We start from the raw sequence: 72,089 nt of genomic DNA, 5'->3' as shown, positions 1-72,089 counted from the left end.
ATTAAAAATCTTCCAACAAACAAAAGCCCAGGACCAGATGGCTGCACAGGCGAATTCTATCAAACATTTAGAGAAGAGCTAACACCTATCCTTCTCAAACTCATCCAAAATATAGCAGAGGGAGGAACACACCCAAGCTCATTCTACAAGGTCACCATCACCCTGATACCAAAACCAGACAAAGATGCCACTAAAAAAGAAAACTACAGGCCAATATCTCTGATGAACATAGATGCAAAAATCCTCAACAAAATACTAGCAAACAGAATCCAACAGCACACTAAAAGGATCATACACCATGATCAAGTGGGGTTTATCCCAGGAATGCAAGGATTCTTCAACATACACAAATCAATCAATGTGATACACCATAATAACAAATTGAAGGAGAAAAACTATATGATCATCTCAATAGATGCATAAAAAGCTTTTGACAAAATTCAACACCCATTTATGATAAAAAACTATCCAGAAAGTAGGCATGGAGAGAACCTACGTCAACATAATAAAGGGGTTAACATAATAATATGACAAACCCATAGCCAACATCGTTCTCAATGGTGAAAAACTGAAACCATTTCCTCTAAGATTAGGAACAAGACAATGTTGCCCACTCTCACCACTATTATTCAATATAGTTTTGGAAGTTTTAGCCACAGCAATCAGAGATGAAAAAGAAATAAAAGGAATCCAAATTGGAAAAGAAGTAAAGCTGTCGTTGTTTGCAAATGACATGATACTATACATAGAGAATCCTAAAGATGCTTCCAGAAAACTACTAGAGCTAATCAATCAATTTGGTCGAGTAGCAGGATACAAAATTAATGCACAGAAATCTCTTGAATTCCTATACACTAATGATGAAAAATCTGGAAGAGAAATTAAGGAAACACTCCCATTTACCACTGCAACAAAAAGAATAAAACACCTAGGAATAAACCTACCTAAGGAGACAAAAGACCTGTATGCAGAAAACTATAAGACACTGAAGAAAGAAATTAAAGATGATACAAACAGATGGAGAGATATAGCATGTTCTTGGATTGGAAGAATCAACATTGTGAAAATGACTGTACTACCCAAAAGCAATCTACAGATTCAATGCAATCACTATCAATCTACCAATGGCATTTTCCACAGAACTAGAACAAAAACTTGCACAACTTGTATGGAAACACAAAAGGCCCTGAATAGCCAAAGCAATCTTGAGAAAGAAAAACGGAGCTGGAGGAATCAGGCTCCCTGACTTCAGACTATACTACAAAGCTACAGAAATCAAGACAGTAAGGTACTGGCACAAAAACAGAAATATAGATCAATGGAACAGCATAGAAAGCCCAGAGATAAACCTACGCATATATGGTCACCTTATCTTTGATAAAGGAGGCAAGAGTATACAATGGAGAAGAGACCTCTTCGATAAGTGGTACTGGGAATACTGGACAGCTACATGGAAAAGAATGGAATTAGAACACTCCCTAACACCATACACAAAAATAAACTCAAAATGGATTAAAGACCTAAATATAAGGCCAGACACTATAAAACTCTTAGAGGAAAACATAGGCAGAACACTCCATGACATAAATCACAGCAAGATCCTTTTTGATCCACTTCCTAGAGGAACGGAAATAAAAATAAACAAATGGGACCTAATGAAACTTGAAAGCTTTTGCACAGCAAAGGAAACCATAAACAAGATGAAAAGACAGCCCTCAGAATGGGTGAAAATATTTGCAAATGAAGCAATGGGCAAAGGATTAATCTCCAAAATATAAAAACAGCTCATGCAGCTCAATATCAAAAAAACAAACAACCCAATCAAAAAATGGGTGGAAGACCTAAATAGACATATCTCCAAAGAAGATACACAGATAGCCAACAAACACATGAAAGGATGCTCAACATCACTAATCATTAGAGAAATGCAAATCAAAAATACAATGAGGTATCACCTCACACCAGTCAGAATGGCATCATCAAAAAATCTACATTGCAGCTCTATTTACAATAGCCTGGAGATGGAAACAACCTAAGTGCCCATCATCGGATGAATGGATAAAGAAGATGTGGCACATATATACAATGGAATATTACTCAGCCATAAAAAGAAACGAAATTGAGCTATTTGTAATGAGGTGGATAGACCTAGAGACTGTCATACAGAGTGAAGTAAGTCAGAAAGAAAAAGACAAATACCATATGCTAACACATATATATGGAATTTAAGAAAAAAAAATGTCATGAAGAACCTAGGGGTAAGGCAGGAATAAAGACGCAGACCGCCTAGAGAACGGACTTGAGGATATGGGGAAGGGGAAGGGTGAGCTGTGACAGGGCGAGAGAGAGGCATGGACATATATACACTAACAAACATAAGGTAGATAGCTAGTGGGAAGCAGCCGCATGGCACAGGGATATTGGCTTGGTGCTTTGTGACAGCCTGGAGGGGTGGGATAGGGAGGGTGGGAGGGAGGGAGACGCAAGAGGGAAGAGATATGGGAACATATGTATATGTATAGCTGATTCACTTTGTTATAAAGCAGAAACTAACACACCATTGTAAAGCAATTATACCCCAATAAAGATGTTAAAAAAAAAAAAATCTACAAACGATAAATGCTGGAGAGGGTGTGGAGAAAAGGGAACCCTCTTGCACTGTTGCTGGGAATGTAAATTGATACAGCCACTGTGGAGGTTCCTTAAAAATCTAAAAATAAAACTACCATATCACCCAGCAATCCCACTACTGGGCATATACCCTGAGAAAAACATAATTCAAAAGGAGTCACGTACCACAATGTTCATAGCAGCTCTATTTACAATAGCCAGGACATGTGTCCATCAACAGATGAATGGATAAAGAAGATGTGGCACATATATACAATGGAATATTACCCAGCCACAAAAAGAAACAAAATTGAGTTATTTATAGTGAGGTGGATGGACCTAGAGACTGTCATGCAGAGTGAAGTAAGTCAGGAAGAGCAAAACAAATACCGTATATTAACACATATATATGGAATCTAAAAAAAAAAAAAAGGCTCTGATGGACCTAGGGGCAGGACAGAAATAAAGACGCAGATGTAGAGAATGGACTTGAGGACACGGGGAGTGGGAAGGGTAAGCTGGGACGAAGTGAGAGAGTGGCATGGACATATATACACTACCGAATGTAAAATAGATAGCTAGTGGGAAGAAGCTGCATATCACAGAGAGATCAGGTCAGTGCTTTGCGACTACCTAGAGGGGTGAGATCAGGGGTGTGGGAGGGAGATGTAAGAAGGAGGGGTTATGGGGATATACGTATGCATATAGCTGATACACTTTGTTATAAGCAGAAACTAACACAACACTGTAAAGCAATTATTCTCCAATAAAGATGTTAAAAAAAAAAAAGCACATCCTGTATAGCTAAATTAAAAAGACTGACAATACCAAATTTGGCAACAATGCAGAGCACGTAGATCACTCATACATAAATGGTGAGAATGCAAAATGGTGTAACCACTTTGGAAAAGTTTAAAGTTAAGTATATACTCACCATGCAGCCATGCAAGCAATCCTAGTCTTAGGTATTTGCCCAAGAGAAATGAAAATATATGTTCACACACAGACTTATACAGTTGACCCCTGAACAACATGGGTTTGAACTGCATGGGTCCACTTGTATACAGCTGTTTTTCAACAAATATGTACTATGGTATGATACAGTCTGCAGTTGGTTTACTCCATGGAGGCAGAACTGTGGATACAGGAGACCAACTATAAAGTTATACACAGATTTTTGACCCCATGGAGGGTCAGTGCCCCTAACTCCCACGTTATTCAAGGTTCAACTGTACATGAAAGTTCATAGCAGTTTTATTTATAACAGCCAAAACCTGGGAGCAAGTCAAATTTTTGTTAATAGATGAACGTGTAAACAAATTGTGGTATATCCATTCAATGGAATGCTCTTTAGCATTAAAAGGGAAGAAACTACTGATACATACTGATGGATGAATTTCAAAACATTATGCTGAATTCAAGAAGCCAGACGCAAAAGACTATGTGATTACATTTAACTTTGGAAAAAACAAATCTAATCTACAGTGACAGAAAGTGGATCAGTGGTTACTTGGGGCTGGAGTGGGTGGAGTGGCAATTGACTGGGAGGGGACATAGAGGAAATTTTGGCAGTGATGGAAACGTCCTCCATCTTGATTATGGTGGTGATTGCATGGGTATATATATTTGAAAACTCATCAAAATATACACTCAGATTAGGTGCAGTTACTGTGTATAAGTTATACCTTAGAAAGGTTTATTATAAAAATAGAATCTATGCCTCACGGTCTTGGGAACTGAATTACAGAATTTCATATGGAAAGAGGGCATTAAACTTCTCTTAGTTTCCACCTCTTGTTTAATAGAGACAGAGGACAAGAGAGGTTGAGATGTGACCATCTACCTTTGGTTTCATGACTCACAGTACAGTGTTCTTTCCAATACATGCTCTAGGTTCTCAGTTAGGAAGTAAAAACAAGATTTCCTAAAATGCCAGTGTGTTCTAGAAGTGGAGGACTTGGCCTCATGAAGCTCGGCATGGAGTCTTGAGTGTGGGCCTTTCCACCTACCTGGAGAAGTTTTATCTTCAAGCCTTCTCTCCCTCTCTTCTCTCCTTCCACTGCCCAAATCTTTCATATCCTCGTAGATAAAGCTTCCTGGGATCACCCCAGTAACTGCTCTCTCTTCTGAAACCCCTCAGCCAGGGCACAAACAACTGCAGCAAAATATCTTGAATTGCTCTTTAATTCTTTCATTATTATTTTAACTTTTATGTTGGCGTATCTTGTTTCCCAACTTTATTGCCAGTTTCTGCTCAGCCAGGACTGTGTATTATGAATGGTTTTATATTCCCCACATCTGGGCACACAGTAGGTCCAATGAATACTTCTTGAATCAATGAAGTGTTTGTTGAGGATAGCATCTACACCCAGTGGTTCTGGATGCTGAGGAAAATACAGGAGTGGAGGGATGTGTAGTCCTCATCTTCAAGGAACTTAGGTACCAAGAGTCTGGAAGCCATGTCTCAAAGCGGGTGGCATCGTTAAAATTACTGGAAGTGGTTCTCAACCTTGGCTGCACGTAGGAATCACCTGGGAAGTCCTAAACAATACAGACACCTGGGTCCCGCTGTCTCTATCCTGATATGATGGTCTGGAGTGGGGGACGGGGTCTAGGCATTCAGAGGTTTTTTTGTTCGTTTGTTTTTGTTTTCTGTTTTTTGTTTTTTGCGGTACGCGGGCCTCTCACTGTTGTGGCCTCTCCCGTTGCGGAGCACAGGCTCCGGACGCGCAGGCTCAGCGGCCATGGCTCACGGGCCCAGCCGCTCCGCGGCATGTGGGATCTTCCCGGACCCAGGCACGAACCCGTGTCCCCTGCATCAGCAGGCGGACTCTCAACCACTGCGCCACCAGGGATGCCCCTTTTTATTTATTTTTATTTTTTGGTTTCCCAGTGCATTTATTTTTTTAATTTCTATTTTATATTGGAGTACGGTTGATTTACAATGTTGTGTTAGTTTCAGGTGTACAGCAAAGTGATTCAGTTATACATATACATGTATCTATTCTTTTTCAGATTCTTTACCCATACAGGTTATTACAGAGTATCAAGTAGAGTTCCCTGTGTTATACAATAGGTCCTTGTTGGTTATCTATTTCAGAGCTTTTTAGATTTCCCCAGATCATTCGAATATGTAGCTAACGGGCAGAACCACTGAGGTAGAAGGTGTAATTGGGCCTTCTAAACCCCTCTCATTAGCAAAAATGAGACTGGGTCCCAGGAGCCTTCTCTGACTGGGACGTGGGGTATTGGAAGGGGAGTCAACTTTGCCTCCCCAAGTCTCAAAAGAAACTTCGTGACATCCTCCCCCAGCACTCGCCCCACCAGATGCTCTATCAGCATTTCCAAGAGAAGACAGAGAACTCCAGAATGTTCATTCGAGGCTTTGGCAGGCATCAGCGGACAAGATTAGAATTAGGCAAGAACTCATCCCTCTGTGTGGCAAAGGAGGAAAGCAGCTGGCATTTACCACCTTGGGAAGCTGCTCCTTTAAGAGATGCCTGGTACTTGGTGCTTGTTTCTGAGTTAAACGTGCCTTTCTGCTCTACATCCTTGAGGAGACTATTCTAGGTGATTCGAATCCTGCCTTTTCTACCTTAGTACAGCCTTAATCATTTAGCCTTTATGGAAGGGCCTAGAAACCCAGCCAAAGTAGGATTCATCACCCCAATACCTACAGGAGGCAAGGATGGGTAGAATCCTCTCTTGGGGCTTCAGAACTCAGCTGTCTTTCTGGGAAGGCCGCATCTCCTATCATCTTTCATTCCATTTGGCTCGACCCTGAAGACTGTGTTCTCTAGATGCAGCCTCTAAGTCACCTGCATTACAGTCACCCGGAAGAGTTATGAAAACACTAATTTTTGAGCCTCACCCCAAATCTTCTGGATAGGAGACACTTTCAGGGGAGTACTGCAATCTGCATTCTAAATAAGCTCCCAAGGTGATTCCTTTGCCTTCTTAGGTGATGACCACTGACGCAATGGAATGAGCACCGTACTTGGAGTCGAAAGCCTGAATGTGAGTTCCCGACTCTGCCACTCACTAGCGGCCTGACATCCAGCCAGTTGTTTTGTCCATCTGAACCTCCATAATAAGGGGCTAACTGTGTTGCGACAGTTAAATAAAATACGTGTAAAACTGCTGCACACAATGGGCCCTGCATACATATAGATGAATCTAAAGATGACCCTCTGCTTGATTTATTTATTCTCAACCTTTTATTATGCAAAGTTTCAAATATATACAAAAGTAGAGAGGATAGCATAAGGAATTCCTATGTCCCCATTACTCAGTTTCAGTAATGATCAACTCTTGGCCATTTTTTTAAAAATTGGAGTATAGTTGCTTTACAATGTTGTGTTAGTCTCTATTGCACAGCAAAGTGAATCAGTTATACGTATGCCTATACCCCCTCCTTTTTGGATTTCCTTCCCATTTAGGTCACCACTGAGCACTGAGTAGAGTTCTTTGTGCTATACAGTAGGTTCTCGTTAGTTATCTATTTTATACATAGTAGTGTATGTATGTCAATCCCAATTTCCCAATACCTCTCACCCCCCCTTCCCCCTTGGTGTCCATATGTTTGTTCTCTACATCTGTGTCTCTATTTGTGCTTTGCAAATAGGTTCATCTGTACCATTTTTCTAGATTCTACATATATGCGTTAATATATGATATTTATTTTTCTCTTTCTGACTTACTTCACTCTATATGATAGTCTCTAGGTCCATCCACATCTCTGCAGGTGGCACAATTTTGTTCCTTCTTATGGCTGAGTAATATTCCATTGTATATATGTGCCACATTTTCTTTATCCATTCCTCTGCTGATGGACATTTAGGCTGCTTCCATTGTCCTGGCTACTGTAAATAGTGCTGCAATGAACATTGGGGTGCATGTATCTTTTGGAATTATGGTTTTCTCCAGGTATATGCTCAGGAGTGGGATTGCTGGGTCTTATGGTAGTTCTATTTTTAGTTTTCTGAGGAACCTCCGTACTGTTCTCCACAGTGGCTGTATCAATTTACATTCCCACCAACAGTGTAAGAGGGTTTCCTTTTCTTCATACCTTTACTGTTTGTAGATTTTTTCCTGATAGTCATTCTGGCCAGTGTGAGGTGATACCTCATTGTAGTTTTGATTTGTATTTCTCTAATAAATACTGAAGTTGAGCGTCTTTTCATGTGCCTCTTGGCCATCTGTATGTCTTTGGAGAAATGTCTGTTTAGGTCTTCCACCCATTTTTTGATTGGGAGGTTTGTTGTGGTTTTTTTTTTTTTTTTGATATTGAGCTGCATGAGCTATTGGTATGTTTTGGAGATTAATCCCTTGTCAGTTGCTTCCTTTGCAAATATTTTCTCCCATTCTGAGGGTTGTCTCTTCATCTTGTTTATGGTATCCTTTGCTGTGCAAAAGCTTTGAAGTTTCATTAGGTCCCATTTGTTTATTTTTGTTTTTATTTTCATTACTCTAGGAGGTGGGTCAAAAAAGATCTTGCTGTGATTTATGTCAAACAGTGTTCTGCCTATATTTTCCTCTCAGAGTTTTATAGTGTGCGGCCTTACATTTAGGTCTTTAATCCATTTTGAGTTTATTTTTGTGTATGGTGTCAGGGAGTGTCCTAATTTCATTCTTTTACATGTAGCTGTCCAGTTTTCCCAGCACCACTTATTGAAGAGACTGTCTTTTCTCCACTGTATATTCTTGCCTCCTTTGTCATAGATTTTGTGTCATTTATACCCTCTGCATACCCCCTCCCTGAGTTGTACTTAAATATATCCCAGACATCCTATTATTTCATCCATAAATATTGCAGTATCTTTAAAAGATAAGAATTCTTTAAAAGAGCGAGAGAGCAGCATCAAACACTATGTGATGTAACTTATATGTGAAATCTAAACAAACCAAAACACCAAACTCATAGATAAGAGAACAGATTGGTGGTTGCCAGAGGCAGGCGGCAGGCGGGGTATGTGTGTGTGTATATGTGTGTGTAATGGGTTAAGGGGGTCAAAGGGTACAAACTTCCAGTTATAAGGTAAATACGCCCTTAGGATTTAATTTACAGCATGGTGACTATAGTTAATAATGCTGTATGGTATACTTGAAGGATGCTAAGAGAGTAAATCTTAAAAGTTCTCAACGAGGAAAAAAATTTGTAACTCTGTGGTGATGGATTTTTTCTAAACTTACTGTGGTGACCAGTTTGCCATATTTATGTATATCATTATGTTGTACACTTAAAACTAATAAACAATGTTATAGGTCAATTATATCTCAAGTAAAAAAGAAAGGAAAGAAAAAAGAAGGAAAAACTACCTTCCATAGCAGTAGTTCTCAAAGTGTGGTCTCAATCAATTACGTGGGAGATTTTAGAAATACAAAATCTCAGGCACCCCCCAAAACCTACTGAATCAGAATTGTCCACCCCACCCCCGAGGCCATCCAGGTGATTTCCATGCAGCTAAAGTTGAAAAAGCATTGCTGATCGCATTCTCAAGGTATCCTTGAATATGGTCCTCTCTTCTCTATAGTTAATGTAATTCATAGTTAGATCTAAAGGTTTGATCGGAGTTAGGGCTGATTTTTGGGGGAAGGGAGGAAGAATAGTTCATAAGTAGAGTTAACTCTCTGCTTTGCATCACATTTGTATTCATAGCTTACTCCTCAATGCTTTGAAAATAGATCAGTCAATATTTGCAGATCACAGAGCGGATTTCTTGCCTAACATAATTCTAACCATTTTTAGTACAATTTCTACGTACTTCCTTAATTGTTCCACTTTGAAATTAAATTTTCATCTGAAGCAAACATGAGTCAATGACTTGGGAAACTAGAATATTATTGTCCATTAACTTTTTACCACCCTTTGAACGGGTTCACATCCACTTGCTCGGGCCATAGAGATGGGAGCATTGGTTACTTTCATGGAGTAATTTATGATGAACTTGGAAAGGACCTCTACCTAAAAGCCCTATGGCCCACCATACTGCTGGACACTACACCAGCTGAGATTCATTCCTCTGTGTTTAAAGTCATCTGCTGTCCAGTTAAATTAGATTTAAAATGTAAATACTCCTGGGGTAATAGATTTACCCGTTTTCAGTCACTAGCATCCCACTGGCTGTATTAGTTTCCTAGGGCAGTCATAAAAAAGTACCACCAACTTCATGGCTTAGAACAACAGGAATTTATTTTCTTTAGTTCTGGAGATTAGAAGTCTGAAATCAAGGTGGCAGCAGGACCGTGCTCCCTCTGAAGGTTCTAGGAAAGAATCCTCCCTTGCCTCTTCTAGCTCTGATAGTCCCAGGCATTCCTTGGCTGTGGGAGCATCACGCCAATCTCTGCCTACCTTCATCTTCACATGGCCTTCTTCTTTGTGTCTGTCTGTGTATCCTCTCCTCTTCTAAAAAGGGTACCAGTCATAGGATTTAGGACCCACCCTAAATTCAGGAAGATTTTATCTTAAGGTCCTTAGCTAATTACATCTATAAAGAACCCATTTCCAAATTAGGTCACATTCTGAGTTTCTGGGTGAGCATGAATTTTGAGGGAAGGGCACGCTTTAACCCACTACACTGGCAATATATCTTTTGGCCAGGTTGCTGAGGAATGGGGCGAGGGAGGTTGAGGGGGAATCTGGGGCACAGTTAACTGTCCAGCTGAAGCCCCACGTAGGAAGCTTGCTTAACACGAGGGCTCCAGTGGACTGGAGGGATGGGGTAACATCAAGCGAGAGGGACCCACAAAGGAAGGGACACCCGCCCCCCCAGAAGACCCTGAGGTGACTCTCACTGACGGCCACCTGCTCTGATGCCCATAACAAGGTATATCTTCTTTCCCACCTCACTAATCCTGAGTCAGGAAACGAGTTTCCACAAACGCCATCTCGCCTGTTACCATGTTCGGATGCTTTCTGTCCAGCTAATACTCGACTCACTGCCCGATGAGTCCTTGAACCTTGTTCTTAATTTAAGAGTAGCCAGTGGTGCCCACTTTTTACCATCTTAAAATCATGTCCACCAAAACGTTCCCCTTTTATTTTCTTTTTTTCTCTACTTCCTTCATAATCAACACTGGGGGGTAATAGCCAAAATGCCTATTGTTTGAGAATGCACAGTTCTTTGTTCTCTTCAGTCTGAGCAGCTGTAGCTTCATAATTACCCAGAAGCTAACTTCCTAGATTGGTCAATAATTTCAAATATTGATGACTTCAGCCTCAGCCTCTATGGCCTTAGTTTTCTTTCTTCTAATACCTTTCTTAACTTATTCCATTTGTCACATAAGTTGAGCACCTATTGTATGCAGGTTGCCATGGAGACACAGAGATGAGCATAGCAAGTTCTGGTCTACAAGGGTCTCACAGCCCAGAGAGTTGAACCAGGGACGTAGTTGTATATCTATAACTCCAGATATGCACGTAAGAGAGGAGGATAATAACTAAGATTTGGAAAGAAACCTTCCCGACCCCCTCTTCCCTGATGTATCTGGACTATAACATCCTTCTCTGATCCCCAGGTCCCTCCACTCTGGAGGCAGAGGTGAAGTAGAGGGGGCCAGGATCCTTTTTCACCTCCTTATCTCCCTGAGAGAAGGATCTGAACATTGATAATAGCTAAAATTTAGTAAATGCTTACTACACACGAGGTTCTGTTCTAAGCATGTTAGAACATGTATGTGCATGACTCATGTAATCCTTATCCCGTCTCCATTTTCCAGGCGACGAAACTGAGGCACCAGAGGTAAGTGACTTGACCAAGTGCCAAGGTCACACAGCTAGAAAGTGAACCCAGACACCATTTCCTTGTGGAAATCAGTGCTCTGGCTGTCTGCTGTTGTGCCAGCTCGTTCTGCTCAGCCCCCTAAAAGCCCTCGAGGGAGAGAGCCAAACTCATTTATGAGAGAGTTCCCATAAATAAAAGCAAGCTCGGCCAAGGTCCAGAGTGAGTCCTCCCAAAACAGAAGAGGGCGCTCTGAAGGCCTCCGCTCAGGCCTCTTAGAGACAGCGCCCAGGAGCTGAGTTTGGGCCACATGTAGACAAGTAGGCGATTCCCATTCCCCCAGCTTAATGACTCTCATTATCACGTACCAATGGGGTGATCGAGGCCGGTTCGATCCCTGTTTGGGGAACTAAGATCCCTCAAGCATTTCAGTGCAGCCAAAAAAAAGAAAAAAGAAAAAGAGAGTGAGAAAAGAGGGTTGAGGACAAGGCCTGGGGTCCATCCGCATTTGGAGGGGGACATGGAGATGGCAGCGCAGGAGAGAAAGAAAGATGGGAGAAAGGCAGTGCCCCATCCTGGAGGCTCAGGGAGGGGAGGGATTCAGGAAGGAGGGTGGGATCAAAGGTCCCAGAGAGGCAAAGAGGGCCAGGAAGACAAGACTGAGAAATGTGCCCCGGTTCTGGGTGTTAGGGCACTTGGAACCTTCCAGAAGGCTGAATGATTAAAGCATCGTGGGTGAGTCTGACCATGGTGGGGGGAGAGTGGCGGGTGGTGAGTGGTGACAGAGGACGTCCTAAGGATTAGCTGCTTCATTTGGAAGACAGAATAAATGAGGAAGGGGGAGAGCTTGGGAGCCTGGTGGAAGGGCTAGTCAACGTCAGGCAGGGTCTGTTTTGTGTGGGCACATCATGGGGCTAAACGGTGGAGCACAGGCCTGGAGGCGACAGGGAACGGGCAATGTCTGGGATACCCAACAACAGGGCCATAGGGCAGGGCACATCCATATGGTGGTACATTTTGCAGCTGTGAAAAATCACATTTTTGAAAGATATTTAACAACATAAAAGCTATTTAACAACATGGAAAATTTCCCCCTAAAATAATAAAGGGAAAGAAGGATCAAAAATGATGTTACACTTGTGAGCATTCTAATATAGAAATATATTCATATTCCAATTTTAAAAAAAACTGTGTTATGATTCCAATTTCCTTGAAAACATGTGCATATTTGCACTGGCAGGAAACACACCAGGATAGATGTGGCTTTTAAAAGTTCTTTTCTGTATGTTCCAAATTTTCTAAAACAAACATGTGTTACTTTTACAATGATTAAAAGGAGTGCAGATGGCTGGTAGCCTTGGCTATATTATTGGTATTATCATGCCTTTTATTCTGTCGTCCTTCTCTCTGGGAGCTGGGAGGAAATTCTTCCCTCCGAGGTGAGGTGCACGAAGCAATGATGTGTTGAGCGCCCAATGCGCTTCCTCCTCTGGGTAAGGTGATGGGTTGGGGGCAGACGGGCAGTGTGCAAAGGGTTTTAGGGTTGGCTGGAGAGAGGGAGAAGCAGCTAAGAAAAAAAACAGAGCCTCAGCCATGAGAAAGAAGGAAATCCTGCCCTTTATGATAACATGGCTGGACCTTGAAAACATTATGCTAAATGAGATAACTCAGAGAGAGAAAGACAAGGGCTGTAGGGTCTCACTTATCTGTGTAATCGAAAAAACTGAACTGGTAAAAACAGAGAGTAGACTGGTGGTTACTAGGGGCTTGAGGGAGGGGGAATAGATGCTGTTTAAGGTACAAACTTGCAACTAATAGACAAGTCCTGGAGATCTCATGCCCAGTCTAGTGACTATAAATACAGTAAATACAAAGTGAATACAATATTGTATTTTAATCATCAAACTTGCTAAGAGACTAGATCTTTATTATTTCCACCAGAACAAAGAAATAATTATGTGAGGTGACAGAGGTGCTATCACTACACTAGCAATCATATTACAATACATAAATGTAGCATATCAACATGTACACTTTAAAGTTACACAATGTTATAGGTCAAATATATTTCAAGGACAAACGAACAAACAAAACCCCCAGAGCTATGGTGGTGTGGCATTCACCCTTTCAGAGAAGGGATCCGTCTGCGGGGGCTGGAGTCAGTGGAGAAGTGGGACTTGATCTAGACCTTGAAGAGTGGAAAGGTTGCCATGAAAAGTCGAGCACTTTGACCTGGAGCCACTGATATGGGCTTGAACAGGGGAGCTGGGGTGTGCTGGACTGGAGAGGGGAAAGAGGACTCCATTCAGCTGGAAGTGGCGGAGCTCCTGGGGTCACTGGTGACTGCTGGAACTGTCACTAGAAAATCTCCGGGCTTGGTGGTTCACAAGGGGCAATGCCCTGCTAGGTATGGGAAGCAAGGGGCTTGGAAGGGTGGGCCACCCCACTGGCTTCGGTCCCTCCCTCCACCCTGCTCTCTACTAACTCTGAAGAAAGGACAGTGCCTGAGAGAGAGAGATGACGAGAGAGATGACATGAGGAGAAAGGGAACAGAGCTCAGATGGCGTTAAAGCTGGGAGAAGGGAAGGGAGGGAAAGGAAGGGGGAAGGGGAGGGAAAGGAGGGAGGGGAGGTGGTGGGTATTTGCCATCAGACATCCTTCAGCTCTATCTGGTGGGAAGGGGGGTAAGGGGCGTCACGAGCCCTTTGTAGGCGTGTGAACTGGGCAGGGGACTTGGGGTCTACAGCCACCTCCTTCGGTCCCTGACTTATGTGTTTCTTGCCACAGAAACTACTTTTCTTCCTTGTCCTTCTCTCCACGCCCTCCTTGTCTCTGCCCAGCATGGAATTGGAGATGTTTTCCCAAATTCCTACCATTCTGCGCTGCTGTGTTTGGGGGGTGCGCTGGAAGAACGGCCGTGCCCTGGACTCTATCAGGATGTCTGCTAAGGGTTAATAGAGGATGCAGGTCTCTGGGTCCTGTCCTTTGGATCAAAGAGGCAATGATGTCGCTCCATCTGGCACCCACTGAGTGCCTGCTCTGAGCTGGGCACTGCTCTTTGCGCTAGAAATAAAGCCGAGAGCACAGGGACAAAACTGCCTGCCTTGGTGGAGCTTATATTTGAGCAGGCAGAGAGATGATAAGCAAATAAATAATCATAACGTGCAATGCGTCAGATATTGCTAAGTGTTTGGGAGAACATTGAAGCACGGAAAGGGGCCAGGGTTTGTGTGGGGGGGACATAGGCTCTTGGACTTTCCTCACTGGCAGCCCCAACGTCTTCAGACAGATGCTTCTAGAATGAAACAGCCAGGTGCCCAGAGACGCCATGATCAGCAGCTGCTTACTTGCCTCAGCCATTTAGAGACTACTCCCAAAATAACCCAGGTCTTGAGCAGTGGAGGGGCGGTGCTCGCGCAATGTGGGGCTGCCCTCTGAGACATGCAGGGCTTTGGTGATGACCCTCTTGATGTGAGAGAAGCAGATGCCAACACTCACGAGTAAGTGGAATCCCTTGGACCAGGGCCATCTCCCCCCCTCTGCCCTCAGGAAGTTGGCGCCATGCTTTTATCCTCTCTCACCATCTGGCATTGCTCTGACTGAGCAGCTGTGAGTGAGGTCATGGGACAAGTTCTTTTGTCTCTGTCTTCTTCACTTCTCTAAATTCATCCCCACAACTCATCTACAGAGTCCTAAGAAACCAGTGCAACTTGAAAGGCTGGGCAAGCATCCCAACTAACAAGAAGGGCCTCTGTTGCGGTCAGGGTCAAGGCAGAAGCCACTCTAGATCCCACACAGGGCATCAGTGACACACGAGAGGCTAAGTAAGCCAAGCAGAGACAAGGAGACAGCCCAGAAGTTGGTAAGAGCAGGAAGCCATTACCACCAAGGGCCACGGAGGCAGACTTGTCACCAGAAGCCAGGCCATCTGGTGGGAGCTAGAACCATTGTCTGGGGCTGCTTAGAGGAACCTGGGTCCAAGATGGAAAGGCTGCCCGCTGAGCCCACCGTCGCTGCTGGAGTTGCTCCTGAGACAGAGCAAGACGGGGAGATGGGGAGGCACGCCCTGGCTTCTCCCCTCCTCTACCTCCCAACACTGGCTGTGCCTCTATGATGGTTAATTTTAGGTCACATTGGCTAGGCTAGAGCAGGGGTCCCCAACCCCCCAGGCCATGGACCGGTACCGGCCTGTGGCCTGTTAGGAACCGGGCCGCACAGCAGGAGGTGGGCGGTGGGCGAGTGTGCGAAGCTTCATCTGTATTTACAGCCACTCCCTGTCACTCACATTACAGCCTGAGCTCCGCTTCCTGTCAGATCAGCGGAGGCATTCGATTCTCATAGGAGTGGGGACACTACTGTGAACTGCGCATGTGAGGGATCTAGGTTGCGCTCTCCTTATGAGAATCTAATGCTGATGATCTGAGGTGGAGCTTCAGGTGTCACTGTCTCCCATCACCCCCAGATGGGACCATCTAGTTGCAGGAAAACAAGCTCAGGGCTCCCACTTATTCTGCATTATGGTGAGTTGTACGATTATTTCATTATGTATCACAATGTGACAATAATAGAAGTAAAGTGCTCAATAAAGGTAATGCACTTGAATCATCTTGGAACCATCCACCCCCTCCCCCCCACTATCCCCGGTCCATGGAAAAATTGTCTTCCATGAAACCGGTCCCTGGTGACAAAAATGTTGGGGACTGCTGGGCTAGAGTACTCAGGTATTTAATCAAACACTAATCTAGGTGTTGCTATGGTAATATTTTGTAGACATGGCTAGCATCTAGTAACGGTGGCTAACAGTCAGTTGACTTTCAGTAAAGGAGATTATCTTTCACAAATTGGGTGGGCCTGATCCAATCAGTTGAAGGCCTTAAAAGCAAAACCTGAGACTTCTAGGAGAAGAAATTCTGCCCTAAGACTGCAGCATCAACTCCAGTCTGAGTTGCCAGCCTTGCCAGCCCGCTTTACAAGTTTTAGACCTTCCAGCCCCGCCCCACAATTGCATGAACTAGTTCCTTGAGATAAATCTATCAATCATCTATCTATCTATCTATCTATCTATCTATCTATCTATCTATCTATCTACTCTATATCTACCTCCTACTGGTTCTGTTTTTCTAGAGATTCTGACTGATAGCATTGGCCCAAACTACACAGAAGCCAGCTGGGTTGAGAAATGTAGCTCCCTGTGATTCCATGCGAAGCAGGGAAATGTGATTAGCACAGTCTCTTGCCTGGAGTGACATTCTGAATTCTTCTGCTTGGTACTTTCCTGGAATGCTCCTTTCTTCTACAGTTCCCAGGTGTTTGCACAGCAACAGTAGCTAGCATTTCCTGAGCGCTTGATAGGCACCAAGCCCTGTGCTAAGTACTTTACATATGTTATATCATCTAATCCCCTTGACTATCCAGTGAGGCAGATGCTATAATTATCTCTATTGTGCAGAAGAAGAAACTAAGCATTTAAGTAACATGCTCAGTGTTACACAGCCAGTTAGTGGTAGAGCTGGGACAGTATCCCAGCCTCCTAGCCCCTCCCTTTCAGACATAGGAGTGTAGTTAAATGATCATCATCAGGGAAGCCCATAGTCCTGGGTTTGAATCCAGGGTCTACTATTTTCTATCTTTGTAATGTTGAGCAAATCTCTGGACCTTGCTCGGATTTCATTTGCTCATCTATAAAATGGGACTATCAGACAGCATTGAAAGGACTGGATGAGCTCATGTCTGTCCAAGTGCTCTGCCCCCAGAGGGTACCACAAACCTAAGCATCGTCGTTCACATTTCCATCCTTTTCTCTCCTACTCAAAGGAGTTACTGTACATCTTTCTCTTTTCACTTTACTACACACTGCTCTGATTTTCATTTTCTTTCACCCAATTATACCAACTGATTTTGCCCAGCTTGACACCCAAAGAAGGTAGTGAGTAGTGTCTTGGACATGTCCCCATCAGCCAGTCTAAGAGTTGGAAGAAAACAATGTATGATTTGCTGTGTTTAGTGCCCCGGAAGTTAAAAAAAAAGGCATGCTGGGAGCTTCCCAAAGCAGAACTATGGCTTTTACCAGAAGCAGTGAATTTACTTCCAGCAGGCTCTCACTGGCTCCGTTCATTGAAAAAAGGATTTGTCTCTACCTCCTCCCAGCCCTGGAAACCTGTGTTCACAGTTAGCTTCTTTTTTGCACGTCGTGCATGGATCGTGCAATAAACCATGGCCTTTTGGTTTCTTTTCTCCAAATATTGATCACTGTTCTGAATTTTCCATTCCAGCTTTGTCCTTCTATGATTTATTTGTGAAACAGGAGGGAGGTCATTCCTTCTCAAGCTTCCCTTCCTTTCTTTTGTTGTTTTTCATTTTTACCTACCTACTAAGAAGAGAAAAATAGTCATCAAATCTTAGAGAAATAATCCAGGCCCGTATTTCTCAAACTGGGTGATGTGTAACTCTGGGGGATATGTGGCCATGTATCAGGGAGTAGTTCTTAAAATACAAATTAAACATGGAATAGCTTTCTGGAGCGTTATTTCACCCAAAGATTCAGCAGAGAATATTTTTATATTAAAACAAATATTATTATTTTTTACTAAAACAAACTAAGATTTATTATGGAGTAGATTCATCCACATGAATTTTTAGGTTAAAAACTGAAACTCTGAACTCAGGGACTTCAGGTAGAGGGAGAACAGGGTGAGGCACGCCAAGCATTGACCCCTCCAGCCCCCAGGATGCTGAGAACTGGCTTATCCTTCCAGGATGGAGATTGAGGGCTGCTTCTATGGAGAAACTGAAAGGCCCAGAGAAAAGACCATCTTTAATAACATTTGGAGCTGCCCCCAAATAAAAAGGCAAGGTTCCCACATAATCTTTTATTCCTGCCACACTTTCAAAGATCGCCAGAGTGTTGGAGGTGATGGGTCAGCACTCAGCTCCATCTCTGCCTCGTGTTGTCTGGAACCCAGCAAGTCAAAACCTGTATTTCCCAGACTCCCTTGTAGCTAGGGTATGAGAAGAGATTTGGTCCCACCAATAAGAAGCACTTGGACAATTTGGGAAGATGGAAGGTGGGTAGAGGTCATCTTCCTGATACTTTGGGATGTTTTCCTGCTGGCGAGCAGGTTATGGAAGTTTCTAATAGCAGCCCTCTCCCAGGGCATGTCTCCAGCTTTGTGGGAAGTGAGTGAGTGTCAGAATGGCTATCATCAAAAACGCAAGAGATAGCAAGAGTTGGTGAGAATGCAGAGAAAAGGGAACCCTCATACGCTATTGGTGGGAATGTCAATTTGTGCAGCCACTGTGGAAAACGGTATGGAGTTTTCTCAAAACACTAAAAATAGAGTTAACATTTAAAAATAAGACATGCATACACTTTAAAGAGTGCTAAAAAACTTGTATCAAAAAACAGCAGGCCCCTGACCCTGATCCTTCTTATCCTCAAGTCCTGCTCCCCGGGCAGCCATTTTTAAAAAGTCTTTTAGCTGTTTTCAGTTATTTACCTTCAAATGAAATGCTTATACTACACTTCTTGATTTGACTGATTTTTATATTGTCTGTTGATTTTTATTTTGGGATAAGACAATTTAGCTCTCATTTGCTCCCGCTTTCCCCTCTTCCATCCTCCCAGTATAGTTACATCACAACTTTTGATTAAGTCAACATTCAAAGTGTACGTTGTTATGATTATGATTACTGCCAAGCTGAGCAGTGTGCTATAACTGTATTTCCTTTCTGTGTGTATTTTGGAGTCAATAGTTTTCTCCTTTCCTTGTTTTTTTCTTTAATTTTTTGAATTGAAATATAGTTGATATACAATATTATGTTAGTTTCAGGTACTACATAATTTTACGCTTGTATACATTATGAAATAATCACATTGATAAGTTTAATAACCATCTGTCCTCATGCAAAATTATTGCAATATTATTGACCCTATTCCTTATGTTGTATATTACATCCCCATGACTTATTTATTATATAGCTGGAGGTTTGTACCTCTTAATCCCCTTCACTTATTTCACCTACCTCCTACCCCCTCACTTCTGGCAACCTCCCATTTGTTCTCTGTATCGATGAGTCTCTTTTCATTTTGTTTTGTTTGTTTATTTTTTTGATTCCCCATATAAATGAAATCATGTGGTATGTATCTCTCTGTGTTTGACTTATTTCACTTATCATAATATCTTCTAGATCTATCCATATTGTCACACATGGCAAGTTTTCTTTTTTATGGTTGAGTAATATTCCATTGTATATATATATATCACATGTTTATCTATTCATCTACTGATGGACACTTAGCTAACTTCCATATTTTGGCTATTGTAAACAGTGCCTCAGTAAACATTGGAGTGCATATATGTTTTCAAATTAGTGTTTTTGTTTTTTGAGGAGAGTAAAATTGCTTGATCATATGGCAATTCTATTTTTAATTTTTTGAGGAAGCTCTATACTGTTTTCCATGGTGGCTGCACCAATTTACAATTCCACCAACAGTGCACAAGGTTTCCCTTTTCCTCACCAGCACTTGTTACTTGTATTTTTGATGATAGCCATTCTGACAGGTGTGAGGCGATATCTCACTGTGGTTTTGACTTGCATTTCCCTGATAATTAGTGGTGTTGAGCATCTTTTCATGGGCCTCTTGGCCATCTGCCTTTCCTCTTTGGAAAAATGTCTATTCAGTTTTATGCCCATTTTGTAATCAGGTTGTTTATTTTTTGATGTTGAGTTCTAAGAACTGTTTATATATCTGTTTATATATGTTGGATATTAATCCCTTATCAGTCATATCTTTTCTCCCATAGGTTGTCTTTTCATTTTGTTGATGGTGTCCTTTGCTGTGCAAAAGCTTTTAAATTTAATTAGGTCCCATTTGTTTATTTTTTCTTTTATTTCCTTTACTTTAAGAGACACATCCACAAAAATATTGCTGCAATTTATGTCAAAGAGTTTTCTGCCTATGTTTTCCTCTAGGAGTTTTATAGTATCTGGTCTTAACAATTAGGTCTTTAAGTCATTTTGAGTTTACTTTGTTTATGGTATTAGATTTTTTTTTTTAACCACTAATTTGAAAAGATATGTGCATCCTAATGTTCATAGCAGCATCATTTACAATTGCCAAGATATGGAAGCAACCTAAGTGTCCATCAACAGATGAATGGATAAAGAAGATGTGGCATACACACACACACACACACACACACACACACACACACACACACGATGGAATACGACTCAACCATAAAAAGAGTGAAATGTTGCCATTTGCAACAACAGGGATGGACTTGGAAGGCATTATGCTAAGTGAAATAGGTCAGACAGAGAAAGACAAATGCTGTATGATATTACTTGATGTGGAATCTAAAAAATACAACAAACTAGTGAATATAACAGAAAAGAAGCAGACTCATAGATATAGAGAACAAACTAGTGGTTGCCAGTGGTGGAGGAGGGGCAATATAAGGGAGATACAAACTGTTGGGTGTAAAATAGGCTACAAGGATCTATATTCAACATGAGGAATATAGCCAATATTTACTAATAACTGTAAATAGAGTGTAACCTTTAAAACTGTATAAAAATAAAATATTTTTTAAAATAATAAATTTTAAAAATAAAATATTCCATTTCCTTTTTCCTAACCCAACGAGGAGGGAGAGAATAATTATTTGTGCCTCACTTACCACTTTTAGACCCTTGACAACCTGATAGCCTTCTCTTTAGTTAACTGCTTTAGCCCTTTCTCTCATATCTCAGGTATCTCTCCAACCATTTAGTTCTTTCAGCCATTTTTTTCTGCACTCACTCCAAAGAAATGGGGCTGGAAATCACATGAGATCTGCTCTGTGGGGCACTGAAGGTTTGCTTCCTGGCTGGACGGCATTCACCTTATGCCATTGGTTGAAGCCATATGGCTTCTCCTGCCATCCGGGGGTCTGTTGAAAACTACATTTAGGTCCCATTTAGCTCTAGCCTGACCTACAATCTTGACAAAGACCAATCGTGTTCAGTTTCATTCCCGAATTTTGTCTCATGGGCCCCCATTGCAGTAGGCTGTTTTCTGTGCCTGCTTCAACTTTTCAACTTAGACTAATTTGTTATGACCCATGGATAGTTTGCATTATTAAAATTTTGTCATCTCGCCTACAGGCAAAGGTGGGTAATCTGAAGATCATCTAATCCATTCTGGAACTAACTCTCTCTCTGTCTCTCTCAATTCTGAAAAAAATGGCAACCATTGGCAGCAGGAAAGATCCTGCTTTCTACTCTGCACACACCCAATGTCAATACGGTATAAATATAAAAATGGGTTCTGGTATTTTGAATGGATGGAGGAGCAATTAGCTGAGTATTTTCTGCTTGTCTGTTTGCCATGGAGGAGGTGGACTGCGGTTAGGCTCCCTGGTGCCAGTCTCCTAAGGTCGTAGCTCATGTGCCTAAGAATGCATTCATTCATTTATTCAACAAACGTTTATTAAATGCCAGAGTATGCAGACCCAGGAGGTACAAAACAAATGCTCGTCAAATAAAATTGTGTGACAACGAACCTCAACCCACTCAGGCAACGGAGCAAAGAGTAGGCGAGCCTGGCAGGAGCTGGCTCTCCCACCGTCATGTGTGAGAGCTCTGGGGTTCTTGACCCCTGGCCTGAACCGTAGCAAGAGGGCTTGTCACTGAGCCTGTCACGTGGGGCAGAAGCAAATGCCTTGCTGAGGTCTCAGGTCGATTACATCTATTGCTTCCACCTTATCTACATGGCCTGTCACTCTATCATAGAAGGAAATTAAATTGGTCCGACTTGATTTACTCTTCACACGGCTGTGTCCATAAGCTCCCCAGGCCTTGCCCCCTTCTGGCTGACTGCACATTGATTGCTTGATGATTTGTTCTAGCATCTTCCCTGGAAACCAGGTTAAGCTTATCAGGCTGTAAGGAATGTGGTCATCTTTTTCTGCTTCCTAAATGATGGGCATCGTGTTTGTTCTTTGTGAAGCTCCCAAGGTAACGCCCCTTCCCTGGGAAACACTCAGAGTAATTGCTGGTCCCTCCCCAATGGTCCCTGCCAATTCCCCATATCCATTCAATTGAGTGTTGCGAGTCTCTGTGGTTTTAGTTTCAGATAGCTTTTTGCAAAGGATGCTTCACTCTATTTCAGGTACACTGGTCCGAGCCATGTCACGTAGGGTGGGACTCCATGCTTGGAAAACAAACCCAGGGTTAAAGAAGGAAGACTCAAAGAAGAAACCTACTGTACTCAGCAGCCACGGTGGGGCTGACAGGAGATCAGAAATCTTGAGAATTATTGGGAACAGGTTCCACACGAGACAAAATGTCTGGTTGTTGTTGCTTTCTGAGTGTAACCCGCAGACCTTACATCAAAATGTAGCATCTTTTGGTACAGACAGAAGTAAATATACACATTAAAACCTCTGCTATTTTGAGTCCTCCGGTTACCTGCTTGCCCTCTTTGCCCATCAGGAATGGTATTTTCCTGGGGTTTTCTTCTGTGCAATGTAAATGAAGAATACTTCCGGTAACATTTCATGGAAGCCTGTCTAACCTTTCTGCTTCTGTGCCTTGGTGCTTAGGCCACTTCTTTGTTCCTCAGTGACTTGCTCTTTTCCTCCTCTCCTCACTTCATCGGCTCCCACCTGCCCCCTTGTTAGGTCCCAGAACACAGCACCATTTTGCTACGCTTCCTGTCCTTTCTGCATTCCAGTGTTTTTCCTGAGTCCCCTGAGCTGATTATTTAAAGGGCACTTGTTTTCCCCCATAGTTCTTTATCTCCTTGAGCCTTTTCCTCCATGACGTAGTAAGAAACTTCTTATAAATTCCTTCAGGTATAGAAATCTGCTTTTCAAAGCCTCTCTCTTCTTCATTAACAACGCCTACTAAGGATCATAGACTTTTGCACTCAACCCCAAAGCAAAATTTTCTTCCTCCAAAGAAATGAATCAAGATAAAGTAAATTGCTCCTAATGTACCATTAGAATTTGGCAATTCTTGTCCTGATTTATTCTGCAGATATTTTAGTGTAGAAGAGATTTTCTGCTTCATCATACACGTTTACACCCGTCACCCAAGATGCCAACCTGGCATTTCTTTGCAGATCTCGTTTCCCACAGCAGCCCTTAGATTTATAGATTAATTGGATAATTCTCACTCATTAGAGGAAATGGTTTCACTCTCTTTCCATGAAGAAACCAAGAAACTCCAACCACTGCCTAAAATGGCCTTCCAGTTTTCTTTCTTTCCCATATTCTCCCTTACCCACCCCCTCCCCATGCATACAACTTTTCCCCATTTCTCCTTCTTTAGTTTCTTCCTGCAGCTCGTGGGCAGGTTAAACCACTTGTGACATCTGAGCCATGTTAAAAAGTCTTGTTTGTCCCCCATCACTCCCTACCCTGTCCCATCCCACTGCCTGGTCTCTCTTAATTAGTACCAACCTCTTGGGAAACACCTGGTCTAGAAGGTTCTGTGCCATATCTTACTCAGTAAGCTACTATCACTTCCCAGCCCATCAACTTGAAATCATTTATCAGGACTCTGAAGAAATGGGAAATGGGACAAGTAAACTTTGATGACTCAAGAAGGAAACTGCTGTCTGCTATGTCACCTGGGAAGGTGAGGTCAGGATGGGGAGAGGCATCAGAGGGGGCCAGTTAGTGGTCTTTGAAGCTCTGAGAAGGAGACAGAAGGGTGAGAAATTAAGAGGGTACGGGCATGGACATGCTCCATTGGTACCATTTGGCTGGAGGATAATGCTGAGTTTCTCCATAAAAAATATAAAAGTGAGATGGGGAAGACCCATTTGGTGACTTGAGCCAAGCCCCACCAACATAGGGCAAATGGTACACGTCTTCCTGGGATGGCTTTAAGTTTAAATTATGAAGTGATGGGATGCCTGCTCCCTAACTGGGCAGATAGAAGGCCTTTCCTGGAGGTACCAGCATGGGAAAATCAGTTCTTCCACTTAGCTGAAATCCTCCTATGCTTGTTTCCAGTCAATAATGACTTCTTCCCAGAGCAGTGGGGTTTTCAGCGATGCTGCTCAGTTTTAGTAGTTTGCAAAGGGAAATTAAGGTAAAACTGATTGCTGTTCCCCTTCCTTCCTCCCACCCCTGATTAAGTCAGTGCTGTGCAGCTGGCTCATTGGCTTTCAACTTGGGCTGCGCATTATAATCATCTGGGGAGCTTTGAAAACTCCCACCCAGACCAATTAAATTCAGAGCCTCTGAGGGTGGGACCCACGCAGCAAAAGTTATAAGACTGCTCAGGTCATTCCAGTGTGCAGCCAAGTTGAGAACTGCTGCGTTTGCTGATCTGTATTTTCCAGCAACCCAACTTGGTGGGGTCAAGACCCCTGTTGGGTCTTTTTCTTTCCCTCACTGGCTCTGTCACTTCATTTCAGTGGTTGTCAAGCTTTCTGTGTTCGTGTCACACTCAACTCTGAGATTTTTGGCAGCCCACCTGTGGTGATTCAAAGACTTGAAGTTACACCGACCAGCTGGCACTTAGCACAGGACAGATTGTTTCGGTGTCTCTATAAATGGCTGTATATGCTATTGCGTGAGTCGCCATTTTCCACTGGGTTAGAAAACCTGGGTCTGGCCTGAACCCTCTTAGATACTCTCAAGGCCAAGTTCTTACTTGCTCCAGTGAACACACCTTCTTCTTCCAGCGTCAACCTGGCATTAGGCTATGCCAGTAACCCATTTCTCTCAACAAGTTCTACCCAGTTGTACCCCATAGTGTTAGAGCCACTCAGCTTCCATCTGAAAGACACCCAGGAAGCATTAGTTAGGGGCACGAAAATTATGTCATACACACTGATTGAAACTGAGTGTACTCCTGTGAAGAGGTTTGAAAAAGGAGCAGCAGCAGAGCAGTTGCGATCACCACCCCTAATCACTGCAGTCAGACTCTCCCCCATCCCCAGCCTGGCTCCCCCACTTAGGCAAGGCAGGCGCTTACCTGCCCAGCCCCTGCCTACCGCATGCTCAGGGCTCCCTCTACCAGGAGCTGTCCCATCCCGGGAGGAAGCATGTAGTAAGTTTTCTGTCTGAGTGGGAAACTGCCCCTCTGTGGAGCCGCTGTCCTTGTCACTGAGGTCTCCTCCCTGCTCTCCTGCCCTTGGGCCTGGTTTCTGACTTCCTGGCCTCACATCCCCCCACCTTCCTGCCTGGTTTCTCTCCCTGTTCACCGCTCCCACCCTGTCCACGAGCCCTCAGATCCCAGCCCCTCCTCTCCCTGGGCCTGGGTCCTGCCTGCCTCCCTTGGCTCCACCTTGAGTCTCCTAACCTGGCTGTCTGGTCAGCTTCCTGAGTGCCTGCCACCACCTTCAGATGCCTGGTGTGGAAGAGCTATCTTCAGCCCATGATCAACCTCAGAACTTTGCTTTTCTCTACCATCTGTCCAGCGAGGTAGTCATGTTTGTCCTTCTGACCTAGATCCAAATCCAAGTTCTACCTTCAAAGGGGTCCCATTTTGGAGACCCCAAGACTGAAGGGATTCAGCCATTCCCCCTGAGACCAGCACCTAGTCATGGGTCCACATGGTTGACCAAGAGGCAATCATTTATTCCTCTTGATGGCTCCTTCAGACCCCAAAAAGCAAAGGGAACAAAAGCATGTTCCCCTGGGATGTGACAGGAACCCATGAAGGAAGTTAGCCCCCTGAAAGTACTCTTGGTTCCTTTTTCACAGGTCTGTTTGGTGCCTTGTCAGAGTATTTTGGCCAAAACAGCTTGGCTTTTGAGGAGGGAAGTAGAACAGCTACCCTGTGTCCTATGTAAGAGCCCTCTCCACTCTTAGCCTCCGCTACCTCCCCTGCAGATGAAATCATCCCAGCTTCTTGTGGAGAAGGTGAATGAGGTGAAGCCCCGATCATGGAGTATTGGCACTGGATCATTTTGTTCCAAGATGGCATTCTGGAAGGCCAACTCTAGCCACTGGTAGTGTCTGCCTGGAGACCTGGGTTAAGGTTCATGAGGCTGCTGTGTAGACTGGTCATCAAGAATGCAACAATTAATTATCAGTGTCTTCTGTAGATGCAAGGATGGAATTATGGGCTGTATATTTACTCACTCTGATCTGGTTCCACAATTTCATTTCCAGAGAGATGAGGTGACTTGCCTGAAGTCACAAGACTAGTTAACAGAACCAGGAATTGAACTGAAATTGCTGACTTTGGTCCATTGCCTTTAGGTGGCACTTTCCAGGGTGTGCCATGAAGTTAAATGTGCGTATTTGCAATAGATACTTCTCATGTGAACTGGGAATTCCTACAAAGCCCCAAATGGGGACAATCTCCGCAAAACCAGCCATCTCATTGTCTGTCTCTCTTTCTTCCTATTTTTCTACCATTCAACTGATGGTTTTATTTTTATTTTATTTTTTGGTGAGAACATTTAAGTTTTACTCTCTTAATTATACAATACAGTGTTGTCAACTATAGTCACCATGTTAGACATTAGATCCTTATTCTTATAAATGGAAATTTGTACCCTTTTACCAACCTCTCCCTATTTCCCCCAACCCCCAGACCCTGGCGACCACTTTCCTTTCTGTTTCTATAAGTTTGACTTTTTTTTAGATTCTGCATATAAGTGTTACCATGAAGTATTTGTCTTTCTCTGTTTGGCTTATTTCACTTAGCATAATGCCCTCAAAGTCTATCCATGTGGTTGCAAATGGTAGGATTTCCTTATTTCTATAGCTGAATAATATTTCATTGTATATATATATTACAATTTCTTTGTCCATTTGTCCACTGATTGACACTTAGGTTGTTTCCATGTCTTGGCTATTGTAAACAATACTTCAGTGAACATGGGGGTGTAGATATGTCTTTGATTTAGTTTTGATACTGATGTCTTTGATACTGATTTAGTTTCCTTAGGATATATACTCAGAAGTGGAATTGCTGGACCATATGGTAGTTCTATTTTTAATTTCTTGAGGAACCTCTAAATTGCTTTCCATAGTGGCTGCATGAATTTACATTCCCACCAACAGGGCACAAAGGTTCCCTTTTCTCCACATCCTCACCAACCCTTCTTATCTCTTGAGTTTTTGATGATAGCCATTCTAACAATGAGAGGTGGTATCTCACTGCGGTTTTGGTTCGCATTCCCTGATGATCAGTGATGTTGAGCACTTTTTCATGTACCTGTCTGCCATTTGTATGTCTTCTTTGAAAAAATGTCTACTCAGTTCTTCTGTCCATTTTAAAATCAGATTTTTTTTTTCTATTGAGTTGTGTGAGTTCTTTATATATGTAGTCAACACTTCATATCTGCGTTACATCAGGTTTACATGATGTAAACATTGTGTACTGTGTTTACAATCTGTGGTTGGTTGACTCCACAGATGCAGAACCCACAGATGTGGAGACCTAACCATGGGACTTGAATAACTGTGGATTTTCGTATCTGCTGTGGGTCCTGGAACCACTCCCCTGGAGATACCAAGAAATGACTATTTTTTAAAATATTAACCCCTTATCAGATTTGCAAATATTTTCTCCCATTCCGTAGGTTGCCTTTTCAATTTGTTCATGGTTTCCTTCTTCCGTTGCCAAGACTGATGTCAGAGAGCTTATCCGCTGTGCTTTCTTCTAGGAGTTTTATGGTTTCAGGTCTTATATTTAACGTTTTACTCCATTTTGAGTTGATTTTTGTGTATGGTATAAGCCTCCAGTTTCATTCTTTTGCATGTCACTGTCCAGTTTTCCCAATATCATTTATTGAAGAGACTATCATTTCCCCACTGCATATTCTCAGCTCCTTTTGTCGTAAATTAATTGACCATAAATGCAAGGTTTCTTTCCGGGCTCTCTATTCTGTTGCATTTATCCGTGTGTCTGTGTAGCCAATCTTTGGATATGGTTTATGTCAATATTATACTATTTTGATTACTATAACTTTATAATATAATTTGAAAGCAGGAAGTGTTATATCTCCAGATTTGTTCTTCTTTCTCAAGATGGCTTTGGCTATTTAGGGTCTTCTGTGGTTCTATACAAATTTTAGAATTGTTTTTCAAGATTTATTATAAGGAATTGGCCCAGATAATTACGGAGGCTGAGATGTCCCATGATCAACTGTCTGCAATTCCAAAGACCTGAGAACCAGGAGGGCCAATAGTGTAAATTCCAGTCCAAGTCCATATGTTGGAGAAGACTGGTCCCCAGCTCAAAAATAGGCAGAGAGAGGGCGTTCTCTGTTACCCTGCCATTTGTTCTATTCAGGTCTCGAAAGGATTGGATGAGGACCACCCACACCAAGGAAGGCAATCTGCTTTATTCAGTCTGTGAATTCAAATGTTAACCTCATCCAGAGATGCCATCACAGACACACGCAGAAGAATGCTTCACCAAATATCTGCACACTCCATGGGCCAGTCAGGCTGACACAGAAAATTAACCATCACAGCTCATATGATGGAATATGTGATGAAAGAAGTTCAACCATTGAAAATGACGTAGAACAATATTTATTGATACAGATTTAATGATATATTCCTGAGTTAACAGAATATGTTCCCAAAGAGTCTATATTGTTGGAGACATGTTTTAAACTGCATATATGTGTAGATAAAACATCATGAAAGAATATGTAAGTAGTTAAAATCTTCATGATAAAATTGCCTATGAAGTATAGCATGTCTGCATTTTCTGGTTTTTTACCAAAAACACAAGTTACTGGCAGGTAGTCTCCAAGATGGCCCCCAATGATCCCCATCTCCTGTTATTCATGTCCTTGAACCACTGCTTCCTTTTTGCATGTGGGCTGGATTTAGTGACTTGCTTCTAGACAATAGGATGCAGTAGAGTTGATGGGATGTGATTTCCAAAATAGGGTGTAAGAAGACAGGCGTCTGTCTTAGGCACTCTCCCATGCTCTCTTGTTTCCTCACTTGCTTCAATGGAAGCCAGCTGCCATGTTATGAGTTGCCCTATGAAGAGGTCCCCACGGCAAGGAACTGTGGGGGGCCTCTGACCAACAGCCAGCAAGGAACTAAGGCCCTCAGTCCAATAATCCACAAGGAACTGAGTCTCGCCAGGAACATGAGTGAACACGCAAGTGGGTCCTCCCCTAGGCGGACTTGCAGATGAGACCATGGCCCCAGCTGAAGTCCTGACTGCAGTCTTCTGAGATACCTTAAGCCCGAGGCATCTAGCTCAGCTGTGCCAGGATTCCTGACTCACAAAAACTGGGAGATAATAACTGTGTGTTATTTATAGCTGTTTAGCTTTGTGTTAATTTGTTACACAGCAATAGAAAGTGAGACACTGATGTAATGATATTTTAGAAATTGCTTTTGAAAAAAGTCCTAGGGACAGGTTTGCCAAAAATTTAGCTCTAACTCCTCAGCTTCGGTTCCCCTTTCCCCAGCCCAGGGCTTTCTTCCTGACTTTGCCAAACTAGTCAGTCTCAAACATCTGGGTCCTGGTCCCTGCTTGGCCACAGAATCCCCTACCTCTCTAGGCGTCTGTTGCCTCCCCTTTGTGAAGACGGGGTGGGGTACAATCCCCAGAGACTTGCTCCCAGGGACCTCTTCTCTGTGCCTCTCAGGGGTGAGCTCTTCACCTCATCTCCTTGCATTTAGTCTTCATTTCTCTCTCTCCCCTCACTTCAGATATAAAGGCTCCAATATTTATGAAGTGCAGATTCTGGAGAAAAGAAATGAAGTGAAAATACAGGAGCTCTGAGGAGGACCCTGACGACATCCTGATGCACCAGTTACACTCGGAGCCAGATTCAGGGAGCCCCTCAGCCATTTCTCCACCCTCTTCAGTACCTAAAAAAATAGGAATAAGTTTAAAAAACCCAACTGCAACCAAACTACCACACTTCACATAAAGTCTCTCCTGAAAGTTCCAAATCTGAAGAAATATTTGCTCGTAGCCTGGCCTCTGGGTAAAATTTAGTTCTGCCTGAGAAAGAGGGGTCAAGATGAGCTTCTCAAAGCCCTACACTGCCAAGTTCACTGCACGTTGGGGCCTCTGCCAGCCAGGCGTGATGCGAAATTGAAGTGACTCTGAGCCCAAACCCATTAAACGCTCCGGGAAGGTGCTTCTGTGCTCATTAATGGAATTAGGTGCTCGGAGAGAAAGAGATCAGATGAATACCTCAGGCTTCTGTTCTGTAATCCTAGGAAAGTGATCTGATCAGGAGCCCAGTTAAATACAACAAAAAGTGCAGAGCGCTCTAAGTACTCTGGAGATCCAGAACCCGTCTGTTTTTCCCTCTAGTGTGGCTCACTGCGTAAGCCCAAGACAATCCCACTACCAGCATAGAATGGTATATTTTGAGGGTGATTAAGCACTAAATGTAGGCCAGGATGGAGTTGTAAATGGCTCAGGCAGTCATGGGATTATGAGCCTCACAGAAAACTGATGTCATGTCGGGCCCACTTTTCACTCTGGTTCCTCTGATGGTTTGATGCTGGGCTTCAATGATGCTGCAGAAGTTGGTTGGTCCATTTCTGACTCTTCCTGTGATGACAGTCCTTCGTCTTCCGGCAAGGTCGTTATTATCTTCCTGTGAGGTTGCAACAGCAGTAATAGAACAGCGATAGTAATAACAAGTGGGTGTTGTACGTGTATATTTATATATTGTAAGCCTATTTAAATTGTAAGCCTGTGGGCTAAGTATTATTAAATCCATGTAGAGAAGAAGAGATTGAAGCATAACAATATTAAGTCATCTCCAAGGACATAGCTATCAAGCGGCAAGCCTGGGATTCCCACATAGTCTGTGTGACCATGAACCTGTGTTCTTTGCAATGGATGATGAACTACACTGCTTGTGGGTACTAACCTGAAGCCTCCTGACTGATCTGTGGTCACTACACCAGCATTATCTTGCTTGGAAATCCCCTTGAGCTATGAGAGAGGTGGATGGTCCAAGTCAGTGGTTCCCAACCTGGCTGAACTTACAATCTGCAGGAATGCCAAGGCCCAGCTCCCACTCACAACTAAAACTTTTAGACTCAGGGGTCTGTGATGGGGCCACCTGTCTGAATTTTGTTAACAAGGGCTTTGGTTGGTTCTGACACAGTCAAATAGCAGACTAACATTTTGGAACCACTAGACTGAGTGATCTGAAAATTCCCTTCCAGAACTAAATCTCCAGGGCAGGAGGGCATTTGGAGAGCTGCCTCGTCACCTGGCCCTCTCCTTACTCCTTACTGTCAGGTGTCCCTTTCCTGGGCTGAGCTGCCTCACCCTCGCCCTCTCTGGCTCCCTCTGACCCTGGCTAGGAACACACCACAGCAAACACACTGGCCCTGCCTCTGCCTGAGCTCCCATCTTTGCTAACTCTTTTCTCTGGCTCTGATATTCTACTCCCTGTCATCGAATCCTTCCAAGCCTGTATTCTCTTAATAGGTAATACATACACACAGTACAAATCCCCTGATTTACAAAAGGACGTATTGATAAATATCTCCTTCCTACCCTATAACCCAGGCATCCAGGTCTCGCGCCCAGAGGGTTCCCCCAGTCATGCCTTACAAAAAAGAAATACAGTGCTGTGTGCCTGCTGTACATAGTGGTTTGCTCTGCTAATTTTGAGGAAACTGTGCCTTGAAGATTATTCCAGATCCATGCATAGAAGTTCTGCAGCTTAATTCCTTCACAAGAGTAGGCCATAGTTTGTTCTAGCCATCCTCTATTGGTGGCATAGACAATGTTTAGGTTGTTTCCAACCTCTGGCTATTACTAACAATGCCACAGTGAATATTTTCGTATGTATGCCATTTCCCACATGTATGAGAATATCTGTAGAGTAAAATTCATGGGAGTGGAATTGTAAGTCAGAGGGTATACTGTTCATCTTAACTCCAGTTTCCTATCCACTTTGAGTCAGGCTTCTAATCCCTGGCACTCTGGGTAACAGAGCCCAGGCCTCTGCTCATTTACGTCCCAAGTCTCTACGCTGGGGCCCTGATTTCCAGGGGCATTTCAATGGGTCTGGGTGGCCCACTCACCCTCACCTGCCCAGTGTGCTCCCTGCTAGGCACCCAGCTGAGCCTCTGAGACTCAGGTTTCCACATTACAGAAGGTTGCAGACATCTTCCTCTCTGCCTGGGCTTGTTCCGCAGACCCTGGGATTATGGCCGCTGTCTAGATTTAAAGTTCCCGAGAGCTCTTTCCAGTGCTAACTGACCTCTTCCGTAGTCATCTCTGTGCATCCAGGTTCCCTTTTGTCTGCTTCAATCAAACCCAACTCTTCATTCCTTCTAGCTGGCCGGCCGTGTTGAAACTGAAGACCTACCACAAGTCACAGGATCTGGACCATCTCCAGATATAACCTCAGCGTAGGTGGCACTTGTCTTGGGACCTTTCTGTCCATTTTCTCTGGGTCCCTCCATGCCTTCAAAATGCTCTCCAGCTGCCCAGAGTTTCCTCTGGGTTTCTTGCCTGGATTCGCTGACTGTATTTAACAGCGCTGTGTGTTCCAGATTTCTTCTACTCTCTCCAGCCTTATTTCAGAACGTGTCTGTCTTGTCTTTCATCTCCTAAGGGTCCTATTGGATAAACTCATCCTCATTGGCAGATAATGTCATCCATGTGATAATCCTCCTAGAGGTATTTTCATCTTGGGATGGGGCTTCCCGAGATCCCTTTGCTGAATGAATGGCACTACAGGGACGGGAGTAGGTCAAGGAGGATTTGAGGAATGGAGGGGTGGCTGGTAGAAGTAGCATGGTCCATGGTGTGGTCCATTTCGAACTGTGTGATGTACGTCACTTTGCAGAGCCCAAGTTTCCTCATATTACATTTCTCTTAGTGGTGTTGAGGTCAACTAACATAACTGACGTGGAAGTACTTTGTAAGGTACAAGGTACTGTTACCCTTTCACCAGCATCCCCCAAAGTCCAGAGTGCTGAGCCGCCAGGAACGCCAGCCCTGTGCGAGGCAGCCACTTGGCAAGAAAGGAGGACCAAATTGCTCTATATTGTTTCCACCTCATTCTCTAGAAAGTACAGACAGCCAACAGATTAAACAATGAAACCCTTGTGAAAATCTTTCCATCATCAGGGTCAACTCTAATTTTTTCATCTTGCCTCAGACATTGACTTCAATTTCTTAGATTTGCACAGTAACAAATTCTTCCTGGTTATAGGGAGATGGTCTCCTTGAGTTTGTCCTTGTGAATCCTAGACATTTAAGTGTGCTTTTTGGCATGGGCTCAGTTCTCCCTCGTTCTTGGAAGATGTTTCCTGGGTCTGGTCTTCACGCTGCGTCTTTCTGTTCATTCAATTTGCAGTGGCATCCTGACTGTCACAGGAGGTCTTGGAACAAGCCTAGATGGGAGCTGACAGCTTCCCCGCCTGACGCTGCCTTGGGATTCCCAAAGTGCTATTATCACAGCTTCTGACCTGAACTGTACCAACCCAGGTGACTTGGATGCTTTCTTTGTTTCTCTGTACTGTTCTCCTGCCTTTGTTCTGATTTTTACGTGTCCATTGCTACTGGCCCAGGTCACTGTATCCCTGACAACCTCCTCAGGGGAAGCAAGGATTCCAGGAACAAACATTTTGTCCCTTGGCTAGAGTAACAGTAAATGAAAAGAGGAATAAATGCTCCTTTCCACAAAAGCTTTAGGGGCAGCTTTGGATTCTCTATTCCCCAGGTCAACTCAAAACAAAAAAAAAAATCAAATTCTCAATCCCAAAAGCTCATTCTTATTCCCAATGTTCTCCACGGTAAGCCTATGACAAAGGTATTTTGGGGAAACTAGAATCCTGAGAAGTTGAAGGATTTTTTTCAAGGCCACATGCTTAGTAAGTAGTCTGACCAGGATCCAGGAGCAATGAAAGGAAGGGAAGGATCCCTTCAGGACTGAAACCAAATAAAACACGGGACCAGTGTTCATGGCAGGGAGACTGCTTGTTCAGAGCAAACTGTATCTTGGAGATTATTCTCCATCAATACCTAGAGACTTCCCCAGCTTCATATTCCATTTATGGGTGTGTCATAATTTATTTTCACCAATCAGGTGAAAACTGGTATTAAAATCAAAACCACCATAGTGTCATACCCAGCTATAATTTACTGTATGTGTATACGTGTGAGTGAATAGTTAACAGTTAACTATATCTATACGTATGTCTATATGTTTGTATGTGGGGATCTTTATTCATATACTGCCTGCTCACATAAATAGTAAATAATCTTCTATTTGTTCATCCATGGGGGTGCTTTAGTTTTTGTAAATGAATTCCCGTGTTCTTTTATGGTCTCAGGTTAAGAATTTGTCCAAGTTCTGTATATTCTTTCAACTAATTGCTTCAGTATCAAAATGTCGTGCTTCTTTAAAATTATACATATATATATATATATATATATATGACATTTTGGTATTTGGTTTTCGGCCTTCCATATTTATTCAGTTCCCCTTCCTCAACACCCCTTTAGAACAAGAGTATCACCACCTTTTTTTTGGTGGGAAGTACAGGTCATATTGTATTTTCTGTATTTGTGCACAATTATTTCAAACATGGTGTTCTAGATTTTTGGGAGACAGGGGAGGAATTGAATTCCCACGTGGACATGTGGAGTTGAACATGTCTGTTTGACAGCCAACAGGAGCTGTCAAGCATATATCCTCCACCCCCAAGTCCAAACTGGGACTCCATAGCTCCATTTCAGATGTCATGGTCCTCAAACCCCTTATTGTCTTGGGACCCTACTCTGAGAAATACTCCATTTTTCAAGATTCCTCTTTAATGCGGCACCAGAATTAAACACAGTGCTCCAGGTAATGGTTGACCAACAAGAAAGACACTTGTTTGTTGTATGAGTCTTAGGGACTGTAGCAGGTATTCCCGGTGCACAGCTCACATCTCCTTGAGTCTTACCATGTTGGTACATGCCCGTCTGACTTCTCACTGCCAGCACCTGTATGTCTTCACCTGAGGGCTTTCTCTGGCTACCAGAGTCCACTTGGACTGTGCCCATCTGGAAGTGCCAAGGAATGAGCACTCCCCACAGGGGCCTTCCATCAACGACCGATGGGAGTTGGAGTATAAATGCCACAGCTCTCTCACCTCTCAGCCGGGGTGGCCCTGAGATGCACATTCCCCATGCTTCACCGAGTGTCCCAGCAGCGTCAAGCCCCTGTCACCTGCATAGCTACTGGCTTGATACTCACTCTTTATTGGCTCCTTCCCTGTCCACCCCCTACAGGACGAGGTGTCGTGGGGTCACCTCCCCAGTTAATTACTTGTACTGGAATCCTTATCTTGGGCTCTGCTTCTGGGGGTCCCCAGACTAAGGCAGCGCCTAATACTGCATCAGCTCTCCTAGCAACCACATTGCGCTGCTGCTTTGTCCTGATTTTACAGTCGGATAAATCTCCGACCTTGTATTCACGTCGGCTGCTGCCAAGTCATACTTACCTAATGCTGTGCCTTTTTTCCTATTGATTTTTTTAACCTAAACTCAGACTTTGTGTTCAGTCCTGTTATACTCTTGGTTTATTTCCATATTCCAACCTCACAGAATAACTCTGAATATTGATTCGTTCTTTGGCTGTGTTAACTATCCCTCCCAGACATGAGTCATATTTGTAAATCTGATAAGCACGTCTTTTGTGCCTTCATTGACTTCTTTTAGAAAAATGTTGAACCAGGTAGGGTTAGGAACAGAATCTAAACTAAATTCCTCCTTGGGTTGAATAATCAAGATCTTTTTCCTAAGAATCCCCGCTGATAGTGATTCAAACTAACTGCCCGAACTGAACCCAGAATTTACAGATTTGCCCATAAGAATGTGGAGCATGAACGGCTTGGTTGTTTTGCTAGAATCAAGATGATCCACAGTTATGCTGTACTTGTGATACACAAGTCTAGAACCCTATCAAGAAGGAAATGCGGTTAGTTTGACTTGTTATTCACAAATTCATGTTAACTACTGAGAACCCCTGGCTTTATTTCTAAAAGCCCCTAATCTTCCTTTTAATAATCTGTTCTGGAATTTTACCAGGGTTCCAGTTTAAGGTTTCTAGAATCTACCCTTTCTTTTTTATTTGAAAATGAGGACTTTTACCAATCCCTATTTTCCTATCCTCCTTCCTTAATTTCTCAGCAACAGAAAGTAGTACTAAGGTCACATTCGTAAGTACTTTTTGGAGCCTGGCGTGCGATTTATCTGGCGACATCAGTCCATTTCAAATGGTCACACACTCCCGACATCCTTCACTGTCTCCCTACTGCTGAGCTTCCCATCACTAGGGAGGCTGGTTCTTGCCTGAGAACACAGAGGGGGCACAGAGCCCCATAATCCCCCATCACCCTTCTCAAACCTGGCTCCCTCCCTTCCCCCTTTTTCTTCTTAAACCAGACACATGGTTTAGAGCTTTTGAGATTCTCTTTAGCCCTGTGGGAACCCAGGCTCCTTCTGCCTCAGTCCCCACCCCACCCCCTCCCATGGTGGATCAACCTACTCTCACCAGATCTCCCTAACCTCACACTCCACTTTGAGCTCCCTGATCCGCACCCGGGGTTTTGCTTTTTGTTTTATTTTATTGTGCCTCTCACGCTCTTTTCATTTTCGCTGGGATCATTCACATTCAAGAATACGATTCATTTTTGCCCTCTCCTATTCCCCATGAGAAATACTCCCTTTTATAATCTTCTACCTTGGGATCAAACCCATTTTCCCTCTGAAGTACTTGAGGTGAGGTGGGCATCTCTTCCTGTCTTTGATCTTGCCCACCAACCACCAGCTATCTTCTTCAGGGTCCTTCATTTATTTTTTAAAAATTTTTATTGAAATATAGTTGATTTACAATGTTGTGTTAGTTTCAGGTGTACAACAAAGGGATTCAGCTATACATATATATTCATATATATAAATATATATTTTTAGGTTGGCCAAAAAGTTTGTTTGGGTTTTTGGTAGCCTCGTATGGAAAACCCGAACGAACTTTTTGGCCAACCCAATACCTACATATATTCTTTGAGGGTTCTTCCATTGTGCTAGAACTGTGAGAAGGTTTCAGTCTCCCTCTGTAGACTGCAGTCACCCTGAGGGCAGGGGTGGACCTGTATTCATGTTTGTGCCACCACAACGCTTGGTTCATCCAGCCTGATGTACGCAGGATCTCTGTGGAATGAAACTGGATAACTGGATGCCTTCCTTCCTGCATCCAGGATGAGGGTTACTTACATGAACCTTGTCCAGCACTGGTGTGTTGAGGGAAAGGGCTGGGGATGCTACTGGTTGCTGGGCAGCAAGAATTTTATTTCCAGGTACAAATTCCTTCACTTCCTAGCAGCCCAGCCGGCCCCCTCAGGAAGCCTGGGGAATCAAGCTGGCAAGGTTGCCCACCATCAGAGGCTTTCAGCTGAACAACTCAGCAGGAGGAAGCCAGCTTGCAGACTTCAGGGAGCCGCTGCACTGCACTGCAGAATGGGGCTGTAACAGACACCTGCCTCAGGCGGGTCGGCGGGGGCGGGGCCTGGAGGAAGAAGGGGGAGGGATGGGGGGAGGAGGAAGAGGGGAAAGGAAGGGAAGCGGCAGGGAGGGAAGGAGGGGCCAGTCAAGACTCCTGACTCTGCCCCTGAATCCCTTCGCAAAGCCATTATCAAAATTGATTTTAATAAATGAAAGATTTACCTGGGTTGAACAGTGTTTTTAACTGGCAGCAGTTAATTAATTAACCATCACTAGCCTGGACATCATAATGGGATGATATTTTGATGCTAACACATTATTGAAAAGGACAAGCCGTGTTTTTTTTTTTTTTTTCCAAGGAATCAATTAATCAGCCCCAAATGAAGATTCAGACCACTACGTACGCTCACAGGCACTTTAATATCTTCCTTTGCCAGGACCCCCAAATACCTGCTTTAGGACTCTGTGCCCTGGTAAGCAGTTTGAGGCAAGTCAATGTTAACTCAGTATTAAAAAAAATCTTACAATAGTTAACTTTAAAAAATCTCGGAGACATCTTCTTCATAATTAATAAATGAAAAATGTTCCTGCAGCTAATCAATAAAGTTGTTAGAGAGAATTGATTGGATGAGGAACTCTTTTTGTGGGTACAATTTTTCACCTATTCAGAACAAAAGACTCCCTAGAGCACCATCAACTTGATAGACACTTAACAGTCTGACCCAAAAGGAAAAAAAAAAACCAGAAAGATGATTAATTAAGATCTCCAGCAGTGGCATTTACCTCCATCTTGTGGGCGAGAACTGGGTCAAGTGTGCAGGTGGCTACTGTGAAGCTTCTGGAAGGTTAGGGAAGCAGAGGTGCCCAGGGACATCTCTCACCCTGAGGTTGCGCCCTGGACATGCTGGAGGTCCAGCCTCTTTGGAGGACAGAAACAGGAGTGGTCCACAGAGGCCTGTGTCCTTCAGGTTGGTTAAGGAGCCCGGTAGCCTCGTTCTCGCAGAGGGTGCATAAAATGCATGCAAATCTCCTGGAATGGAACGACATCTTGCATATTATTTTAGTGTATAAGGTAGTCATCATGTTCAAGAGCAATGGGCCCTGAGTGTTCCACTGGATCCCAAACCTGACAGCACCCCAGAATTACTTGCACAGATTCTGAGGCCCATGCATATCCACTGAATCAGAATCTGTGAGACTGGGGCCTGGGAATCTGTGTTTTTAAAGATGTGCCCAAGGGATTTGACCCTGCTTCACACCAGTCATAGGACAAATACGTATTGAGCCGGGCATTGTGTTGAGCATCTAACATGCATTAGTCGTTTACTCCTCACAGAGGTCCTGTGAGACGGGCAACATGATTATGATCATTTTACAGATGAGTGATTGGAGATGTAAGAAGGGGAAGTCATTGGCTAAAGGTCACGTGCCTAATAAGCCCCCCAGGCTTTGAAGCTGGGTTTGTCTGATTTGAGGGCATGTGTTCTAACCACTAGAACACCCTGCCCCAAGTAAGGGATGGGCAGCTGCGAGGACACAGGGCAGAGCTGGGGGCTGGCAGCTCTGAACATACAGGGTTTGAATGAAAGAATTCGAATCCATGAATCCTCACCAAGTGTGAATAGGTGGGTTAAAGTAATATCTTATCCCTCTTTCTAGAATGCCAACTACCAGTCTTCTTCAAGCTGAAAGATAACGAAGGCGGGAGAGAGGGTAGATCAGAAGGACAGCTGTAATTTTCCCAAAGCATTTTTGTCCAGCCAGCTTGCTCTTTCGTTAGAGTAACTATAATCTAATTAACTGATGACTGTACAATATTCTTGGCCAGCTGGAGTGTGTGTTCAAAATGCAGGTACTCGGACCCAAACCAGAGCTACTGAAATAGGCGATTTGCATTTTGAACAAGCTCCCCATGCCATTCTGCTCTCTGGTTAAGTGTGACAACCACCGATGTAGCACCTTCCCATTTGCCCCAGCTCCCACGCCCGAAAAGATGCTGGTTGATGGGCTCATAGGGACTGTATCAGACAGGGAGTGTTCGTGTCATTTATTGCCGTATAACAAACCACCCAGAACATAGTGGCTTAAAACCATTAAATGCTAGAAACAAACCTTTATTTAACCCACCAATCTGCAGGGAAGGCCCATCTCTGCTCCATGTGGCACCAACTGGGATGGGCGGCTGAAGAATCTACTTCCAGGTTACCGTACTCACAAGGCTGGTAAGTCAATATTTCTGTCGGCTGGGAGCTCAGCTGGGGCTAACAGCCAGGGACCTCATTCCTCTCCACATGGACCTCTCCACAGGCTGCTTGGGCTTCCTCACAACATGGTGGCTAGATTCCAAGAATGCAAGTTCCAAGAGACAGAAGGCAGACGCTGCCAGTTTCTTAAATTCCTGTGCTGGGAAACTACTACAGCATCACTTACTTCTGCCACTGTTCTATTAGTCAGTCAGTCATGGGGCCCAGATTCAAGGAGAGGGGACATAGACACTCTCTCAATGGTAGGAATGTCAAAGAATTTGGGGGACGTGTTTTAAAACCATCACAATCAGGATGCCTGGCATGAACCTGCCTTTGCAATTAGTTCTGTCATATTGGAGGATCCCTTTACTTGTCCAGTCTTAAGCAAGATGAATAGGTTGGGTACTATTACTATCTAAGGACCTCTGATTCTATGTCTACACATCACCAGTAGGAGTGGTAGAGAATGTGTGTGCAGGGAAACTCCTCTGTAGGATTTATCTTGGTTCTTCGATGGTTAATATTGTATTGAGATTCCTTCACACACGCCTGAAATCCATGTCCTTGTGGGGCTTATTTAGCTTGGCTGCAGTTTTAGGTCAATTTCAGAAATCCCCCTGAGTTCCTAAGAAGGCTGTGGAGGTGAACTCAACTACTGGGATACAGGCCTAGTTATCCCGCCATTTCCTCCCTCAGACCTGCCCAGCATGAGGACACAATTGTGCAGCAGCTTGCTCGGAATCTAAAGGTCATTCTTCAGAAGAAAGCAGAACAAAAGAACAGCTGCTTCAGTGTTACTTTAGTGTCAACTCTGAGATCTGCTCAAGAGAGCATCAAATATCCCCCAAGTTAGGGAAATGTCGGGGAGAAGGGATGGATGGGTTTAGCCAATACCATCTTATTTCCTCATTCCAGCAGAAGAGAAAGATGCTGCTACTTCCGCCTCACAATGTTAAAGGGGTCAGGGGGATCAGTGAGGTCACGCCATCATGCCAATACCTGGAACACACGATGGGGACCCTTACCAAGACCTCATGTAGGTGTGCGAGTGAGGGGTGAAAATGCTGCACCTTCCAAGCCACCAAGAACAAGTGGCTCAACCTGGAGATGTGCTCCCCGAATCCACAAGACTGGTTCTGTGCATAACTGCGCTAAAGACCGAAGCACCGTCATTTTCATTTTTTCCAATGAATGTTTTCAGGGCACTCCTCCAGAGGGGGGTGCTCAGGGGAGAGAGGAAGGGCAAGCAATGGAGACGTGTTGACCTTGTTTATTAAGGAACTTCTGAGCGCACTGGCGGAGTCACAAACCACAGGGAAGTCAGACAGACATCTCAGAAAGGGAACGTTGACCAAAATAAGCAGGTGTTTAATATTCCTCTTCACTTCTCATTTGAATATCTGATTGTGCCATTTACAAGCTCATCTTTCTTTACATAATAGATGCATTCCAAAGAAGTTCTAAGGAGAAATATCATTCTAAATAAATTTTATTTTAGATGTGCAATGAAAATTGCTTATTTAAAGGACCTTTGAGATAAATTATATTTCTAATGATCTGGAATGTTGGTGTATAATAGCTCTTCCTCCATGCTTTTATCTTTAGAAAAAAATCAGGATATCTTTGATATCATTTTCAGTTCTAATATTCCATGATCCTAGGAACTTGTGAAAACTTTTTAGAATCCCAAATTCAATAATTCAAAGAGGCCCTATTCCTGGATTTGAGAATGTCCAGTTAATATTATGGTCATACAGTGTCCTTTTAAGCACAGAATTACAAACTTTGCTAACAATAATAAAAAAAGGTTAGGGGTTCCTAAACATCTGAGGGGACTCTCTATGGCAATTTCAATGAAAGCTGGGAATTCTATTTGTCAGAACCCTTTTAGTTACTTTCAGTTGACCAATACCCAATTTTTCCTGGATTAAACCAAAAAAGTATGGGACTGAGGGTAGTTACAGGAAAGTTTAAGAGATGAAATCTTTAAGAACAGACTGACCCAGGGTCTCCAATGAAATCAATAGATATCGTTTTTCTCTGTTGGCTGTGTTGTCCTCTGTGTTGACTTTATTCTCAGCAGGCTTTCTCTGCACGGTGGTAAGAGGGCCACCAACAAAGGCAGCCTTATGTAGCTGCGTGGCAGTTTGAGCTGAAAGGAGGAGCCCCACGTCTAATCCTGAAACATCACTGGGTCACGTGACCGGGGATGGGATCAACCCCACCACAAACCTCTCGGACGAAACGAGTCGGAGGAAAACTGGGATACTGTTACAAAAGAAAAGAAAAAGAGTGTTGGGCAAGCAAAAAGTAAACTCTTTGCCCAGTAAAAATGCACATACTTTGTGTTCGTTTCCTAGCAGTGCTGCAACAAATTCCCACAAACTTCGTGGCTTAAAACAGGAGAAATTTTTCCTCTCAGAGTTCTGGCAGCCAGAAATGTGAACTCAAGGGGCCAGCAGGGTTACACCCCCTCTGGAGGCTCTGGGGGAGAATCCTTTCTTGCCTCTTCCAGCTTTTGGCAGCTCTTGGCATTCCTTGATGGGGGCAGCGTAACTCCAGTCTCTGTCTGTCTCCATCTTCATGTGGCCTTCATACCTGTGTATCTGTGTGTCATCTCTCCTTCTTCTAAGGACACCCAACATTGGATCCCACCCTAAATCCAGGAAGATTTTATCTCGAGATCCTTAACTAATTTCATCTGCAAAGACCCTATTTCTGAATAAGATCACATTCTGAGGTTCTGGGTGGACATGAATTGAGGAGGTAGGGAAGATACGATTGACACCACTCCATACCTCATAAACACACGTGCATAACATTGGGCATACATTTTCAGGAGGTTCACGGAATCACTCAAGTCTATCAATAGATCATCAGAAAGGAATATGGACCAAAGATTAAGATACCTTGACTGGGGTATCAACCTCAGCACATGGACGTTTGGGGCTGGATAATTCTCTGTTGTGAGGGCTGTCTTGTGCATTGTAAGATGTTTAGCAACATCCTTGGCCTCTACTCATTAGAGGCCGGTAGCACCCCTCCCAGGCACGACAATCAGAATGTCTTCTGACATTGCCAAATGTTCCCTGGGGGGCAAAACTTGTTGAGAACCATTGTCCTATCTCATACATTTTGTGCTATCTGGGTGGATAGTGCCATTCTAGTGATCTAGCAATCCTGGGTACATATGCCAGTGATGTCACATAGAGTAACAGGTGCAAGGATGCTCAGCACAGTGTTGCTTGTGGCAGCTGGTAATAAGGACACACTCCAGGTGCCTGAGGGGAATTAATAAGGCAAGTGTGGTGTAAAGATGCCTTTTATCCCACATGTTCCTTTATCTTCAGACCCAACAGACCTCTCCACCATTAACCATGCCACTAGACCAAGACTTCAAAATGCCTCAAAGCTTCAGTTTGGTGTTTTGAAATATAAGTTCTGTGGCCAGCTTTGCTCAGCCTTTCCCTCAAGGCTCACACCCTTCTATGGTTCACAAGCTCCTTTTTAGGGAAGAGACCGTTCAATCCATCTTTGTTTGCCTTCAAGAGCTTGCTCGATGCTTTGCACTCAAACACCATCCAGTACATGCTACATTTATTAAATGTGTAATACTATTACCTGGAATGTATTTGTTAACTCTACATAAGATGTATGGAGATTGCTTGAGATACAAATAAATGTTTGATTCTTAAGAAAATCATCTATTTTTAGAAAGTAAATATAATTTAACTCAGTTGTCCTGTATAAATAGGAAATCTGATTATTCTTTGATCTTACTTTTCCTTTTTAAAATTTAATTCACAGAGAGATGACTAATTATAGATGACCCCACAGCTTAATAACATATCTGTTAATGTTCTGGTCGGGGGGGGGGGGGAAGCCAAGGAATTAAATTAAGTATTAACAGGGTTTGAATTGATTCGAGGAACTGAAACAAATAACTATCATACCCTGTGTGATCTAGTTCTTTGTATTTTTACTGCTCAGACTGACTTCAAGCTTGGAAATAAAGAGGAACGCTGTCCTCGCACTTTCGGAATTCGTTTCCCTTGGGTCATGTAATGGTACTAGACGCTTGGTTGTGAATTATAATAAACACAATAGCCAAAGTGGTAAGTAAAGTTGGACCATATATTTACTCAGTTATTCATTGATTCATCTGTTCACCCATTCAATAAGCACCCACAGGGCACCTACTGTGTCAGACATTGCTCAGCGTCCTAGGGACTTAGAGACACGCTAGAAACAGTCCCTGTCTCCAAGGAGCTGCCGGAATGGTAAGGAGAGGCAGGCATGTAAGCAAATTGGGTAGCACCATATCACTGGGCTTGTGATAAGTTGTGTACAGAGAACAGTGGAGATATCAGGTGGGCAGATCTGTCCGGGAAAGGTCAGAAAAGTCCTCACAGAGAAGATGACCCTTACATTGGCACAGCAGGGCTTGAAGAACATCAGGGGAAGATGTCCAGGGGGCAGGTGGACATTGATATTTGGGGAGTAGAAGAAAAGTCTGTTCTGGAGATACCGACCTGGGGGTCGTTAGCTTTTTATTCTTTTAAATTGAAGTATAGTTGATTTACAATGTTGTGCTAGTTTCTGTTGTACAGCAAGGTGATTCAGCTCTACGTACATATATAACAAACCAATACAAGCCGCTGTGAATGTTATGTATGTATATTATTTTTCATACTCTTTTCCGTTATAAGTTATTACAATATATTGACTGTAGTTCCCTGTGCTTAGACAGTAGGACCTTGTTGTTTCTCCATTCTATATATTATAGCTTCCATCTGCTAACCCCAGCCTCCCACTCCATCCCTCCCCCAACCCCCTCCCCCTTGGCAACCACAAGTTTGTTCTCTATGTCCGTGAGTTTGTTTCTGTTTTGTAGATAGGTGTCGTATTTTAGATTTCACATGTAAGTGATAGCATATGGTATTTGTCTTTCTCTTTCTGACTGACTTCACTTAGTATGATAATCTCTAGTTGCATCATGTTGCTGCAGATGGCATTACTTTGTTCTTTTTTATGGCTGGGTAATATTCCATTGAATATATATACCACATCTTCTTTATCCATTCATCTGTCAATGGACATTTAGGTTGTTTCCATGTCTTGGCTATTGTGAATAGTGCTGCTATGAACATAGGGCTGTATGTATCTTTTTGAATTATAGTTTTGTCCGGATATATGGCCAGGAGTAGGATTGCTGGATCATATGGTAATTCTAGTTTTAGTTTTCTGAGGAACCTCCATACTGTTTTCCACAGTGGCTGCACCAACTTACGTTCCCACCAACAGAATAGGAGGGCTCCCTTTTCTCCACACCCTCTCCAGCATTTGTTACTTGTAGACTTTTTAATGACGGCCGTTCTGATGGTGGTCATTAGCTCTGAGGTGGTTGTGTGAGGCTGGGGTGTGGCTGAGACCCTTCAGGTGGCACCTCAGAAGATGAGGGTGAGAGAGAGCTGGTCTGAGCCTTAGCCAGAGGAGGAGACCAGGGCTGGACCTTTGGGACTGAGGGCCAGTTCCCAAGGCCGAGACATCTGAGGAAGCTTACCTTCAGAGTCTAAGAACACAGGCTCTGGACTCACAGCTGTTAGAACACCAGCTGTGTGGCCTTGAACAGACTGCTTAAACTCTGTCTGGCTCAGTTTCCATAACCGCAGAAAGGGAGTATTGATAGTACCTTCCTCAGAGTTGTTGGAAGGAATAAATGACATAATATTCATAAAACAATGCCTGGCATGTAGCAAATGATCATTGAACACTACCTATTGCTGTCATTTTATTATTAAAATGGATGTGAAAGAGTAGGGAAAAACTTTAACCCTTTAACTATTAGATTGTAACATAAGCTTTTATTTATTCAAGAAATATTTACTGAGTGCCTGTGATATGCCAGGCATGGATTTGGGCCTAGTAGGCCTGAAGAGCTTGAGCAGAAGTTAGGCACTCAAGGAATCTGTGAACTCAGATGGGGAAAAAAAGTTATCTTTATTTTCACTAAAATAACTAAACTTTAGCATTCCTTCGATTATGCATATAGGCCACAAACCACAATATTAGCAGTACCTGTAGTTTGTCACCAAAAGCAATAAATATTTTCATATATATCACACTACAGTTATTGCAGATCAACAAACCACAGTATTAGCAGTACCTGTGGCTTGTCACCAGAAGCAATAAATGTTTCATATCACGCTATGAGCTCTTGCAGATACCTGGGAATATTTATTAGAATTAGCATTACTTCAAAACTCGGGATTTGGCAAACCACTTTAGATCATTAAAGTATTATTTTATGTGTTATTAAAGAAGCACATATATCCCAGTGTCATAAACTTGTGGGTTCTTCTTTATTTCGATAACCATATTTCAGTATGGTTGGTTTCCTTTGTAAAACTACGTACAGACAGCCCTCAGTATCTGCGGGTTTTCCCATCTGTGGATTCAATCAATCCAGCAGATACAGAGGGCCCGCTGTATCGGATCGTCTGCATTTATAACACTTTATTCTGAAATGGGATCTGTAGTCTTCACCAGATTGCTCATGGGGTCATGGGACACAAAGAAAAAGCTTAAGAACACCTGATATATATCCAAGTCTGGGAGAGACGGGCCCAAAACAAATTACATGAGTATGTAAGATAATGTCAGGTAGTAATAGGCTCACTGAAGACCAAAAGGCAGGGGAAAGGCATAGCGAGTGGTGGGTTGATTTAAACCGTGAAATCAGAGAAGGCTTCCCTGAGAAGGTGTCATTTGAGCACAGACCTGCAGGAAGCCAGGGAGAGTCATGTGTGTATATCATTCCCCAAGATATACACACAAGCTAAGGGGTCAGCAAGGTGAAGGGTCTGAGACAAGAGGGCACTGGGCGTGGGCCTGGGGTGGAGCTCGTTCAGTGGGGGGTTGAGAAGGAGCCTTGAGGCTGAGAGAAGATTTGAGCCTCTGTCTTATGCAGTCTGGGGTCCGCAGCACCTGGTCAGGTGGGAGCACATAGTAGGCACTCAAGAAATAAGGCGTCCAAGGGAACTAACTCACCTCCCAGGTGAAACAGGTTTGTCTCCCAGGTTTCTCTCTGAGGGAAAGTCTGGTGGCCGCTGCTGGGTGTGGGACCTGAGGTCCAGGAAGAGCTGACCTTCCCGTCACTCAGCCCCAAGACTCCTGGCCCAGAAGAGCTGCAGGGTGAGCCCCAAAGACATAAATAAGGTCTGAGCTGCTTCCCAGGGAACTGCATAGACCCCCACTTGTGAGATGATAAAATAACTGATACTCTCGTCTCTCCCCAGCTCCCACTACACAGTGACTCCACACCCACTCCCACCTGCCAGAGCTGGCTCTCCGGAAATCACGTGGTGACGGGCGGCAGCAAGTGGAATAATCATAACGTAACTGATGGTTACTGAGCCCTTTTTTGTGTCAGGTGCTTTTCTGAGAGCTTGACTCGTTTAACTCTCACCAAAAATATTTTAAGGTAGGGAGTCTCATTATCCCCGCTTCACAAATGGGGAAACTAAAGCCCACAGAAGTTAAATAACTGGCCCTAGCACATAGAACTGGTCCGTGGCTGGGCTGGGAGTGGGCCTCGGGCGTCTGACTCCGGAGGGTCCTGAACCTTCCTCTTAACTGCCACGCTGAACTGGCTCTGGGTGCTGTATACCTGGGGGACACCACACCCAAGGTCAGAGGGACCTGGGGCAGAGTGCCAGCAGCTACTTAGGAAGGACTCCAACCAGACAACATTCGACGGCATTCTATCCCACCCGCTCCTCCAGATGGGGCTGGTGTGACCTGAGAGACCAGAATTATAGACAGCTGGGAAAAGCTACCAAACGGCAAGAAATCTAGCCGATCAGAAAGCAACAGGCTAACAGAACCTTGCTGATTGTGCTGACACCCCCAGGATTGCTCAGAAGATTCTAGAATGCAGACCCAGGCAGATCTGACAAAACCACATCCCCTCCCATCACAGGCACAAGGGATAGTTTTGACCTGGGTACCACTCAGCTCTCCTCCTGGAGGACTGCATGGTGAGCGCTCAGGGCAGCGGAGCAGGATCTTGTGTGAGTGCCCAGTTGGCACCATCAGGAGGCACGGAGCCCGTTCCCACCATCACTGGGGCGCGGCACGGAGATATAGGATCCGTATGGGCTTGTGGGACTCTCCCTGAAATGGAAATGTGCCAGTTGTTCCTTTAAAAAAAAAGGAAATATTTGACTTTTGGAGGTAGACTTGCCTTTCAATCCAGTCCTCTAAAGGAGAACAGTTGGACTGAAAAAAGATAAAAGGCATTGTCCTCTATGACCCAGACAAGATAACAGAAGAGGGAAGCCCAGGGCTCCTGACCTCTAATCCGGGACCTTCCCCACAGTCCAATGGGGGCCGTGTTGCTTTTCCACGACGGTGAGCAGTCCCCTCGTCCCCCGCGCACACCCCACCCTCCCAAGCTCCAAAATGGGGGTGCTGAGTGGACTCATCGAAGGAGGGAGAGAGAAGAAAGGAACCTCTGGTGACTTTCCGGAGATGTTTTGGGAGAGTGATGGAGCATCTAGGACCTGCATGTAAACAACTGGAAAGGGACAGAGATCTCGCAGACATTCAGGGATGGATCCTTCAAGCACTAGGCTCAGACACTGATGGGGCTGCAACCAGCCCGCTTTCTCCCACAAATAGGCTTTTCTGGAAATGGCAGAGCAAAGGAGCCCCGGGACACAGGGGCCTTTTAAGGCAGTGGAAATCTCTTCCTCTTGCATGCCTGAGGGTGGGCAAAGCAATTCATTTGGCAGCCCTCGGATCGGAGCAGGGAGAGGGCAGGCTACTTAGCAGGTGCACTGCAACCCAAATGGACTCTCTTGGTTTCCACGTTTTATCTGTAGGGCTCCTTCAAAAATATGAATTCTTGGTCCCTATAACCACTGGTTTCACTGTCGAAGTATGCTCACCCCACGGTAAGGACACAGGGGTTGTGGTCAGACTGGGGCCACTGGGACAAGGAACAGGTGACCATGCCCATCTGTGAAGAGTAAGGTCGTGGGAGGTTTTGTCCCAGCCAAAGCAGCTGCCTCTCCATTGTGTGTGGTATTTTTCTTTTTCTTTTTTTTTTTTTTGAGCAGTTTTAGATTTACAACAAAGTTGAGAGGGAGGTAGAGATTTCCCATATACCCCCTGCCCCATCACACACACAGCCTCCCCCATTACCAACATCACTCACCAGATCGGTACAGTTGTTAGCATCATAATAATCCAAACCTATAGTTTACCTTAGGGTTCGCTCTTGGGGTTGTACATTCTATGGGTTTGGATAAGTATGTGATGGCACGTATCCATCATTATCGTATTATATAGAGTATTTTCACTGCCCTAAAAGTCCTCCATGCTCTGCCTATTCATCTCTCCCTTTCTACTCACCCCTGACAGCCACTGATCTTTCTTACTGTCTTCATTGTTTTGCCCTTTTCAGAATGTCATATAGTTAGAATCATAAAGCATGCAGCCTTTTCAGGTTGGCTTCTTTCACTTAGTAATATGCATTTAAGTTTCCTCTGTGTCTTTTCAGGGCTTGATAGCTTATTTCTTTTTAGTGCTGAATAATATTCCATTGTCTGTATGTACCACTGTTTATCCATTGACCTACTGAAGGACGTCTTGGTTGCTTCCACGTTTTGGCAGTTATAATTAAAGCTGCTATAAACATATTTGTGGACATAAGTTTTCAACTCCAGGCAAATACCAAGGGGAATGATTCCTGGATCATGTGGTAAGAGTATGTTTAGTTTTATAACAAAGTGACAGTCTTCCAAAGTGGCTGTACCATGTTGCATTCCCGGCCAATAATGTATGAGAGTTCCTATTGCTCCACATTCTCACCAGCATTTGGTGTTATTAGTGTTCCGGATTTTGGCCATTCTAATAGGTGTGTAGTGGTATCTCGTTGTTGTTTTAATTTGCGTTTACTTGATGGCATAGGATGTGGAGCATCTTTTCATATGCTTATTTGTCATCTGTATATCTTCTTTGGCGAGGTGTTTGTGAAGGTCTTTGGCTCACTTTTAAAATCAGATTTTCTTGTAGAATTTTCAGAGTTCTTAGTATATTTTGGATAATCGTCCTTTATCAGGTATGTCTTTTGCAAATATTTTTTCCCAGTCTATGGCTTGTCTTCTAATTCTCTTGATACTGTCTTTCACAGTGCAGAAATTTTTAATTTTAATGAAGTCCAGCTTATCAATTATTTCTTTCATGGATCATGTCTTTGACGTTCTATCTAAAAAAGCATCATCGTACCCAAGGTCCTCTAGGTTTTCTCCTATATTATCTTCCAGGAGTTTTATACTTTTGCATTTTCCATTTTGGTCTCTGATCCATTTTGAGTTAATTTTTGTAGAGGGTATAAGGTCTGTGTCTAGATTAACTTTTTTTCATGTGGCTACCCAGCTGATCCAGCACCATTTGTTGAAGACACAATTTTCATTTAATTGTATTGCCTTTGCTCCTTTGTCAAAGATCAGTTAACTATATTTATGGGGTCCGCTGTGTTTTCATTTTAACAGTTTATTACAGACATTCTCAAACATATGCAAAAATAGAGAGAATAGTGAAACAAGTTCCCCTGTAGCTGTCACCCAGCTTCAACAATTATCCCATTTGGTCAGTCTTGTTTTATCTTCATTCTTTTCCCTGTCACCCCACACTGTACAGAAAATTCCTGATGAAACATCTACAACTCAACAGCAAAAAACCAAATAACCTGATTAAAATATGGGCAACGGACCTCAACAGGCATTTCTCCAAAGAGGACGTATAAATAGCCAACAGGTTAACGAAAAGGTGCTCATCACTCATCATCAAAGAAGTACAAATCAGAACCACAATGAGACATCACCGCACACTGTTAGACTAGCTCTTCTCAAAAAAGAAAACGAGAGAACAAATGGAGAGGGTGTGGAGAAAAGGGAACCTTCGTGCACTGTTGGTGGGAATGTAAATTGGTGCACTCACTGTGAAAACAGTATAGAGGTTCTAAAAATTTAAAATAGAACTACCATATGATCCAACTATCCTACTTCTGGGTAAATACCCAGAGGAAATTAAATCAGTAGCTTGAAGAGTTTCCTGCATTCCCATGTTCATTGCAGCGTTATTCACAGTAGCCAAGATATGGAAACAACAAAAGTGTCTGTCAATGGATGGATGGATAAAGAAAATGTGGCGTATATACACCCTGGAATATTATTTGAACCATAAAAAGATGGAAAGTCTGCCATTTGTAGAATATAGATGAACCTGGAGGACATTATGCTAACTAAAAGAAGCCGTCACAGAAAGCCAAATATTGTATCATCTCACTTCTGTGTGGAAATCTGAAAAAGTCAAACTCATAGAAGCAGAGAGTAGAATGCTGGTTACCAGGGGCTGAGGGGAGATGGGGAAATGGGGAGATGTTGGTCAAAGGGTCCAAACTTCCAGTTATAAGATGAATAAGTTCTGGGGATCTAACGTACAGCATGATTATTATAGTTAATAATATTGCATTGTAAGTTGCTAAAGGGTAGATATGAAGTGTTCTCACCACACACTCACATACACATGTACACAAGAGGTGAAGTAATTGATGTGTTAATGAATTTGACTATGGTAATCATTTCACAGTGCATGCATATATTAAATCATCACATTGTACACCTTTAAGAAATCGTGTTGTAAAACCTAAATATATGTAATTTTTATTTGTAAATTGTACCTCAATAAAGCTGGGAATAAAGCAAGTTCCAGACATTGTAACATTTCATCTATAAACACCTGTGTATATTTCTAATCAAGAAAGACTTTTTGAAACATAACCACATACCACGATCACTCCTAACAACCAGTCCGTGATCAAATTTTCCCGATTGTCTCAAAAATGTGGGTTTACAGTCGGTTTTTCAAAGCAAGATCCAAACCAGGTCCACATATCAGATTTAATTGATATGTCTATTAAGTCTCTTTCACTCTTTTAAGAATTAGCAACCGAATACCCACCTTTGTGGTCAGGAGGGCTTGGTTCCAGCCCCCCAGGCCGACTGGAGTGACTGAGCCCTTCACCACTCCTGCCCTGTGGCCCTTGGCACCATCTGCCAGCCACGGACCTTTCTACCCAGGTTTGCTGACATCCTAAGTGCGGAAAAACTGCTTCCATTGGGGAGATGTAAATGACGGGCATCCGCCTGGCATCTGCCTCGTCCGTATTTGTCTGCATAGCACCTAACATTATGGAGTAGAGTAGGTGATCAGTTCCCGCTGGATGACGCTGTTCAGTCAGATCCTCTCCTAACAGTGGGTTTTAGGGAAAGGAGAGCCACCCTTAATAACAGGAGTGCAAAGATTGCAAACAGCAAATGAACAAAGCGTGACACTAATAAAGTCACATCAAATTACCACGTGCCAGGCATGGTTCTGAGCACTTTACACATACTAACTCATTTAATCCACACGACAACCCCATGGACGTAGATATCATACTCTGTTTTACAGGTGGGGAATTTGAGTGAAGTGAATTGCCCAAGGTCACACAGCTAGAAGGTGCAGAGAAAGGGAACCCAGGGAATCTGGCTTTTAACACCCACACTGTCTGCTTGGGACACCAGAATACCAGCTGTGTGGGTTTAGCTGTGTGACCTGAACACGCTGCCTCTGAACACGCAAGGGGACCTCAGCGGAGAGGCAAGAAGCTGACCTCATGAATGTTTAATTTTGACATTTGGATGTGGGGAGGAGCAGAGCCCTCCCCGCCCACGGGCACTTGGGGACCCACGCAGTGCATGGGTGGCATTGGTCTGGGATTCAGGGGGTTGGGGTAATGGGGCAGAAAAGCCAAGGAAGGCCGCACAACCTGGAGGGGAATCCCAGCCTCTCTGCCGGGGGCAGTACCCTTGGCCAGACCTTTCTGCTGAGAACTGCAATAGTCCAGAAGCCAAACCTCATTGTTACCAGTTTTTGAATGACTGAAATCAAGAGCTCTAAAAGCAGAGATCAGTAATGGACTGCAATCAGGGTTTCCTGCGGGGGAAATCCCAACGTCATGTTGCCATTTCTTAGCTTCCAGCTAGGATCATCCCCTAAAATCATGCATGCACTTCCAGCTCTGCCCCACCCAGAGCAGCTGCAGGAGGAGGTGGGTGGTCAGGAAGGTGCCCTGTGGCCTCCAAGAGTCAACACCGGGCCTTCAAAGGAGCCTGCCTCCTGTCAGCGATGGGCCCAGCGGACTGGAGGGAACGCACTTAATAAATGTTTTCACTTTGGCATTTGGAGGAGGGCAGAGCCGGGCCAGGCGTCAGAGCACTCTGAAGTGCTGTGGGCCCGCTGACACTTCCCTGCCCTTTCCAAGGTGTTCTCATGACAGCTGCTACCTGGGGGCTGCGGGGCTGGAGCAACTGCTGTGCAAGGTGGTGACCTTCTAAATCTGGATCAGTTAATGAACCTGGCCGGCCCCGGGGGCCCCGGAGGCTGCACCCTCCGTGGTGGCTTCTGCCGAATTTCTCTTGTTGTTTTTGATTCCCTTCTTCCTCCCCCACCTTCCCATTATGCCTGACATTTCTAAGGCCAAGTTTTGTTACAAGCAATTAGCCTGTGTCAGCGATCTGGGGAGACGAGCTGGGAGCCAAGACACAGGCTGGGGTACAAGAGCATGAGGGCCGCCTGGAAGCGGGCTGCCGAGCGGACCCTGCACGGGAGGCCGGGTCGGTCCCTGCGCTGACGATGGAGCTGGGGCTCCGAGGGGACGCAGGGGGTTCGAGGGTGCAGGACCTCCGGCTCCATGCAGCCCAAACAGGGGTCTGCCACCCTCTGCTCTGGAGCCCTCTTCCTGACCCTAATCTAGAAACTCATTCTCCCAGCCTGAGTCTCCCAGATCCCGGAAGTGCTCAAAAGCCAGAGTTCATGACCTATTTTCACTTGTTGAAGAGAGAAAAAGAAATCATGCATGCACTTATGCACAGTAAGCTGTACAGGTATGTGTGTGTGTGTGTGTGTGTGTGTGTGTGTGTGTGTGTGTGTGTGTATCTATATATACATACATATATACATATATATATATCTATATATACATATATAGTTATTAGTATTTTTAAATTTTGCCTGGAATTATTTGTCCACTCAGTATGGTTGCCTAGACACTCAGTTACCAATTTTGTTCAGTGCTGACTAACAAAAACTAGGAACATGGGCTTCCCTGGTGGCGCAGTGGTTGAGAGTCCGCCTGCCAATGCAGGGAACACGGGTTCGTGCCCCGGTCCGGGAAGATCCCACATGCTGCAGAGCGGCTGGGCCCGTGAGCCATGGCCACTGAGGCTGTGCGTCCGGAGCCTGTGCTCCGCGACGGGAGAGGCCACAACAGTGAGAGGCCCACGTACCACAAAAAAAACCCCCCAAAAAAACAAAAAACAAAAACCTAGGAACATAAAATATTTCTGAATCGATGCATTTCGTGGAGGAGACAACGTACTTCACACGTGGGGTGCTGCGGTGGGGGGGGGGATTGGGAAGAGGGAGGGGCCCTGAGTCCACTGACCGTTCGGCATGGACTTCCCCAACCTGGCCTCAGGGCTTCCTGGCCCCATCAGCTCCCCGCAACCCCAGACCTCCACCCTCAGCTCTCCCAGAAGGATGTCCAGCCATTCAGACTCAACCACTGGAGTCTTGGGTTTAAAACTCAGCCATTCAAACCCAACCATCGGTTTCAATGATCTTACCTCTTCCATACAGGGATACAATGAACTGACTTAGAAAATCAATGTGTACTGACCTAACCCTTCCAGATCACTAAGGAGTATTTCAGAAGCAGCCTTCCTGATGTAGCTTCCATGTTTGCCGTGGAGCCACCGGTGAGCATTTCAGGAAGATGAGGGAACTGAGGCCCCGGGAGACCACGTGGGTTGCCTAAGGTCACACAGAGGATTGTGTAGATGCCTTGACCGAGCTCAGGTCACCAATCGCCACCCAAGGCTCTTCCCACTTTGAGAAAGGCAGTGGCTCCCTGCCATTTGCTCTCAGTCCATGTTTCATCTACAATCCATGAAGGGAATATAAAAAGAGAGTGTGCAGTAACAGCACGGACCAGACACCGAGAAATAATCAATTTTAGTCCTAAAGCAAATAGTGCGCTCATAGACTCCCTTGCAGCCGGACGACAGGAGGCTGCCTGCCTTTCGAGATCAAGGCAAGGGAAAAACAAGGAAGAAGAGGAGACAAGCAAGAGAAAAGTCTTGGTGGAAGCTGAGGGGGAGGACGGCTGGACCTCCTCGTGGGAGGGGGTTCTCTCTCCCCAGTAGACGGAGTCGAGGGGCTGGGATCAGCTTAGCTGTCTTCCCTGGGGAGGGCTGTGAATGGCCTGAGTGTAGAGAGAATGAGTTCATTGACCCCCATGTCTAGACTCCATGGGTTGCCAATCCTTCCAAGTAGCCTGGGCCACCTTGGCTGATGGCACTCCTGACACCTCTCAGAGAGCTTCCTCTCTTCTAGTACTGCTACAAATGACACCGCTTTCCTCTCTTCGGTCTCTTCTTACTGACACCAGATCAGCCACGACGGTACGCAGCCCCAGCGTGTGGTTTCCAGACCACGCGATGTTGCTCTAGCTCAAAAGTTTTGCTTTGGAAGGTGGGGAAAATCCCTCTTCCATGTTGTCCAGAACAGAACAGATGTGACCATTCAGCATCTCTTTCCCCACTCTTCGTACCTTTTTCACTGTTTTCAAGGTAATAACTTGATATGATAGTTTTAACAACCACGACAAAGAAAGGGGAAAAAAAACCCAAACACATTAGAGGAAGCAGCGAGAAACGTGCACTGGAAACATCAGTGAGAAGCCCCACTTTACTGTGTGCTCAGCAATGACATGGCTCCTCCCACGGCTTCGAGCTGGACCACCCTCCACGGCCCCTGCTACTTGTTAAGATCCCCATTGGATGAGTTTCATTTTCTCAGTCCTGGAACCTGCCTGTTACATTGGGACAACTGATGACAGGTCTAAAACGCCAAACTCCATTGAACCGCCTTCTTGCTCTTTCTATCTGGAGTCCGGTGATTTTAGCGCTCTAAGGGTGGAGGACACAAAGGATGTGTTTAACCCTCAGGCTTCGTTAAGAACACTGCCCAAATCTGGCATCCCCACCTGCCAATGGTACCTTAACTGGAGGCACAAAGATGGGGAAAGGCTAGCGTGAATACTTCAGACTTGCTGGATACTTGTAATCATCTGTGAATTGGGGTGAGGGCTGAATTGGGGTGGGGTGGGAATAGCACCCCAGAAATGACAGCTGAAGTTCCAAAAATTGAGTAGATGGGGCTTCCCTGGTGGCGCAGTGGTTGAGAGTCCGCCTGCCGATGCAGGGGACACGGGTTCGTGCCCCGGTCCGGGAAGATCCCACATGCCGCGGAGCGGCTGGGCCCGTGAGCCATGGCCGCTGAGCCTGCGCATCCGGAGCCTGTGCTCCGCAACAGGAGAGGTCACAACAGTGAGAGGCCCACGTACCGCAGAAAAAAAAACAAAAAACAAAAAACAAAAACAAAAATTGAGTAAATGGAAAAAAGAAACTTGGGAAAGCTTTCTTCCTCCTCCGCCTCTCCTGCCAATCATAACAAAACAAAAATAGGCAAATAGCCAATATCATCTTTTATGTTTAATAGTTTAGAGACTAGCCATTTTCAGGAAGTAGAGACAAAATGAATTAGTAAGGGAAGCAGTTCTGGTCCTCCAGGGCAGAGCCAGCTACACTGTAGATCTCAAAGGATGTTCTGCAGACCAGCAGTCCCAGCAGCCCTGGGGTCTTGTTAGAAATGCATATGCTCAGTCCCCACCCCAGACCCACTGCGTCAGAGACTCTGGGGGTGGCCCAGTCATGTATATTTCAACAGTATCCACCCTCCAGGTGATGCTGACGTCTGCTCAAGTTTGAGAAGCTCTCAGCTACAGCCCCACCCCAGTTTCCTGCATTGGGGGCCATTCGAATGGGAGTGGAAGACTCTCCAAACACCCACTCCCTGCCCCCAGCTGTTCTTGCCCATCCCCACCCCTCTGCCTGTTCATTCCCTGCCCTGCCTACCGGGGCATCATACCAGCTTGTGTGTTTCCCAGCTCTCTTTCAAAGGCTTACTCAAGTCTCTTCCTCCAAAGGCCCCTGCGCCATTTCAGCCTTGGGAACTGCTCCCTGCTCGGAATCCACACACACTAATATCTCCACCTCTCATTCTGCACCTGCCTGTCTATTTAATACCCATTTCCCCAAACAGGAGAGAAGCGTCTTCGGGAGCGGCACCCTTGCCCTGGAATTCCCTGCGTCTCCCACCCCATGACCCCCTGCACACCCTGGGTGATCCCAAGTGGTGGGCCCAGCAAGCTTTTCCTCCAAAAGAGATCCCAGAGCAAGTGTGTAAATCAAAAAGGATGGCCTGGGGGCAGGGGGACCTCACCCGTTTCCTCCTAGGACCGTCCTCCCAGTGAGCACAGCCTGTGGAGCAGCCCCCCCCCCCCTTCCGGCCCCTTCATGTTATTCCCCACGTGCATTAGAGGCTGAACACAGACAGAATACAAAAGACAGGGAGCCTTTGCTGCTGTCAGAGTCTATAAAAGTCTTGGAAGTGACAGCAGGAGCTCTTGCCTGCTGCTGCTACCCTGAAACCCAGAAAGAATCAATTTCAGACTCAGGGCCAAATAGTGCCCCAGGGGGCGTGCCTGTGACAGACAGTGACTCCGCCCAGACCCCCAGCCGCACCCCAGCCCTGAATCTGGAGGGGGAGAGGGAGGAGGGAGGGGTGGAGGGAGCATCTTGCGGCTTACAAAGGGAATGCACCTCTCTCTCTCCCTCCCCCTCTCCCTCTCTCTCTCTTTCTCTCCTATTTCTCTACTCCTTCTCTGAAATCATCGTCATGCCTCATGGGAGTCACACTAAAAGAAATCATCTTCTTTCTTGCTTCATGAAACCTGGAATGTGACCCCAGGATAGGAACGGTGCCACCTTCCCCTTTGCATCCCAAGTCCCCTAAAACATATTCATTTTCAATAAATGCTTGTAGATCATTGATAAGGGCTGTTTAGGGCTCCAGAAATTACATTCATTTATCCTCCTGGATTGCAAGAAAGGAATTATTTATCAGGGACCAGCGAGTATGTGGGCATGTATGAGTGTGTGTGATGAGATATCCCGACATGCTATTAGCTTTATTTGTTTACTTATTTATTTTCAGAATATTGTTCATCATATAAGTTAGTGTTTTCCATTTAGTAGAAACAGGAAGCTCCTAGGCTAGGGTTGCCAGATTTAGCAAATAAAAATCACAGGGCGCCAGTAAATTTGAATTTCAAACAAACAACAAATATATTTTTAATATAAATATATCCCAAATATTGCATTGGACAGATGTAGACTGACAGTATCTGTTGTTTATCTGAAATTCAAATTTACTGAGTGTCCTGTATTTTATCTGACAACACTATCTCAGGACAATTCAAGTAGAGAAGGGCAAAGAGACGCTGGTAGAGGAAAAGGATAGAAAAACTTTAAAAATTGTATTATACTTTATCATACTTTTTTAGAAAAAAGAACAAAACCAAAAATTGCTTTTGCAACACGTTTCTTAAAAGCAGAAATTAGGCTCCTTTTATGTGAGTGCAAACGTAGGTGCCAAGCAGGGGTCTCAGATGGAATGATTTTAAATCTCAGAAAGAGCTTAGCTGTTTTTGTAAAAAGGAAAGTTGGCAAGTGATTAGGGCCGATGTGGCCCAGCTGCTCTTTTGTACTTTGAAAGAAACAATTAAAATGGCTGGGACATTAAACTTTAAAGAGCTGGGCGTTCATATTCAGAAGCTAATTTTAAAAGGAGCCTGATACCTGGGAGAGAAGGATATTTTCCAAGAGGACATAATTTCTGTCCTGCCCTTCTGCCTTCAAGACTCTAAATTTTGGAAAATCATTGAAAATAGCTCATAGGTAAATATTATGGATAGATAGATGAATGCCAGGATAAGAAGGCTTTCTCTTGCTTAGTCATCAAGAGGCCAGATATACATTTTCCCCATATTTTAAATGATAAAAGGCACAATCTGAGAAATTGAATACATTCTGGAGTAGACGTATCCAGAACGATATTCTTTCTACAAATTGCTGACCCCTTGTGATATACCAGGCACTAGGTTTAAGAAAAAATACTGAACAAAGCAAATCCGGACCCTGGAGGAAACTCACAGTTAAGTAGGGAGGACAGATCTCCAAGCAAAGACAGCTCCCCGTGGAGGAGAGGCAGTGTGGAGGCAGGGTTCAAAGTGTGGGCGCTGGGACTGGACATGGGCTCAGACCCAGCTCTGCCACTTGGGCTACATTTGTAAAATGGGAATAAAGGTAGGATCACTTCATTAGATTGTGAGGACTAACTCAGTAAGCAAAGTAAAATGCTTAGTACATCACCTTCCATACAGCAAGTGCTTCCTAAACGTCAGCTGTTGTTATAAGTGTTGGCATATTTAGGGGGATTTATGGGAGCACAGGTCAAGGAGACCGTCACTCTGCCTGGTCGCAGAGATGGGGGCGGGCATGGTGATGGCGGCTGCCTGGAAGCTGAGCCTTAGAGGAGAGTAGGGCTGTCAAGTGGCTGAGGGCGTTCCCTTCTCAGGGCATAGAGGGTGCATGGTGTGCACAGGACAGCGACAGTCATGTGGCATGGCTGTCACATGGGAAGGACAGTGTTTGGGGCAACAGAGGCGACCAGGAGCCTGAGTATCACGGTCCTTATAAACTATGCCAGGTGTTTGACCTTCTAGAAGAATTGCAAACTCTGGTGGAGTTTAAAGGGGGAAGGGACATAATCTGTATTTCTTAAAAGATCCTTAATATTGGGGCAGAAAATGAATGGGATGTGGGCAAGAGGGAAGGAAGGGAGACAATTTAAGCAGCCATTTCAACGACCTATGAAGGAGTTGGTAAGGACTGAACTACGCTGGTGGCCTGGCAGGTGAACAAGATAACAGTGATACAAAAGTGACTCAAGAGACAGACTCATTCTGGGGCTTCGGCACCAACTGGGCATGAGGAATAGGGAAAGGAGATCAGGATGACTCCCAGGTTTCTGACTTGGGTAACGTGCATGAAGGTGTCATTTACTAAATGGAGAACAGCTTTGGGCATGAGGATGCAGAGGTAGAGGAGTGTGCATGATACAGTCCACGTTTATTTACTGAGTTTGAGGTGCTTAGGGGACATTCAGGTGGAGACTAGTGCCTAAGAAGTCCAAAGAAACAGGGACCTGGGCCTGGGAGAGACACCTATCTCTCTGGAGATAGAGAACATAGGTGGCAATTGCAATGGCGAACTTAGATGAGATGGAGGAAGGCTTGGGGAGCCCATGAAGGGGACTGAGAAAAACAGGCAAAGAGGTGGGAGGAAAACGCACGAGCCTGGGATTGTAGCCTGCAGAAGACCAAGTTTCAAGAAGGTGTTCCCAAAATCATCCTTCAGATACATTGTGTTCCAAAAGATGTCCTTTGGATTTGGTGGTGGTTGGTGGGCCTGGGTGGAGGCATCAAACAGATGGCAGATGGTTTCAGCGAGAGAATTTATTGCCTCTAAGAGCTGCAACACATCCAGCTCCACCCGTTAGGAGAGTGGAGGGGCACAGAAAGAAAACACCAGCATTTCAAAAGAAAAGCAGATCCTTGATTTCATCGAAACACTCTCTCTCCCCCGAGTTAAAATGGTTTTGCCTCTGAAATGTGGACACTATATTGTTCTATGAGCTCTGTCCTAACTCAGAGATAGTATATTTCACTGAGCAAATTCACACAATTACAGCCTCCATCAATAATCTCACCCCATAGCCTTTAAGATACAAGTGCAGATAGCTAGAAAGGTTAACACTTTGAATCTCTTCTCCAGGAAACAGTGAAACCACCAAGATTTCACCACAGCAGTTCCCTACCTCCACCCCTCACCATCCCCATGATCAAGGCAACGAGGTTCCATATTTGTTAATCGATCAATGTTTATTGAGGGACGAGTACATGTGTCACCCCGTGCTAAGCGTTATGGAGCTTACTCTGTGCCCGGCACAATGTAACACTCAATTAATGTTTGCTGTGGCTGTTGTATAAGATACCCAACATGGCTCCCGCCTTCAAAAAGCTTACAGTCTGGTTGGAGGGGAGAGAGACAAGGAGGGTAACTCGGGACCTATATAAACTTCACGGGAACATAGATGTAACACGAGCCCCTAGGACAATGCCTGGCATCCCTGTCATGTGTTGGAGAACGTCAGAGGCTATAGGAGAACACGGAGGATGGGAGAAGGCGTTGCAGAAGAGCTGGGGCCTGACCTGAGTCCTACTTTATCCATCCACCCTGTGCGCCCTTCAGATTGTGTAAGAGTTCTCCATCTTAGCCTGCAGTCGCCTATATGGGTCAGCAATGAGATCTCCATGGTTCCCCAGGTGCTGCCACATACACAGATGGACACTCACTTAAGCTTTTTTTTTTTTTCTTTTTTGCAGTACGCGGGCCTCTCACTGTTGTGGCCTCTCCCGTTGCGGAGCACAGGCTCCGGACGCGCAGGCTCAGCGGCCATGACTCACGGGCGCAGCCGCTCCGCGGCATGTGGGATACTCCCGGACCGGGGCACGAACCCGTGTCCCCTGCATCGGCAGGTGGACTCTCAACCACTGCGCCACCAGGGAAGCCCGTCACTTAAGCTTTTGATAGTGACCATAGTAATCCTATTGCAGCCACCAGCTCTGCACTGAAAAAGGTCCGCTGTCGCACACGATTCCTCGGCCTCCTCCTTCCCAAGTCTTAGACTGTGCGCTGGCATGGTTTTCCTGAATGGCTCACTTGTGTGTTATTTGTAATAATAGACATCGAGGTTACCATAATTATCCCGTCACCTTTCGTCAGGATTTAGGGCACAGGACAGTTCCCACTGAGTCTCAAACCACTGCTCGCGGCTACCGGGCAAACTGGAAGGCCACTGGAGTAACTTCACTGACCTCTAGCTGACCTGCAGGGATCAATGAACAATTAATTACTATCATCCCGCTCCGGGAGAGATAGTACACTGCCATTTCTCAATTACAAGTGGAAGGGGCCTTTGGCCGGCAGCTGCCTGTTGGCGGAGCCAACCTCCTGCTGATTCTACACCCCCCCCGCACCCCGCCCATCACCATCCCGTGCACACATGTGCGAACACCCGGGACCCACCTCGGATCACGTCCATTCCTCCACTGCAGCTGCCAATACCCACACTCACACTTGAGTGTCCCGAACAGATCACCCGCCCACTACACCCGCACCGACAGTCACGCTAGGGCCTGACTCATATCACACCCTGGGTCTCTGTCATCTCCATTTTCCTGATGCGTTATGTGGGTTCTATTCTGTTACTGTCTAAGGGTAAGGATGGCTCCTCGCAAAGCCAGGACTCAGGGAGATTCGTCTTCACTATACTTCGCGTCACAGCTCTACCAGTGACACCTCGGTGTTTTCCACCTTCACCTCTTCCTACATCTTTGGTGCTCTCTCTCTACCCCACCCTGATACTCTGTGCTCTGTATCCTCCCCAGTCACCCCGACATAACCTACATCTTTCCTAGCCCCTCCCCATGTAACAAAGGGCCTTCAGCTCTTCCTCTCTTTCAGGGCCCCTTTCCCACAATAAATGACTAAAGCTGGACTGATCAACTCCAACTAAGATACTCAAGGCTGCTGGCTGATATCTCCAGATACCCCGCCTGTGGGTAATTAGGGCATTTCATCCTAAACTTAAGAGTGAGTACGGTGACATCTTCAGAGGCTCTGGTTCAGCCTGGAGGTGGGAGTGGTCTGTTTTTGGTCATAGAGGCTCTGAGAACATTCCTATCTCACTAGATGTGCATTTTTCTACTTAATTTCCACAATAAACTGTCTGAAGACTGTTCATCCCATTGGATAGATCCACAGATGCATTCGCCAATGCTTTTTTTGGTTGTATGCAACAGAAACCCAGCCCTAAAAAGGAGAGAGTTGACTGGAAAGCCAGAAGTATATCTAGCTCAGGCTCTAGCAAGGGACCCAAATGTTTGGATAAAGTCAACAACACTTGGTCTCTGGCTTGGCTTTCCTCCCAAGCTGCATCTCTCTACAAGAACTCCCCCCAGATTCCCAGGCTTACATTACCCACATACTTAGCAACCTCCATGGACAAAGGAGCTGCTGCTTCTGAGAAAGAGACGGTCCAACAAAAGCCCCAGGATTCTGTCTCTTGCTGTAACCTGAGTCAATCCTCATCCTAGAACCAACCACATTAACCCGGGGCTTGAACACAAAAATTCAGAAAATTCCTTCTTTTCTCGAGCTCCATACCCCATAGCAGACTCAGCCTATGGCCAGTCCTGGTCCCTGATGGCTGTCTAGGGGTGAAAGCCCTTTGCTAGCCCAAAGGCTGGTCTGGGGAGACCAGTGAGTGTTTAGAGGAACTGGCAAGCCTGTGGCTTCCGGTCCCTTGTCAAGAAATCAAAACCACCTTAAATGAATAATGCATGTAACATCCTCATCAGAATACCTGGCACCTGGGAGGAGTTCTCAGCAATGACAGCTATTACAGGTATACAAGTATGACCCTACGCCTTATGTTTTCACCCTGTTGCCCCACGCCCAGAAGAGAGAAATGTTGGAATAAACACTCCCAGTTCCTCTCCCCACCCTTCACGTGTGGCTCCAGCCAGAGGAACAGTGAGTTCTCTGCCCGGGGACATCATGGAGAACCAAGCAAACCCAGGGGGTCACATCTGCCAGGAGCCGGCTCCCTGAGTGGACGTGGACATGTTTGGCTCGTTCTCACATGGACCTGCCTGGCTTCATCTGGAGTTTGCCGCCCTCCTCCCCTGCCCACCCCCATCCTCTAGGGAGGGGGGCCTCTCTTGAGGGGGCCAGTCACTGAGCATGTAAGTTCAGACTGGAGAGCCGTTATCCAACTTTACGAGGGAGCCCTAGGTTTCAGGTGACTCTTTGATCCTACTTAGCTCTTCAGTAGGTTAGAACCAAGAGGGGAGAAAGTGTGATTAATGCCTCCCCCATGTTAAGCACAAAATAGCAACTATTATTATTATTATTGTTACCTAGGCCATCTCCCCAAACCCCGAAACAGTAAGGGAGCCAGGCCCAGCCATCGCTGTGGCCTCTGCTTTTCCTCCCAAGAAGAATCATCAGCCCTGAACGTCCCTCTCCTGGGAACTGAGTCTTGTCCTCAGCAGAAAACACAAAAGTAATTGGAAAGCCCTGTTTCTGGCCTACAGAAGCCCTCCAGTTCCTTGGGGCTCGGGCACCAAATCATATACAAGCCCTTATACCTGCCCAGGGAAGAAAGAAAGCAATTGAAATCCAGCATTTAAAGGCAGTCTCAGATCTATCCCTGCTCTCGACAGCCTACAAAATGTTGGAGAATAGACCCTGCCTTTCTCTGGACGATAAAACAGGATCCACTATCCAGGAATTGGCCCTGAGAAAGTTCATCACTCATCCTCATGCGACCTTCCTGAGAACCCAGAACTGCCAGCCAAAACTCTTTGTTTTAACAGTTTTATCCTTCCACTCACTTGTGAAGTGAGTATTGTCTTTCCAGCATCCCAAGATGCTTTGTTTTTGTGCATTTTAATGGAGAAAACTCTCACCTGCCAGCTTTGTTTACCCAGTGCCCATCCTTCTCTACTGGAACCCCATCCTAATATGCTCCCAGAAAGGAATTTTAGGACGAAATAGTCTGGCTTGTTCCCATTCAGAAAGCTTCCCTGTTGTTTGGACACTAATGAACTAAAATCCAAGTCCTCGGCCAATTTCCTCACCCCCTAACCTGACTTTGGAAGTTTGCTGGTTCCATGTTGAGCTGGTTACCAACAACAGGCAATCAGTCATCACGCCTTGTCTGTGGGCGGGGAGCCCAACCGCCCTGCAAGGCCAGACAGGATTGTATCACACACGGCTATCAGTCCAGAGAACCCTGCGCAGCCCCGGGAGCCGATAACCCCATCCCTGCACTGGCCATGGAAGCTCATGTTATTGTTGACAATTAACCTAATCCAAGAAACCCACATAAATCAATCACTACAGCCAAAAAAAAATAAATAAAGTTCTTGCTCTCCCATAGTAAATGTGTGGACAAGGTGACAAGGTCAGTGGCCTGGGTTTACAATGTTGCCAGTAGAATCGGAGACATTTCTGAGAATATATAATTTCCAGAGACCCATGCTGGGCGATCGGCATTCCATTGGCCCTCAGACCTGTTTCCTTAGCTCGGTATCTGATGCCTCCTTTGGGTTCCTTCTCGATGCCTCCCTTCAGCACTGTCAGTCCCAAAGCTTCCCTCCGGTTGCCCATTGGACCTGCGGTCCCTCCCCTCCCCTCCCCACGGGGTACCAGCCCAGACAGTCCTTGATGCAAGCACTTTCTTGGACCCCTCAGTCTGCTCCAGGGGATCCCACCACCCCAAATGTTCCCCAGCAGGACCTGTGTTTAAGTTTCCTAGGGCTGCATGGCTGGGTGACTTGAACAACAGAAATGTATTGTCTCCCAGTTCTGGGCAGGGTTGATTACTTCTAAGGTTGTTCCTGGCCTCTCCCCTTGGCTTGTAGATGGCCGTCTTCTCCCTGTCTTCGCAACCTCTTCCCTCTGTGAGTGTCTCTGTGTCCAAATGTCCCCTTCTTATAAGGACACAGTCGTATTGGATTAGGGCTCACCTAACGACCTCACTTGAACTTGGTTACCTCTGGAAAGACTGTTTCCAAATGAGGTCACGTTCTGACTTATAGGAGGTTAGGACTTTGACATATGAATTCAGAGGGGACATAATTCAACCCACAAGAGGGCCCTTATCCTAAGAAGGTAACTGGCCCCGTTCCTCTTCTGCACCTCACTGAGGACAGGGACTGTGTCCAGTGCCTGCCATCGGGTGGGCACTGAATTCACACGCCTCTCCCCACACCTCCTTCATGTTGTACTGTCCCTTGCTAGCGACAGCACAGCCCGATGGCCACAGGGATTCCTGAGCTGCCCAGAACTCGTGGGGGGGGGGGAGGGGCGCCCGGAGCCAGCCCGCTGTCGGCAGCGCTGCCTGAATGACCTGGACACGTCCTCGCCATCGACTCCAGCCTCGAGGGAGCAGCCACTGCTGGGGACGCAGGTCCCTCCCTGGCAGAGCCTGCATCGAGCTCGTTCTCTGGCTCCATTTCTTAATCTCACCGGTGGTTCCAGGAAGCCAGCCCCGCACGCTAATGGGCCCCTGTCATTAGAGGCTTGGCAAACGCTCCCACGCCAGGGCTCCCCAAAGCCCCAGAGAGCTGGCCAAGGGCTGAGAGGCACCAAAGCCATTTTCAAAAGCAAAAGGGCAACAGGATCATAGTCTGACATTTTTTTTAAACCTGCATTTATTTATTAAATAATGTATGTTAATGCAACATATGTTATATTATGCAATAATTATGGGAACGCCCCGCCCTGCCATCCCAGGCCTCACGTGGTCTCGTGGGGCTGCTTGGCAGGGGTCCTGCAGCCCCTCCAGCAGAGCCTTCTCCTTGGGTCCGTGAGGGGCTGCGAACGTGGGAGCTCAGCCCCACCCCATCCCCTTTGCCTCCCACATGCCACCCACGCCCCCCCCTCCCGTCACCTGCTGGGCTGCCTGCCTCTCCCTGTACCTCCCTTCTCACACCAGACCACTCACACCCCACCATCTTCCACAGACCCTCCTCGGACCCGCAAGACCTCCCTGACCGGATCGGCCTAAAGTCACCTCCAGACTTGTAAAAGTCACCTCATCCCGTTGTCATTCTGGCCCTAATTGACATAGGAGGGGCAGTTGCACCTCAGCTGTTTCCCAGGTCTGTCTCTAAGCAGACCCTGGAGTTACAGAGCCCTGCCCTCTGTAAGCCAGTTTGGACCGGTGTAATTATTATCAATGTATCCTTATTTATACTGACATTGTATTCCAGGGCTCCAGGGCGGTGCTAGGCACTGAGTCAGAATCCTTCCAACTTCAGGTGACTAAAACCTGAACTTCAAGTCAGCTCCATGTTTGTTTGGGGGCGGTTATGTGGGATGGGGGGTAATTAACTGCAAAGGCACGTGATGGAACTTTCTGGGGTGATAGAAAGGTTCTAATTCTAGACTGAAGTGGTGGTTATGTGGATGGATACATTTTTTATGCCCACCAAACCGCACAATTAAAATCTGCCTTTTGTTGTATGTAAATTATCCTTCAATAAGGCTGATTTAAGAAAAAAACTAATGTCATCATAACAACACAGAGAACCAGGTTTCCTTCATGCTCTGACAACTTTGACGCTCTAGCCCCTTCCTCTGGAGAGATCTGTCCTAACAGTCAATTCTTGTGACAGCTCACCTTAGGGGTGACAGCTTGTCATTCAGCAAAATAAAACAACAAAACTTTTCCTTTGGGATGTTTTCCTCAAACTGACTGGAAGACTATGGGTGATTGGTGCTAATATATGGCTTCCATAATTTCATCTTCACCTACTGGAGGTAGGTACATTTTTTTTCCTTTACCTAATGTAAAAAGTTAGCTTTCATTACATTAATTTAGCTATACAATGAGAACCACATGCTGTGACTGCAACAACTGTCTGTCTGCCTGTCTTGAGCTGTAAGTCCCTGGCTACAAGGATGAGAATACCTGAGCAGAAGCTCTCATTTTATCTGAGGGTGGTTCTAATAGAACAGGTAACAATCAAGCCCAGAGCATCATTTAGCCCATCCATCAGCTTCCATCCAGTTCTTCGAGAGTCAATGAAACAACTGTGATCATCCTACAGGAAGGAAATATAATCTCGGCGAATAATCACTTCATATAATGGTGGAATGTTTCCTTGCTATGATAGGCTTTTGCTAGATCACGAGAGGAATTTTGAGCTGCTCTCTAGAAGAAAAGGATATATGGTATCAAACAAGATGTTTAAAGACTTACTAAATAACGTTAATACTACCAATATGATGCTTGGTCTGAATTTTCTGGAAAAAAGAAAAAAGGCTAAGTCGTGACTAGATACATGTGATCACCAACTGCCAAGTTGAATAAGGGAGACTACATTTCCCCGAGGCTTGGAATAAGGATAGTAAAATATTGCTTTTGCAGAGCCCCTTTCTTGGAAGAAGAGCTCATAAAACTTTATCATACATATATTTGCTGTACTAATTTAATCATTTAATCTCCCTCCTGCTTTTCTGAAGGCATCTTTACTACCGTGTGGCAGGGACCGCAGACTAATTGTGTTTACAGAGAATGTCAAACCAGTCTCTGGCAAGGTCTGCTATTCTGAGGGAACTCCACAGTGAAAAATACCACATGATTCTCCCCTTTATCTAAAAACATTCTCAGCGTTTAAGAAAACTGTAACCTGTGTCCCTATGAAGCAATGAGCTTGTTGTGTTGATTAACCTTATCTGTAGTCTTCTCATTCATTCTCTTGGTCACACAGGCTGTGTGGGAGAGTAAATACTGCCCCAGACCTTACCTTTTCACCTCTTCCTAATCTTCCTTCAGGGGTTCCTAGCAACTGTCCTGCCCCGAGAACCCAGGTAAAACAGGGAAGGGTGGAAACTCAGGCAAAGCATGTAGTCTTTCGACCGATCTCCACCCAGAAGAGGGAAGCTGAGAGGCTCTATTTTGGGGTCTTCCTTAAAGAAGTTAAGCTCTTAGGAGTGTGTCTGTCCCTCCCACACATGCCCCTTTGTTCTTCCATTTTGCCCAGAGAAATAAAAAGCCAAACACTCTCATCTTCAAGGAGAGTGCTGGGGGTGGCCAAAGGGGAAGAGACAGTGTAGGCAAGATATCTCACAGGTGAGGGGTGAGGGCTGCTGGCCCTGCCTGGCCCTCCAAACACAGAGGCCGGCTTTGGGGTGCTCACTCCCAACCCAGGCTGATTTCCTCCCAAGAGATGCTTCTCTGTTGGTATTGAGCTTTTATCCTTTGCACAGTTAATGAAAAGACAGAAAAGACAAAATTACCAGCGGTTTCGGGGCCACGAGAGCATTTCCAAAGCCAGTGCTCAAATGTCTCTAGTCATTACGGTCCTGTTCTCTCTCCTGATAAAACTGGTTTCTAACTCTTGATCTAACTGGAATTCCACATCCACGCCTTAACCCCTCTGCTCTTGATGGAAGCCCAGAGGGCTCCATATATGGTTGTTTGAATGAATGAACAAATACTTTTTTACATGCACTGTATTGTTCCATCCTAAGAACCACCTGGTGAGATAGGAAAGTCAGGTATTCCTCCTCTTTTTAACAGATGTGCAAACTGAGGTGCCAAGGGACCCAATGACATCCTAAGGTTCCGTGGAAAATGAGTTATAGGGCGTTAGACCTCACACTGCTCTTTCCACCCCGGAAGGAAAGATGAAAAGCAGCCAGTGACTAACCCACAGACTGTGTCTCGGTTGTGTAAGTTTTTAGCTGAGTCATTTATTAATAAGTAATCAGCCTGCTACCTTATCTTGGTGTGGCTCCCTTCCCCTCCCCCTTCTGTCCTTTCCACACATTCCCAGTGCCCCCAGGACTTCACAGTCCAACAAAAGCACTATTTCTTCCATAGCACCTTCCTGAGACCTAGCCATGGAAGTTGACCTTTCCCCACCCCTCAGGCATCTCCCTAATGCTGGTCGTGCTTTTCTATCCTGCCTTATCTCCTCCACTAGAATGTCAGCTCCATGTCTGGGTCCTCTTAGCAGTATTCATGGCCCCAGCCTTGCCTGTCGGAACACTCCCACCATCCCTGGAAAAAGTCTAGTTAGAGGAGGTTTTTCCATCCATTATCTTGGAGCAAAAGCTAGTTTACCCCAAGGTTGTTCCTTTTCCTAGGGAGAAATGGGGGCCACCAGGAATCAGGTAACGTGGAGAAATGCATAGAGTGTGATCCACCTTGGGTCTTATTATTTCTGGACACAATGTTATTACTTCTTTGGTCCTCTCCTTCCTTCTTCCTGTTCCCTCAGGCACAGGGTAACCATACAGCAATGGGATTGATTTTTTTTTTCATTCATTTAAATGAAAAGGCTTTCCTTTAAAGTACTTTCTTATTCTAATGACATCCTCATTGTTCAAAATGTATTGCTATCTCTCCTGGCATTTCTCTCCTTGCTGTTGAATATTCTTCTGGGTAATTCTCAAGAGTGGCAAGTTTTCATCCCTGAGGCTGGGTTTGGCCACGTCTATTTAGCCAGATAATAATAACAGCTGTGAATGTATGGAACATTCTACAGGTTCAGAGAACTAAGGCATCCTTCATGTTGACAGAGTCAGAATTAAGACTTACAGCTAAGGTGGTAAGTATCGTTTGAGTAGAAACTTTGACATGATAACGAAGAAAAGGGACAGGTTTCTTGGGTGGTTCAAGGGTAGCCCCCAAAGCAAGGCCAAAGGCCAAGTTCTGGACCAACGATGAACAGCGGCAGCCTCACTGGACAGCTATTGCCACCGCTGGAGGGTAGAACGGATTTGGGTGCATTCATTCCCCTGTGCTACTTCTTAAAAATCACAGCCACTGTGCTAGGGGCTTTCAACAAGCATTCACAGAGTTGCTACACAGTGCTCAGTGCCGCAGTAATAACAACAGGTACAGGGCTCCAATGTCTGGATTTGCGGTCTCGTGGGGGCAAATGTAATAGTGTGACACGAGTAGGAACGGCAGTCTGTAGGACCAAATGGCACAAAGGAAGGAGTTGTCACATCTCTTGGAGCTAATGGGACGGGGGGGGGGCTGACGACCAGGCATAGGGTGTCAGAAGAAGACTCCACAGGGCTTGCACCAGCCTTCACAACCACCCCTAAGGTGAGCATCAATATTCCCACCGTGTGAGCCAGAGAAGTTGCAAAGTTGGCCACGGCCACTCAGCTTGGAAGTGTGGGAACCAGGGATAGTCTCTCTCATTGCTGGATCTCCATGTAGTGACACTCAAGGAACGTACGAGGATCTGAATCTGGGTCTGTCTGAGGCCCAGCACGATTCTCTTTCCACTAGAGAAATCTGTCTCTGCCTTCCTTTTCTTGAAAGATCGGTTTTAAAAAAAATTTTTATAGGAATTTTTCAACTAAAGCAAAGCATCTAGAATAGTCTCTGGCACAGCAGCCAGGGAGAACTCGGCAGAGGCTCTGCCTGTTAGTCCCTGGGAAGCCTTGGGAAGTCACTTCACCTTCTAGGCTCCTGGTTCCTCAGACAGAAAAAGAGGAGGTTGGGACTTCCCTGGTGGCGCAGTGGATTCTTAAGAATCCACCTGCCAATGCAGGGGACGTGGGTTCGAGGCCTGGTCCGGGAAGATCCCACCAGCCACGGAGCAACTAAGCCTGTGTGCCACAACTACTGAGCCTGTGCTCTTGAGTCCGCGAGCCACAACTACGGAGCCTGCGTGCCACAACTACTGAAGCCCGCACGCCTAGAGCCCGTGCTCTGCAACAAGAGAAGCCACTGCAATGAGAAGCCCACGCACCGCAACGAAGAGTAGCCCCCGCTCGCCGCAACTAGAGAGAAAGCCCGCGCGCAGCAACGAAGACCCAACGCAGCCAAAAATAAAGAAACAGATTAATTAATTAATTATTTTTTTAAAAAAAGAAAAGAAAAAGAGGAGGTGGCTAAAGTCAGGTGGGAGGCACAAGCCCAGGCACTGTCAACACCTGGATGCACCGTAAGTGAGCTGTGGCCTCCAGAAGTGTAAGAAGGTGGCCCCCCCTCAGCTGTGCCCATGTAGGAATGAGGCCTGGAGTTGTCAGCCAGAGCTTCCAGTATTTCCAGAAAGTCTCTCAAACTTTATTTGAAATCTCCAGATTTTTAAATATTGACAACAAACTCCACTTCAAACAAAGAAACAAGGAAACAAACCCAAACAACTACTCAGGTCCAAAAAGACGTGTCTATCGTGGAGACCTGCCTGGCCTTCAGTTTTCCACGTCAGATTACAGGACATGTGAAGTCAGCTCTAGCTCTGGAATTTGGCAATTAAGTGGAGGTTGCTTGTTTCTCCTACTGGGAAGTGACACATGAAATAAGAAGGGTAAAACCTAGGCGCCTTCCGTCTTTGAGGCCATGCCGCTGAAGG

Source organism: Globicephala melas, chromosome 13 (assembly GCF_963455315.2).
Source record: "Globicephala melas chromosome 13, mGloMel1.2, whole genome shotgun sequence".
NCBI classification, from domain to species: domain Eukaryota; kingdom Metazoa; phylum Chordata; class Mammalia; order Artiodactyla; family Delphinidae; genus Globicephala; species Globicephala melas.
The sequence above is the reverse complement of the archived record's forward strand: the minus strand, read 5'-3'. Positions refer to the sequence as shown.